At 32.4% G+C, this 72089-nt stretch overlaps 1 protein-coding gene across 1 annotated transcript; it reads right to left on the minus strand.

The window, feature by feature from the left end:
* Window positions 1-24163: 24163 nt before the first annotated feature.
* Window positions 24164-53648, minus strand: LOC129216371 (uncharacterized). Its single transcript, XM_054850585.1, has 6 exons — window positions 53633-53648; window positions 51443-51523; window positions 39466-39588; window positions 34007-34156; window positions 25356-25598; window positions 24164-24657 (listed from the first exon to the last, which is right to left on the minus strand). Exons 1-6 carry the CDS (start codon window positions 53646-53648, stop codon window positions 24164-24166), a joined length of 1107 nt encoding a protein of 368 aa, XP_054706560.1.
* Between the last annotated feature and the right edge of the window lie 18441 nt (window positions 53649-72089).

The raw sequence follows: 72089 nt of genomic DNA on the forward strand, positions 1-72089 counted from the left end.
AGTGTTTTCTCTCAGTTGCAATAGGTTGTTGCAATACTGGAATTGTGCTAAGGCTTGGATCTGTACATTTTGGGCCCTCTGCAACAAAATGGGTAGGGCATCTCCCTAGTAGTCAGCAGTGTCTATTTGTAAAGTTAATAAGTAGTTTTTTTTAATGACTACTTAATGCTAGCTTTTTTTCTTCAACTTTTAGGGTCGTTAGCTCCCTTGAGGAAGTGAGCCCCCGCACTGTGGGTACGCAGATACGGGCTTGCTAAAGAGCCCTTCTGGCTTATTTCGGGTGCAAGGGATTAAGATATAGGACATTTTAATTTTGCCTTTATGAACTGAGAGAGTCGAGCTTGTTGCTCTTTGTGCTATAAGTGTTACATAAAAAGGCTTCAAAAAGAAAGTTAGTTGAACTTGAAATTAATAAAAAGTATGAAATATTAAAATGAATTGAAAAAGGAGAAAGCCAGAGAAAATTAGCTGGCACGTATGGAATTTCTAAAATTAGAGTGTCTAATATAGTTTAAAAGAAGGAAAAAAATAACAAAACTATTTAAATAGTATTTTTAATTATGGTTTCACTTTCAATAATGTTAAGCAATGAAAGTTAGTTGAACAGAAAGAGTAATAAGGGTGAATTCCTCGAAAAATGAATACACGGTGCAAGAAATGACAAAAAATATTTCAAAAAATCATTACCTGCCCTTTATGAGTTGACCACCGGTCTAAGTTGACCACCAAAGTACTGCACCGCGAGTGGTCAACTTACAAAGGTTTCACTGTATGCAAAAAATACCTAATATTGATTTTACGTTTCTCTAAAATTCGCTTTTTTCAAGGAAAAAGGTAAGGGGGGCGACGGATAAAAAAAATGTTGGAAATCACTGTTTTAAATATATATACTGTTTGTACTTTTGTGAATTTTATCTTTGCTAAACGGAAATAGATGAATTGGACGGTGTTATACAAAAATGAGCTATCCAACAAAAATTTTCAAAAAAACAATGAGATATTTACATAGGTTGGCAGATAAACTGATACACAACGGGGATACAAAGACGATTTAAGCCCAAATTCTGAATTAATATGCTATCTATGAAGTTCAGCTTAGAACTCAATTTACTCAAAAGTACTGCTTGGTGGGTTGACCCATTTTTATGTAACACGTCGATTTGTTTTAATTATAACCGATAGTTCAACTTCTTATTATTTAAAGTGCTGATGACAAAAAAAAAAAAAAAAAAACATGATGATTAAAAATACTTACTTAACTAACTTAGAACTTACCTGAAAAATATTCTTGTCACCCTTGGATTTAAAACACATGCAATCCTATTGAGCAGTCAACACGGTGTATAACAAATGACTCGTTTTTTCTTCAGAGACGAAATTGAGGAGATCTCAAAATTATCTAATTGGTTGAGAAAGTCATGGATCTATCTATTGCAAAGTGCTGGGAAACATAACAAGAACACGAAGGATGAAAAGGAAAAAAAAAAGCTTTTTAGCAGTCGTTTTGCTCCTATACATTCTATTCTTAGGATGGCGCCTTTCTCTTCTTTCATTAGAAAAAGGTTCAATGTAATCTTTTCCCAGACAGTCTCAGATGGCCACAAAAAAAGATCCCCACCCCCCAATAAAACTCCTTACCAGAATTCCAGGAAACATCAATCCCGAACAGATACGAGAGACACCCATGGACCCTGAAGGCTTCGCTTTGGACGAAGACCACCCAACAAAGACATTATTTCGTTTTCCCTAGGTAACAAGATACGGTAATAGTTAGGCAGGAACAGAGTAATGTCCTGAGAGTGACCGTTGGAAAAGGAGCGGCTGTCCTCCTCTCCCTCTCCCCCCCCCCCCCATCCAAAAAAGAGCAGTTCTGGCTGTAACCCTCGACACAAGAACGGCCGGCCTAGCTAAGAATTTTTTTTTAAAAATAAAATTGAGGAAAACGGTACGTACACCTTGAATGCAAAGAAAACGGCCCGAGTTAAGGACGGCCCATGTGGAATTTTCCACATCTCACACGTGGCCAGTCCGCCCCTGATACCGGAGTTCGTGGGCTCATTTCCCACCGGTGCCCTGGATGTTATTTCCTCTCCTTGTGCTGTAAATCTTCCTTGTGTTGTTTTGAAAGAAATGAATAAAGAAGTTCAACCTCTCGAGGCAATAGCACTCAATCTTTCCATTCTATTTATTAACAGTGAACACGTCAGCAATAACAAATGGCAGTACATGTTTGAATTTGGGATCCGTTTCATTGAATAAAGCATTGATGGATCTCAAACACAATCATTACAGCATTTATCTAAGGCAGTGATGCCCAAATTACGACCCACGGGCCATATGAGGTCCGCGAAGCAGTTCCACTCGGCTCGTTATATTCAGGGCCGACTATATTGCAGTTTTATCACCCCAGACACGGCCTGATTACTGAATAGGCCAACGCCTCCAAATGGCCAAAATTGTTTTTATGCAATGGCTCAAGTGGTAAGGTTTTACTACTTAGGCCCCCCCCCCCAAACATCGTTCGGCCTAGGGCCCCCTGATACATTAATCGGGCCCTGACCCCAGGCGATGTTGACAAGTGTCGCCCCCCTGTTCTTAATATATTTTTTTTCCTGAAATCATCGAGCATACTCTCACATATTGCTGCAATTTGATCTGGAAAGGAAAAAAACTACAGAACAAAATTGAGTTTTATATTCTTAAAAAAAGCTATTCCGCCATCACGAAATTTGGCGCTTTAGGCGGGGGCGGGGGCCAGGGCCGTATCCAGAGGGGGGGGGCCTGACGGGCCCGGCCCCCCCCCCCCCGAAACCTGAAATGTTTTGTACCGTAAAACAGAAGGTTTTTTTTTTTTAATTCCTAATGTCAGAAAAGGAAAATAACAAAGTTTTTTTTTATTCTTAATTTTGCTACTGTTCAAAATTTATAATATTTTGCAGAAATACAGAAAAAGCAGTTTTAGTTCTCATTAGCTTCAAGACATACTTCAAATTTAGACCTTAGGACTTCCTGCTTTCTTTCCCAATTCAATTCAGGGCAGTCCAGGGTTAAAGCAGGCCCTTTGTCAGTTTGGTAGACTTTTCAAGTCTACCAAAGTCTTTTTTGGGGGGGAGGGGGCCCTCCGTATTGGTTTACTCATATTTTCAACCCTAGGTTTAAAAATATTGGGCCCTATTTAAGCTCGGGCCCGGGCGAACAGGTGTTCCTTCTCCCCTCTGTGCACGACCCTGCCCTCCTCCCCCTAAAACTCTTATAAAACTTACACTGTACTGATTTCGAGCCGGGGACTCCCCAAAGGCTGGGCCCCTAGTTTCCGATTAGGAGAGTATCTTGTTACCAAGATGTGCCAAATTCAGCTCCTTGATACATCCTGAGTAAAAAATGCAAAAATCACGATTTTCGCGTTTTTGTAGCATAATTTTCAAGATCATTTTTGTGACTGATATGTTTCTTGTCTTGCATTTATTTAATGCCGAATTCAGTATCATGGAAGTTCTTTTGTTATTGCTTGTTTTTTTTCTTACTTCTACTGCAGGGTCGTTCCACGTCAAATCAACCACAAAAATGGGATTTTAACACCCACCGTCTCGGAATTTGATCAAACTTGGTATACTTCATCCCTTTATGGTTACAAGCAACCCCCTATTTTTTTTTCTTTCAGTATCAATGCGTTTTGATTTTACAGCCTTTTTAAATTTGGCGATTTTACATTTTTTGTCATTTTCGAGACACTCAAACTGAGACGTTGTTGTTTACGAAAAAAATTATTTCTTGGTAACTAATGCTATAATCTTTTTGAAAATTTTTACACAAAATAGAAAGACTTTGAACATGTTGGTAAAAAATATTTCAATAACCTTAGTTTGCACAAATTTTTTTTTAAAAATTAGAAAATTGAAAATTTTGAATTTTTTTTTCAAAAAAAGATGTCGGCAAAAAACTGAATTTCAGCAAAAGGGCCAGTTTTAAAAATTATGATTTTTTAAAAAAATGTTCATGAATATGTACTCTAACTTATCCAATGAAAAACATTAGGGGACTTTAAGGGATTTTGCCCCCCCCCCCCCATTCTGGAAAAAAAGCATAAAACATAATACAATCTCTTCCATATTCTTAAAAACAGAATTGTCAACAATTATGACAAAAATTCAAATATAATGTGTTGAATATGGAACTCAAATATAAAAAAAATATACTTAAGCTTCTATTTTATTTGAAATAGTTTAAAATTTGTCAAATCAACCACAAAAATGGGATTTCAACACCTACCATCTAGATTTTGATGAAACTTGGTATACTTCTTTATTTTGTGGTTAAAAGCAACCCCTTAGCTTCTTTTGTTTCAATCTCAATGTATTTTAATTTTATAGACTTTTGAAATTTTTCGATTTTGCATTTTTTCGTCATTTTCAAAGACATTAACTGAGCTGTTGTTAATGGGGGGGAAAAAATGTTTCTCAGCAACTAATGATATTACCTTCTTGAAAATTTTCATAAAAAATGTTAAGACTTTGAATATTTTTATAAAAAATATTATAATAATCTTAGTTTATACAAATAATTTTTTAAAAATCAGAAAGTTAAACATTTTGATTTTTTTTTCGGTTGAAAAAACCATTGTTGAAATTCTAAATTTTTAACATCATTAAAAATCATGATTTAAAGAAAAAATGATCATGAGTATGTGCTTTAACTTTTCCTATGAAAAAAGTTACGGGTCTTTTAGGGATTCTGTCCCCTCCCCTCTAGAAACAACGAAAGCATCATAGAGAAAAGTTTTTCTATGTCTTTGAAACAAGAGTTCCCAGCAATTATTTAAAAAATTTAAATTCAAAGTGTGTTAAATATTGAACTGAAACATATAAATTTAATATTCAAGCTATTTTTTTATTTGAAATAGTTAAAAATTATTACAATTATTATATTAAATATAGACATTCTGAAAATAAGATATCATGAAATTCAAAAGTTGCAGACAACAATATCTGCATATGGATTACTGCATTTTAGCCCAGACAATTTAAAACAAAAGTAAAGTCTTAACACCAATTCATAATCATGCAGTTACTAGTACTTTCAGGATCCACCCTCCCCCCCCCCCTTACATTTGAGAAAAATTGCTATCATGGAACTGGTTTTCCATTATAGTTTTACTGCTATACAATGACAAATTCATCCTTTTAATTTCTTGAAATTACATTTAACACCCCTTAAAAATTAATGGCCTGATTGTTTAATAATAATATGACTAAATAAAGTAAATTACCTTTCCCCCTCCCCTCAAACAAATGAAGAAATAAATTAGTATTTATGCACCTCTCGTATTCAATGGATTTTTATATTTTTTAATGACAATTGGAAAACAAATTATTATTTGCATGGAATTTTTTTTTTATCCAGATTCCCCCCCCCCCCCCCCAGCTTAATGACATAACCCGCAACTTTTCCTCAACTTACTGGGGTTCCAAAATTTTGTATCACTTATGCTTATTAATGCTTAACATTCACATTATGAAATTAATTCCAGTAAATGAATTTTCTATTTTTGTTTTCTTTCTTTTAAAAACAATAATAGATTTGAATATCTTCTGAGGAATAAATACATAATTTTTGAAAAGAGATGAAAGCTTCTTGTTAATCAGGTCTGCTAAAAAACAAGTCCTGCTCACACTTGTTTAGAATACAAGTAATGGCGCCTTCTTTCTCTACACGCTTCCCATGGAGTACATTTTATCCTACCCTATCAGAATTGCACTAACAGCACAGAGTGGTTGCTGACTCCCCTGGATAAAAGATAGAATTCTCAGAAAGAACTTTTCTAAAATTTTGAGAAAAGGTCAATATGAAAGAATGAATTGAACTAGAATAACAATTAGATGTTGACTTATAGCAGTTCTAGCAAAATGTGTCAAGCTAGAAAGCTTTTCAACCATTGAAGTTAGCATTGGGCAGACCCTAAGAAAAATAAATGTCGAGTTACCTGGATTATCAGTGTGTCCAGTTACTGAAGTTTCACTGTATTTAAACTGGAATTATACATAATGTTTATAACTCATTTGTAGAAAATAAAAAGTGGATTAAAAGAACATACTGCCCTTGATAAAACTAATGCAGCAGTTGAAAGAGGCATCCAGAAAAGGAAAGTGTATTTTAAATAAAAAGTAGTTACCAATCTCACAGTAATAATATAAGCAACTAACTATAAACGTAAACTATACAGCTTGCTGATCAGCTGTCATCTAATAACAGCTGTTCCTTTTTGGGGGCTAGTAAAGCAACCAAAGTTAGGGAGGTGACAGGCAAATATATTAAAAAGAAAACAAAACATCTAAAAAAATTACTAGTGAAGTGTAAAATAAAAATTACCTGTCATTTGTACAAATGCCAGATTATTAGGATCCATTTATGATCATAGAAACACTCAAGATAACAAAACACACTTTTAGGGTCAAATGAGATCATGGGCGCCCATATGCAAAGTCGCAAGGGGGGGCTCAAATATTTTCCCCGTGGTTTAGCTGGATATTTTCCCCATAGAAAACAATTTCAGGACAGATTAGAGTCATTAAAATTAGACATTTTTAATAACTTATTCATTAAAAAGGGTGGAGAAGAAATATTTTTACATTTGTGCAAAGGAAAATGTACTAAAAGCAAGGAAGTTCTAATTTGAAAAGGGGGGCTTGAGCCCCCCCCCCCTTGCCCCTCTATATGGGCGCCCTTGAATGAGATTGTTGCAAAGCCTTAATTATAAACATTTTGGGCAATGGTAACCATTTTAAACTCATACCCAATAAATTGCTATGTTAAACCAAATCCAAGTTTCAGTTTGATGTTGCATTCGATTAATGAATCAAGTTAAAAGCTCTGAACTGGTATTTATAGGATTTTTAATACTTTGTATAAACTGCCTAATTATAAATTAGAATTAGATTAAAAGTTTTAATTTCTATGTTGCCCTAAGTTTAACAATAATTTTTAGCATAAATTGTTGTAGGAAAATTTCGAATTTTGCGATATCTTATTTTTATTGTTTATTATTAATTAATTTAATTAATTATTTACAATTTAAAAAAATCGTGAGTATTTAAATGTTTACATTTAAGTTCAAACACCAATGTATTTCAATATTTAAATTTTCTTGAATGCAATTATTAACTTAGCTTGTAATATTGTGATCAACTTTTTTTCATTAATCAAAATAAGGGGCAGGGGGGCAGAATCCCTCAAAGTCCCCTAAAGATTTTCATTTTATATGTTAGCACACATGTTAATGATCATTAAAAAATATATATAAATTATTTTAATTTAGACCCTTATGCCAAAATTTTAAAATTTTGACTATCATTTTTTTATTGAAAAAATTTAAAATTTTTCAGTTTGTTAATTTTTTTTAATTGCTGAATATAAATTTAGATTTTTGACATATTTTTTTCTGAAATACTTGAAATCTTAATATTTAATATAAAAATTTTCCAAATTTTTTTATCTTTAGTTATTGAGAAATAATTTTTTTTGCAAACAGCTGCTGTTCATTCTCAGAGAACTGTAAATGACAACTAACGCAAAATCGCAAAACTTTGAAGGGCCAAAAAATAAAAACTATTTTTAATAGAGAAGAAATACTTTAGGAGGTTACTTAGGACTATGAAAAGTAGAAGTATACAAAGTTTCATTGGAATCTGAGATGGTGGGTGTTGGGGTGTGGTTGAACTGACATGGAATGACCCTGCATACTGTTAATACAGTAAAACCTTTAAAGTTGACCACCTTTGTAAGTTGACCACCTGTCTAAGTTGACCACTTTTGTCAGGAACGGAATTAGTCCTATCCTACATAATGGAGGAAAACCTCTGTAACTTGACCACCTCTCTATATTGACCACCTGTCTATCTTGACCACTAATATACACCAGCTTTGGTTTGGAGTATTGTAAAAAACCCTTTGTAAGTTGACCACTTGGCAAAAGCATTAGATTGTACTAAAAGTTTATTCAGTTATGCGTCAAATAAGCACAAATAGACATTTAAGAAAAAACCTATGAATATTTATGTTTCCATCGAAATACATTGGGCTAATCTTAAGTAATGCGCCTAACTTGAATAAGGAGTTATTTTGTTGATAAGTAGATTACCACGGTTACAAATGTACAAGAAAAAATCAAATGAAGAATTTGAGTCACTTTTAACTTGTTATGAATTTTTAGGAATTGTTAATTTCAAGTAAGTAGTTTTTCATAAGCAATGAGACATTTTTTTTGATCGCTTTACAGAAATTTTAAATTTGTATGATACCTTACACGTCATTCTGGTAAATAATCTCTAAAAATATTTAAATAACATTTTTTCTTATTGTTTTGAAGTAATGTTAAACAATGAAAGTGAGTTTAAAATATTCCAATTAGTTAAAAAATGAATGCATGGGGCAAGAAATGACAAAAAAAAAGTTTTCAGTACTACCCTGTACCCTCTATAAGTTGACCACCAAAGTACTGCACCGCAAGCGGTCAACTTACACAGGTTTCACTGTACCTTTAGTATGAGAAAAAAAAAAAACACTTACTCTACTCTCTTTCATTTTCTGCACTACTTGTGATTGAAAAAAAAAAGTTTGTTTCGAGAAATATTTCGTTGCATTTATTTTTAACTTAAAACGGGTGTGTCTTACAAAGTTATAATCATTTTGTAAGACTGTGCAACCAACTTTTGAAAAGTGTGAATAAAGAGCTTCAAATAATTTCACCTGTTCGAGAGTCTTTGAAAATTATTTAAGTTTTTGAAATTCCTTGAAAAGTTCTTCCATTTTGTATCTTATCAAGAAAATAAAGCATGAATTGTCCAAATGGCCAGAATATTACTCTTCCGTTCTTATTTTCTGAATGTCTACACCATTTCTTTTAAACTGTTTTGTACAATTTTCATACTGTAGGGCATTTAATGAAAAAAAAATGGGGCTAGGGGGAGTGATCAAAAACAAACTTCACTAAAAGTCGATATGAGCAGATGACGAAGTGCTTCTCTTTTCTCCTCTCTCGTTTTTCCTCTCTGTCCATTAAGTTCCATGATTTGTCGAGCAAGCAATTTTTATTTTGTTTGATCTTGATTTGCAAAAGAATGTATAACTTTTAAAAGACTTTGTTTGCCTAGTTTTTTTTTTTTTTTTTTCATATTTTTGTGGTCTCAATTACCTAATATAAGGCCTCAAAATACAGATTTTTTTTTCGAAAATTTCTCGGGGGGAAACCCCCCCCCGGACCCCCTGAGATCATGGATGTTCTACATCCGACTTAAAGGGACACTCTCCTGTTATCCTTACCACTACAAGGTGAATAAGAAAAATAATAAGAAATTAAAATAACATCCAAACAGTGGAATCATTAAAAATCGAGACAAAAAGTCTTCTATGTTAACATTTTTATGCGTTTGTTGTGTCTATATATACTATATGTGTGTGTGTTTTAGGACAATGTGCTAATCCGGGCCCCTCCCGAAAAAAATTTCTGGATACGGCCTTGGCGGGGGCGCAGGTCGCCTACCCCAGGTGCCGGGCCTGGTGGTATTCAATATTACCAATCAAAGTTTTGTAACCTTCGGAAGCAACCGATCATCTTAATTCGGTATGAGAAGAATGATTGTCGCATTCGTTCCTCCCGACTTCCGTTATCACAGGAGGAGAAAAGGAATAAAATTCAATATCAATTGTTCGTCAAATCGATAATAGATAAGGTAAGGTTCAGTGAAATCTGCTGACTCATGTCTTTAGTCGGTTTCCTTGTCTGTTCAATTCGAGCATGAGTCAGATCTTACATCTTCAATACAAGAGACACGAAGGAAAAGAAATCCAGCACGACTCGTTCTTAATTGCACAAAGAACAAATCGAAGAAGTAAGGTCATATCCTGCTAAGAAGTGAATCGGAAAATGATGCAATTCCGATTAAAAAAAGAAATGGCTGTGTCAAATTAGCTACTTGCATCACGGGAATGCATGACTCTTCATTTGTTTCATATACGTTCTAGAAGTTTCTTTTCCCTAATTCTAAAAAAAAGGAAAGAAAATTTCGACAAGTTTCGATTTTTTTCTAATACTGTCCTAGTAAAAAAGTCGACCCATTCAGTGAATATTAAATTTTCAATTACATACACTCACATTACAGCCTTTTTTTTTTTTTTTACCGATTGTGCGCTGGTTGGTCTAAGACGAGAAGGGGGGGGGGGAGGATGCATTCACTTACATATGTGTGACGCGGATGTTTTCTATTTATTTCCTACTAGTGGTACACACACGGCTTTGCCCGTTGTAGAAAATTAAAAGGTCTTTTTGTTTGCTTGAATATTTACAACTAATGTATGGTGAATTTCTCGCCAGTTGGCTTACACCATGTTACGGTTCCACGTATGATGATTGGTAATTTACTCGTCCATCTTATGATAATTTTGCTCGGGAAAATGTTCAGGGCCGATCCTAGGGTGTCGGCCGCCCGTGTGCAAAGACCTGATGTGCCGCCCCTCAAGAGTAATTTGCATATTTTGACTAATCTTTAAAACGTCTATATAAATCTTTCTTCAAATTTCTGTATCAAGTTATAATTTAAAAAAGAGTGAGAAAAAAAAAAAAAAAAAACAGAAGAATGTTGAATTTGTAAAAAGGAAGAAAAGTTTTATAATAAGAAACTTCTTAGGTACAATTTATATCTTTGAAGAAAGTAATAGATACCGAAATTTACTAGTCTTAAAAACGCATTTTACAATCTGTCTTCGGTGACATCAGAGGAAGGACGGAAGCGGGGGGGGGGGGGGATTGCTCCGAGAAAATTATCGAAATTGGCGTATGAAAAATAGTTTTAGTTAATCTTTGGTTGCGTTCGGTTGCAAGGACAAAAGAGTCGGGTATATTCAAGGTGCATGGAGAAATTTTCGAAATTGACGTCAAATATCGCAATTTTAGGAACTTTTTCGAGACTTCAGGTGATAGTAATGTTGGAGTTCTTTCCTAAAATTCTTTCAAAATTTAAATCAGTTTTAAGCTATTTTTGTGACCGTAGCATAGGAAGGATCGGCGCTCTTCCCGAAAATTTTCCGAAACTGAAGTTTTAAACACGCAATTTTGGGTTACCTTTGTTGACCTTGCTAGAGTGAGGGAGATTCAATCGTCTCCCATCATAAGTTTTCGAAATTGAAGTTCGCAAATTTAGGCTGTCTTTGGTGACGGTAAGGGATCTAGCGGCTTTCCTCCGGTAATTTCTCGGCGCAATTGTTTCAAAAACCCATTTTTGGCTGTATTTGAAAACAATATGGGAAACGTGAAAATATTCCGAACCGAAATATTTTTCAGAACTAAAATCTATTGCAGGCTATTTTTTTTAGAAGGAAGGGTTTTGGGACTCCCAAGCGGATGTTTCTAAAAGCGCTATTTTATACTATCTTTGGTGACGTTAACGAAACTGGGAAGCTTTGGCGGATCTTTACGGATGTTTTTCGATATTAATATCGGGAAAATACAACTATAGAATTTTTTCCACCTTACCTTGACGACTGGTGGTTATGCCCTAGCGCGGTAGAAAGTTACATATGCCAAGCAGTTCTCCTCCGGAATTTTTTAGAAATTGAAGTCCCAAAAACGTATTTTAGGCATTGTTTGATAACGATGGGATAAGAGCGGACGGGGGTTCAGTGTGTCCTCACGAACTGTTTTTTTGAAACTGAAGTCAATTTCAGGCTAGTTTAGGCAGGAAGGGTTCTGTGGCTCCACGGAACCGTCTAAACGAAATTTTGAGGTATAGTGATATTGCATTGGAGAAAAGGGGGATCCGGGGTCCTTCCCCTAAAGTTCTTGAAACTGGTGTTTGAAAAACGCAACTTTACTTTGTTTTTCAATAAATTAAGTGAGAGGGGTAGGGATTAGGGGGCTCTCTAAAGACGCTAATTGAGACTGTCTTTGTTAGTAATCGCAAAAAGTCCATCGCAAAAATTTCGAAAAAGAAATCCGAAAAATGTCATTAAGCAATTTTTGAGGACAGTAGGAAGGGCTGTCTTCTAAAAACACATTTTGGATTTTGAAGCCAACATTTTTAGGCTATGTTTGATTAAGTTAAGGTGGAAGGGGTGAATCAAAGACTTAATAAATGATTTTAATTGGGAATCAGAGACTTAAGATCAGTGTTCAACCCGCAAAATTTTCCGAAATTAAAGTCCTAGAAATGCAATTTTAAGCCTTCTTTAGTCTCGTAAAGGAGGTCATGGCATCCTTTTTGATCTTCGTTTAGGAGCTTCGTTTAAATTTGCTACCCGGGGGAAGAGCCCTGTCCTCCTACCTGATTTGAAATTGGGCAGTTCATTCGGGATTATAATTAGAAAAAATTTCCGTAAAGGGGGGAAATTACAAAATTCTAGTTCGTCATTCATATATGTTTGACTCTCAGAGTTGTCGCAATTTTCCACTTTCTTTCCATGCATCCACGATTGTTGAATACAGAATTTGTTGTTTGAAATGCTTGAGAGAGTGTCCAATCAGTATAGCTTTTTTTTCTATATAAATAAAATATGTCTTCATTGTTTAGGTCTATAAAAGCTTGGGGGGTAAACATTAGTGGCCGCCCTCGGTGCTCCTTTTAGAAGGCACCCTTTCATGCTTCAGGAGGGGGCCATTTCTCCTCCCCTGTATCCATGCCTGATTACCGGTTCTGTCACAAACTTTGCAACCAAATGAAGCATGTGTGTAAAGAGAAAATACTAATGGACAATGAACCAACACAATGTTCCCAAACATTCTATTTTTCTTAAACTATGCTATACTGCCGGGAAACCGACACTTACTTTGATAATTGAACATTTAAAATTCAGCATATTTATTCGACTAATTATAAGTTTTCTTGTGAGAAATTCTTGAGGAATTTTTCTTGCTTATAAGAACTACATGATGCGGCCTGCGGCCGCCCTTGTGCGGTGCACACTCTGCACACCTGCTAGGATCGGCCCTGAAAATGTTCTTAAAATTCAAAGAAATCTTCTGTCATGATGTTATGGGAAAATTGGGGATCTGGAGGTTTTCCTCTTTTTTTTTTTGAGATTGATGCCCAAAAAAGGTAATTTTAGAAGATATTCGATGATATTATGGGAAGGAGATGCTTAAGGGGCCTCCGAAAATTTTTCGACACTGATTTCTAACGCTCTTTAATGATGGGGTGGAGACGTTTCTAGGTCAATTGCGGCGGAAATACTCTCCTCGAAGTTTTTCGAAGCTGAAATCACAAATACGCTGTTGTAGGCTATCTTTAATGACGTTAAACTAAGGAATGGAATTCGGGAGTTTTTCCCAGGAATTCCTTAAAAAGCTAAGTTTCAAAAACGCACTTTAGGTAAGCTTTGATGACTAAAAAGGAAGATATAAGCTTTTGAATCCCTCTCTTCCCCCCTTTTGGCTACGTCCCAATCTTCTTTTATTTATTAAATTGATTTAAAAAAAAAAAAAAAAAAAAAGGAAAACCCTGTAACAGGGTTCTCTTTCAGAACCATCTGCATTTAGACTTTCCATAGTAAAATTTTCAATTTACAGCCTAGTATTTTTATTTGCTTGAAATGCAAGCCATCTGCGGCCCCAGGTAAAAAACTTTTCTTGAACTCATCTGGTGCTTTGGTGACTTAAATAACCTTAATGATCTTTGGTATTTTTTTTCACTTTCTTTATTATTAAATATCATTTTTCATTCCTTCTTCACCTCTTGATAAAGTTTTGTTTAAATTTTCGATTCACACATGATTTTTACATTCAAACACTTAGAACTACTGGTGTGACTATTACAGGGTGGCGATAGGAACTGTGAAAAAAAGTTCCCTGACTTTTCCCTGATTTCCCTGATTAAGTTCACCAAATTTTCCTGATTTACGTTACCAATGATAATGGTTTTCTTTCTTTGCTCTACTTGAAATTCATTGTATATTTGTATAAAATGCAGTATTTTAAACGTTTTAAGTTGTGTAAAGTTGTTAAACTAAAGATACCTATATTTTAAAAAGATGCTACTTTAATAAAATAATTTAAAAAAAAAAAAGACAATTTTTTTTTCAGGGGGAAAAAATCTACAAAACAGTACATTAAATTTTTATACAATGGAAAGATTATAGAAAATTAAAAAAAAAAAAATACTTGACTTCCAGAAACCACTTAGCATAAGAATTTTAAGAAACTATTAAAATTACTCTTAAAAACATATATGTGTCTTTATGATAGAACTAAAAAGTAATTGAAATTTTTTTGAACTAAGTTTTCAAACAGTATAATAATTGTTGCAAGAATAAAAAGTAATAGTGAAAGAATAGAAGTAATGTAGTTATTCTTATATAACAAATTGACATATTTATGCAAAACAGATGAAACCATTTGACATCCATTCATAGGGAGCTTTTCTCTAATCAAGAACATAGGTTTTAATGAATGAATACAGCATTTTAACAATAAAAATAAAGATATTTACTTAAGTACACAAGTTAACTCTATTTCAAATGATTTTAGTATGTAACGAAAAAAAATCTTAGATTGCTTTTGTAACAAACAACTTTGAAATGCAAGGATTAAAAAAAAAGAAAAAAAAAGCAATTACTTATTTTCAAAATACATAAAAGATGAATACAACTTGGTTATAAAATTAAAGAATTACTTAAGTCTGAAGAAAAGAAAACCTTTATAATCTGCGATGACAACAAATAATATAACGGCAAAAAACAAAGATTTTTGTATTGAAAGTTCAATTTTAGCAATTAAATTAAAAACCCTAAGAAGTAATAACTTTTAAGCTTTTATAGTATTAATTCAAAAACCAAAGATTTCTTCATGAAATCGTGATTACAGCACTTAATTACTTCGAGACAATGGAATAAAGGCAAAGGAGCTAAGACATTAATGAAGGCTCCCTCTTTGCCTGTATAGTTGTTTATTTTACGTAGCATTGAAAGCGTAAAAGGAAATTTCAAGCTAGGTAAAATAAACAACCTAACAGACACAGAAGCAATCTTAGGAAGTCCATCCTGTGGTTAATAAGTAAGATTCAATTCTTTGACGTTGAGGGAAAAAGATGCACAAATATGCAGCAGTATAAAATCGCACCTTATTAATTTTAATTTTTTTTCAACAGATAATTGGCGGAAAATGCGTAGGGAATTACAGTACTTAATTTTGTAAAGCAAAAAAAAAAAAAAAAAATTTTTTTCTTCATAAAATTAATTTTCCCTGATTTTTTATTATTTTTTCAAAATTCCCTGATATTTCCCTGATTAATAAAGTTCCCTGACTTTTCCCTGATCTCCCTGATCTGTCGCCACCCTGTATTAATTTCAATATATTTTCAATCTCTCTCGCTATACTTTAATTTTTCTCCTTGTTAAACCATAACTCTGGGGCCTGTGTATTTTTCTATATACATAACTCTGCTTTTCAGGATGATATTTTTCATTTAAAAAAATAGGAAAGGTAAATGGTAGAAAAGGTCGGTATGTCGGTGGCCCCTAAGAATCATATTTTTTTATATAATCATTTCCTGAAGGGTCTTCAACCGTTAGTTTGAACCCTTCGAGGGATATTGAGTGAGAGAAACTGAATATTTTATTTTTAGCAAAAAAATGTTAGAAACGCACATTTAAGAGGTCTTTACTTAAATAATCTTCATAATACAGAATTTTGGATGCTCCAAATTGTGTTTTAAGATTGCATTTTCTGTTAAAGCTTTATTGAAAAAATCCTTTTTGTCACTTTTACTGCAATTGTTATGAACTACAATTCATAACAATTGTGAATTGCTATTCATAAGTAAAGTTAATGTGAATTGCAATTCATCGAATGAAATTGAAAAATGGACAAAAGTATTTTAATTTTTAAATACTGCCCTTGTTTCTCTGTTTTTTATTGCATCACTAAAATTAAATTGGCGGCCCCATTTCTGAAAAACTGGGCTGGTGTAGCACCCCCACGGCCCCCTTAGCGATGGTCTTGCATCCTCCTTCCGCGGGCTTGAGCCCATGCGTAAAGAGGGATTGAAGCTTATGTAGCGGTATTTACATTTTACTGTTTGTAGACAGGGTAACTGATCAGCCCGAAATATGCCCGGCTGCATCCGCCAACTGTTGAAAACTACCAATGTTTTCATCTCCGAGGCCTTAATACATGTCTTGAAAGAGCAACAGGTTGACACGGTCCAAAGAAAAAAATTTGTTTTTAGTGGAAAAATGTTTTGCAAACAAGTTTTTTAAAAATTAAAAGCTATTTGCTGTGTACAATTATATTTTGTAAATATATTTCAATGAAATTTTGTTAAATAGTATTTTGTTAGGTAATTATCCAACCTACTTTTCTTTTAAAGTAGTGTGTAGAAGTCATTACTGCATTATTTTAAATGCCTGTATCTCTTCTAACAAGAATTTTTGTTTGGTTTTAAAGGGCAAGGTAACCGCTTTTTATTCCAGCATTTTCAAGTTTCATCACCTAACCCCCCAGTGGTTTTAGAGGATCGAAAAAGTCCATTTTTCATTTTTTCTTTAGCCTTGTCTTTTCTTCTCTGCAATTTTTTCATAATGAAGGACTACCAGTACCAACTTTTTTTCCCCTTCTGTGCTTTTAGTATGCGCAACTAAGTGAGACAGGGAACAAAAGTAAGCCTCCTACTGTAAGTCCCTCATCAACTTTTTAAAACTCTAAATGATGGAAATGGCACATTTTGAACCAGGATGAGCCCCTAGTTGGGTTTACCTTGACTTGTTTCTTTTCATGCAGAAATTGAAGCTCATTCATTCAGCTTTACAATTAGCCGTGTTTGATATTTTCTCTAATTTAAATAAATTTATTAAAGATCTCAAAAGGGATACAAAATACCAAATTTTACTCATCCACAAAGCAAAAAATACTATATTTCAGGAATAAACATTTTTCAAGAAAAAAATAAAAGTTTTGTGGAACAGGATATTAGTACATATTACCAACCAAAATTCATCTAAACCACAAATGGTGCGGCACATCCCAGTTGTTGATTTAATATTAAATGACCCAATAAATAAATGCAAAGAAAGAAAAAAAAGGTATTAAACTTAAAATTTACTACCTCAAACTCTTTCAATTTGAATCTTTTTCTTTCACCAGAAATTATTTTGTTTTATTGTCAATACACTAACACACACACACACACAAAAGACACAATAAAATCATCCCAAATAATAGGCTAGTTTTAAAAAAAATATATGTGTATAGCATTAAATTATATTTGCATCTAATTTTTGAAACAAAAAATTCTATTTGGCACAAGTTAAGGAGGGGGGGGGGAATCCTTGCTTCTAATCATTATTTTACAACTGCAATCAAGTTCTAAGAATAAGCATTCAAGAAAAATCAAAGATATTTATCAGCATCAAAATATATAACTAACTTATGAAGAGATAATTTAACACTGAGAGAAATCACATAACTAGAAAGTTTTATTTATGAATGACGGACGGTTTATCACACAATATGTAATTCTACAAATGGGAGTAACTTTACAAATATGTATAACATATATTACAATGAGAATTTCAAGTATTATTATATACATATTATACACTATTTACACTGGGTACTATAAAAATATGTATCGTTTTAAAACTTTCAACTTTCTTTTTCTGAAATTGATGCCTGCATTGAACAGTAATATATATCAAGAATACAATCGCAAAATCTTTCAGAGTTGGTTTTGCACGCAAGTGCTGCATTGTGAATCAATCACGCATCATACATAATATTAAACAGCCAGGGACCAAAATACAGGACAGGCATCATATTTCAACGAAAAACTCCTTAGTATGAAACGCATATGTCTATACCAATTACACTGAAGGGTTTATAACCAAGTATCAGTTGTTTGTGTCAGTTTAAATTGTACAGTAACGGTTAATATAAATTTGAACTCTGAATCAATTACACATCAAACATAATATTAAACAGCCAGGGCCCCGGGACAGGGCCCAAAATACAGGATAGGCATCATATTTCAACGGAAAAACTCCTTAATATAAAACGTATATGTCTATACCAATTACACTGAAGGGTTTGTAACCAAGTATCAGTTGTTTGTGTCAGTTTAAATTGTACAGTCAATGTCAATATATATATATATATATATTTTTTTTTTCTTTTTTTTCCAAACTATATAACTCTGCTTACTAGCAAATTTCAAAATTTTGTAGCATGTTCTAATCACAGGATCTACAGGAAAAAAAAACTTATAAGACTAAACAAAAAAAAAACTTTATTATGTAAAGTTCATTTTTGTTATATAGTGCACTTAAGCTTCATGTAGAATATGATGATGAGATTTCAAATTATTCTACACTTCAGTTTTTAGTGAAAGGAAAATATTATTCAGGGTATCTGCTACTTTTTGAGTTTTGAAATCCATGACTTTCCATGACTTACGCAAGTTACTTCATTTGACAATGACATCAAAATTGCGTATAAATATGAATAGAGGCTTAAAAGCAGTATAACTTTGTTTTAGGAAAATATCCTTTTTATCTCAGGTATGTAAATAAATTTAAACAAATGCAGCAAAAAATATTCAACTAAATATGTGTATGAAAAATAAATGATGCAACAATTTATTGAGACAAAAAATAAGCATGAGAATTTAAGAACATTTAAAATCTAAAATAACCCATTAAATTATTAGTGTGAAATTGTAAAATACAAATTTAGTAAATGCATTCATACATTAAACAGAAAAACCCCCCTCAAAATACTCAATTCCAGAGTCATCATGGCAAAAGATAAGTTAGTAACAAATCTGAATACGATCGGTATAATTATTCAATTGTAATGTACAAAAGCAAGTTTACCATTAAATATAGAAACTTCAAACTGCTATTTCTACTGTTTATGTGTCCTCTAAACAGGGGTTAAGAGAGCTAGGTAGAAATGAAACCAGAGATAAAGCTAGTTTCAGTAAATAACTGCCCTATAGTTTTTTCTCAGGGTGTGAAAACACTCTTTGAAAAGAAGGAGTAATTTAGAGGAGTAAATTCATTTTGGAGGAGTGATATATGCAAATACAATAAAGACCTCAATCATAACTACTTCCATTAAAATAAATAATATAAATAACTTTCAAAAGGATGAACAGGAAGATGGCAGGGTAAGAATAGATGCATACTATTTTGATCTTTAATGTTTAAGATGCTTGACATTTTGTAGTTAAAAAATTTACCATTTCAATGTTATTTTTTGATGTTCAAATGATTAAAATTCCAATCTCAACCCTATTTTTAAATAAGGCATTCTTAATTAAAATGCAAAGCATGAAAATATGTTGTTTTTTAAAATTTTTTGAGGAGTATTTCTTATTTACAAAGTGAAAACACTTGGTGAAGAATCAGGTTCAATGGATGAACATAGGTGAAATCCTATTTTTTACAGAATGAAGAGTCGATAGATAATGAATCCAATATTAAGTTATCAAATACATGTGATTTTCAAAAATAAACAACCAACATGAGCAATTTTAAGCTTGTCCCCATTGTTGACTGCAAGACTTATCTATCTTGACTTGCAAGACTTATATTTTTGAAACCAAACCTAAGACTTATCTATCTTGACCTGCAAGACTTATATTTTCGCAACCTTATTTCCTAGTTCCCCTTTTCCCAATATTTTCCTAGATCCATACTTCTAACTGCAAAAAATAATCGAAATGCGATGCAAAGTTAAGATGTTGAAAGTTGGAAGCAAAAAAAAAAAAAAAAAAAAAAGAATTTAGTGAAAAAATAACGAAATCTAACTTTTTATATGGTTCCTACGTCTTTCCATTCGATTTTAGAAAAATCACAAGCATCAAGAAACAATTCAAACACAAAACATTTGACATCAATACCACCATTATTCAGAGATATTTTCATAATTTTCACCCTTGACTGGAAAAGGATAAAACTGCTACTCTTATTTTACTATTTAACAGAAAAAATTAAATTTAGTTCAACAAGGTGATTAGCCATATTTTAATTAAAAAATGAAAGCACCTACAAGCAGGGGTGATTGTGAGTTCATCAAAAAATACCTGAAAGTTTCAAAGCGAGAACAGGAGGGGGGGGGGGGGGGGGGGGGGGTAATCTTTGGTCCCTATTACTAAAGCGAACCTTTGCCATAGTATTAAATAGTTCTGAGTCAAAATATTGTGTGTAAATTTGATTAAATTTTTAATGGGTTACAAAGTTACTTTTGCGCTAGTGTTATACAAATTATTTTGACATTTGTCCATCTTAAGGGATAGGTGTCCATCTTAGGGCTCTTGCAGGTATATTTGATGAGTATTATGTAATTTAAAAAATTGTGGAGGTAGGGAGATAAAAGCATAACAAAAAAAAAAAACATAACTCCGGTATTTTCGGACATAAAAATACCGGAAATGCGTCCGAAAATACCGGAAATTCGGTAAAATACCGAAACACAATCAACCCTGTACAAGGTACATTAGAAAAGTACCCAACCTTATTTTTTTTGTGAAAACCTCAAGGATACGAATCCAGCGCTGTCGCATAAGCCGACTTTGAACCTTTGGGCACATATGTGAATTTTTTTTCCTAGTCTGTCTATAACATCAGTTGTTGATAAGTAGTGATTGATATTCAACACACATCAATAACATAAACCATTCTTCAACCTCAACATCCTTTTAATTGTTTTGAGCAGTGTACATGGTTATTTGATATTAAAAGAGATTTTAAAAACTCATAAAATTAAATATATTTCAAAGCGTCACTGTTGAAAGGAAGTGCCGGAAGGAGCATTGAGGTAGCCGAAGCCTGTAAGGATCTGTTGTGCTGTTTTTGAAAAAGTGTGTGTGTTCTGGTGGTATTAGCACCTGAATGGTAAAAATAAAATAAAAACTATGTTCAGGATCTACCAACATAAAAATGTGTAGCCTTTTTAATGCCAAATAGGACTAAAATAGACTCAAAAAATAGCACTCTGAATTCTTCATAAATGAAATCTTTGATTTTACTATATACAAATGAGTACATATTCATACTTTCTCAATTACTGTACAATAATAGAATGAAGTTTTAAACACAGTAGTTTTAAAGCTCTACAATAGATGATGCACCCAGAAGCATCATCTGTTTAAATTATTTCTCTTCGACTACAACAATTGAATTCTACATTAAATTTAAAAGGATTTTACGTTTTTATAAAAACTAATAGAGAATTGCTTGCTTTTTTTCAAAAAACTTTTTTATTTAAATACTAATTTACTTCCAACTAGATTTTTTAATCATTTCTACACACAATTGATAACTTTTGTAGTGAGTTCTCCTGTTCTTTGCTGCCATGGTAACGTTTTTATAAGTTACAAACAAAGGGTTTTGTAGTACAAAATAGAAAATATTCAGCTTTAAAAATGCATACCACCTAGAATACTTCAATATGTTTTTATGATATTTCACCGAGGGAGAATTTTTCCAGATTTAAAAAAAAAAAAAATCTAATAGAATGCTTGAGTTTATCATTAGATCTATTTTGAACAATTCTAAAGTTCTTCAGCCATTATGCGGAAATTTATTATTACCTCAATAGGAGTATGCTGTTCAATTTTGACATTACCTCAAGAAAGATATTTCTTTATTAGAAAGCGATTAAATGAGGGGTACTAGGCTAGCCGATATAATGATGTCAGACTTAAATACAGTGGCTCCCAAAAGTGTTCGTACACCTTGAAATTTTGTAGTAAAACCAAAATAACGCAAAACTAAATTCGAATATAAAGTCCTTTTTTTTTCACACCATTCCTATGCCATTCTGAACCCAGTAGTTTTTTTTCAAAATATAGCCAGATTTTATTTTTGAAATTTGTCAAAAAACAAAGAGACAGAGAAAAGATACGCCACAAAACTCATCGTACACTGAAATATTTTCGAATAAATTCATAATTAAAATTATCATATGTGGTTTTTTTTTTAATTATTTTTGCATTGTAATGATACTATAAAGTCATTTGCCTTTAATTTTTTTTGTATTTATTCCCTAATGTTCTGCTTATGATTTTAAAATGGCAGGTATGCGTAGAAAACAACAAACACTACTCGAAATTTGATTTTTTTCCCTCACAGTAGCCGTAAATTGGTTTGAAATGTCTCTAAATTGGTTAATTTATACCATTCTATAATGAAGTGCTTGAGAAAATTCTTTAAAGACAAGAATCGGATCGAAAACAAGGTAAGGAAAGGTCAACTGGCAAAGTTAACAAAGCGTGATCGGAGATTTACAGTTAAAAAAAAAAACATGAAAAATACGCATTTCAGAACTGAAAAAGTTTTTGCAGAATTGTATAAAACATTTTACGTTTATTTTTTACCTAAAATTGTTCGCCAAGGTTTCTGATTAGCTGGATTAAATGGGATTCTTCCGCGGAAATTTTCTTGTTCGTGCGAAAAACAGTAAGCTTACACTTTCCGTCGTAAAATCAATGATAAATAAGCTCAAAACGTTTTGGAACGATGTCTTACTTATAGATGAAAATAAATTTAACATTTTGGGTTAAATTGTTGTATAATTGTAAATGGAAGAAAAAAATGAGGAATTTAATCTTAAGAACTTAGTTAGATCAGTTAATCAGGACTGAAGGTGTTCTTGTGTGAGGGTGCATCTCAGCATCAGGACTTGGAAATTCGGAATTTTTTGGGTGAAATAATAAATTATGCTATTCATTTAAATATTTTAAAAAACAATTTTAAACTATTAGCCCAAAATTTGTTAATCGGAAACAACTTTGTTTTTTATCAAGATAACGATAAGAAGCACACGTTCGCGTTTGGTGCCTCAAAATTTGTCTTTAAGCTTAGAAATATCTCCTTAATCGCCAGATTTAAACTTAATGGAACATATTTGGAGATATCTGGTGGATAGATTATGAAAATACACCATTGAAACGAAATGCGAACTAGAAACAGTAAGACTCGTAGTGCGGCTGAACACTTACTCATAAATTGCACAAAAAAAGAAAGAAAAAACAATGAAATCTATTCCCAGACGTTTAAAAGTTGTTGTTGTTACTGCATAATATTCTACTAAATAATAACTTAGTAAAAAGTTAGATTATTTACTAATTTTATGACATTTTTGCAAAGTGTACAAAGACTTTTGTGAGATAAAATTGCCGGCACTTTTTGGTTTTTTATTTTTTAAAAATTAAGTTTTAATGTTTTATTAAAAATTTTCATGCAGTTTTGTGAAAAATAGATCATAGATCTCATAATAAAATACCTATTCCGAAATATTAATTCTAACCAATGGATAAGGGCCTATTTCATTGAAAGTCGTAGGTGTACGAACATTTTTGGGAGCCACAGTATGTATAGTCTTGAGTAAAGGAGAGTTAGAGAGGCCACGATTCAGTTGTTTAAATTTATACAAATGATGGATGTTAATGGGTTAAGTTTCTGTATGAAAGGTAGGACAATAGGTTATAGTTTTAAGCTTTCCACAAATCTCAGGCTAATCTCGAAATTAGGCAAAATTACCATTTCAGTAGGGTAGTAAGCACTTGGAACAGCTTTCCAGAGGAAGCTGTAAATAGCAAGGGCCTTAGATTGTTTTAAGAGGGCCATTGACCTTCACTGGGGACTTAAAAATTGACTAGGACCAGCCTAACTGGGCCTGGAGCCTTTTGCTAGATGTCACTTTTTCATTTGTATGAGTTTCTAAAATTCATAAATATCAATATGTTAAAATTTGTGCGGAAGTTCAGTAGTGTAAAAAACAAAAGAAAAAATGGGAAGGGAGGAACTGCTTAACATATTAAATGGAAGTAATCAAATTAAATGCCTTATGCATTTAAAAGAAAAATAATAATATTTAACATATAAACAGTGCACAAACATTTAATATTAGACAGTTTCCATGAAATGTTTGAATATAACACATAAACACATATTATTAAGGCCACATATGAGTTATGAAAATTTACACAACGTATGAAATCATTTTTAAATTGAAACATTTTTTCAATACTTAAAACCAATTATGTGGCAGATTAACAACATTCAAAAACATAACGTATATGTTTACATATTTACAATGCATTACATTTAATATCACAGTGAAATGGAGTAATTCATAGTTTAAACCTACAGAACTTTGGAACATTATCATCATAGTCAATCATAAATTTAAGTTATTTGTGGCGGAACAAGTGTTATGTTCTTTTACAATTCTATTCATTGATTTCCCACTTAAAACACTGCTCTGACCTGCTGGCGTATTCGATGTCCTTGCAGGTACTGCAGAATCAATTTCATGCACCTCCTCATCACTGTCATCAATTGTTATTTCTTCAGGAACTTTTGTACGGGGTGCAGGTTTTGATTGACTGCTAACAGCATTAAATGCTTCTTTTAAATTTCTAACACCACCGCTGCTGCTAGATGAAGTTACAGGCATGTTGTGATGAGGTGAGTTTCGGTAATTAATATTTGTGGAAGAATTCTCAGCAAATAGATCATGCCTTTCATAAGCAAAAACAGTTTTTCCACTGCTTAGCTGAACTTCTTGCACTTTACATGGTCCAAATTGAGTAACCGCAGCATGGGTTACATCTGTAGGCTTTTGTGTATTCTGTACATCAAATGTTTCTGAATGACATCCTTCAAAATTTGCTGTAAAAGGTGGGAAAAAAATATGAAAATATAGATATATGCATGTCTGTGAGTGCTTATAAATAAGTTTATTGCTGATAACCGTCATACTCTGCAGATCACCTTAACTTTATGTTTGCTAATTTCTCAAGTTATTTCTATAAATCAAGCACAAAATGAACGAATTTGATATGAAGGTTGCAGCAAATTAAACAATCTTGATTTCTCAAAAAGAGCGAAGAAAAAATACATGCTTACTCAAAACACTTTGAAATTGATATTATAAAATGCTTTTCAATTGTTATAAAACAAAATCAGAAGACATGATTCTTTTTTTTACTTTATTTGCAAAAGAGGTTAAAAAAATACAAAAGGGAAAATTGTATCATTTCAACTTTTAATATACAATTTGGTCAAAAATACTAAAGTCTTTTGAAACTGTCAGAAGACATAGCTACAAATCAAGTGTTACAAAAGAGACAGTACACAGATTTTTCTGATTCATAGGTGAAAAGTGAAATTCTACTTTTTTTTTTTTTTTTTTGCAAAATACTGACCGGTTCTGTTCCAATTAATCTGTATCAATATAGTAATACTATACTTATTGGATAATTCATGTGTATGATACTCTAAAGGAATTATTAATGTTACATAAGACAACACATTAATAAAAAATATTAATAGAGATTATGCAAGAAAATATTAATAAAAAAGATCACCTTTTAGGGATGGACTATTATCTTTATGTGTAAATGCTGAAACAGCTCCTAGGGTGGAAGTAGCTAATTTATCGTCATCACTACACAAAAGCAAATTATTTTTGATCTTATTAAGTGCATAAAGGTCTGTTTCTCTACTACTAGAGTCAAATGAAACACTGGATGCTGAAGAAGACTGAGACTTTAATAAGCGTTTAGCGATAGCCTGTTCACAAACCCTTGGGTGAAACAGAGGAATCATACCTGCAAATAAAATAATAAAAAATTTCATAAAATGATTCAAGTTCCATGCTTTTTTTATAGTAAAACAGATAACATGATGGTATGAACAATTATTTAAAAAAAAGTCAGCAACTGAAGAACAACTATTTCACATTTATCTATGTAAAGAGACCCCCCCCCCCTCGTCAGTTGAAGAGGAGTGACGAGGCATTTACAGTCATGTCTCGCCACTTCCCCCTTTGACTTCTGCAGCTTCACTCTCACATGTTTCAAATACATTCATTAGCTTTTTTGAATGAACGTGAGTTAACTTTTTCCTTTCTAAGCAATAAAATATTGCCTGGAGGGGGGGGGGGAGAGTGTTTTTGAGGGGCTTTAGTAGAGTCAGATGCAAATGGGGGAGGCAAATTTATTAAAATACTGAGAAGAGCATCAAGAGCTCCTATCTTCTATCAATTATTAAACACTTACTGAGTGGTAGTTACTGTACTGCTGTGGAAAGATAAAACGCAGTATCAGCAAGTTTTTCATTTTTCACATTTTTGTTATCTATTGTACTTTACTGTCAGTTTTCCTTCGCCAAAACCTCTCGAAAATCTGTGCATGTGTCAGGTCTACTGTGATGTCATCGAAATAGGGGTGGAAACCCGGAAAAGAAAGGGTACAAAATAACGTGTTCAGCAGTTCCTCTAAAGTAGCGAGGATGACAAGTGCTCATTCTCAACCTATCGCCCCATTTTACAATGGAATCGATCCCAAGTGTTAGTATTGGCTTTTGAAAACAGACAGTAGCTTTGTTGTACAAGCTTACTTATTTCGTTTCCGGTGAAAATTAAGCATGAAAGATACTCTCACTACACTTATTTTTAGTAGGAATCCAAAAATCGTGTTTCTTCAAGTGTCTTAATAACTCATTTTTGCTGATAGTGCGTTGTACATTTTTATAGCAATGAACTACTGTAAGGGGGTAAATACTTTTGTAAGCCGTGTCCAAATACTTTCTTTTCAAAGAGTAAGCATCATCTTCATCAGGGAAGGAACATAGAAGAGAGGAGAAACTTTTACTGATTTGCACTTGTTTTATCGTTGAATAGATCACACTATTTTCAAGGTTAGTGGTAGCATGTAAGAACTGTGTGTGTGTGCAGTTAAATGCACAATAATATGATATTTGTATGGTCTAATATGTCTTATTTTCCCATATTTTGCATAATATATTGGACAATATAAGTTTAACCATTTCATACGCCTTTTGTCAATAAATAATTTTTAATACTTAATACTTTCAAAACTACAACTTGATTGATTTAGTTGCGATAGTTGAGTTGAGTTAATTGAAATTTACGCAATTAGTTAAAAATTATGAAATTTTTTTTCATAATTTTAATTAAAAAAAAAATCTGTAGACGAAATTTAGTGCTAAAATCATGGTTAAGGAGACATGCAGTGAAAGATGAAAATTTAATAACTAAGCAAATAATGCAGAAAAAGTATATAAGCAAAGAAAAAAATATTCACAATTTAATTCTATGGTTTCTACAAGTTACATGAAAATTTTCATGAATGAAACTTTTCATTTCCCCCTTTTAATTTTAAACTGCACTTTCATCAAGATGATATTTGTATTGAAGAAAATCAAAACACATATGAGGTAGTGAGAAGCAAAGGGATGCAAGTGGCAAAATTAAAAATTTGGAGATAACCCCTCCTCTGTCTTGGGGCAAGAGATGGTACTAGTAGCCCAGGTAGGTGCTGTTGTATAGCATGATTTAGGAAAAAAATCAATGAAAGCCTACCTAGGACGTAATCTTTTTACGTGTTTTACTCAAAACTTGAAAATGTCCACTTACATCCCTCTGCTTCTGACTGCCTCATATGTACTATCTACTTATTACTAATCATTTACATTTTAAAGTTGAATTCATGCCAGCCATCTTTGAAAAACATTACAGAATAACATAAAAACAGGAGTACATATTTATATTGAAATACAGAAGAAAATTTTGCAGATTTTACATTGAAAATTATATTTTAAGAATGATCTCTTTTGAAACCAAAAACTTCACTTTTAGAAGATGCTTATGCAGTGAAACTTCTATGAGCGACTCTATATAGCGACCACCTCCATTAACAACCACTTTTCTAAGGCACTGATTTTCCCCTGTATATTACTAATGTTAAAATAACTCTGAGAGAGACCATTGAAACCTCTCACAACGACCGGCAAATTGTGAACCTCAGTATAAGCAATTATAGGAATTTTTGTTAGAGGAAACTCAAAAAGAGAGTGACAACAAAAGAAAAGCAATAGAACATTTAATTTGTACACAAATCAGTTTTCTCATGTTAACTAAGGAGGAAGGAAACCAGAATAAGGGATTGAAATCTATTCTCCTGTGGGTTCAAATGTGTTCCTTTCTTACCCTCTTTGTTTCGAACCTCAAAAATGTCACAAAAAGGAGGATGTTGTTTTTCGGACCCTTGGGAAGCTAAGGTGGCACAATGCACATCTCGAGGCAAGTCAAGCGGGCGCCTGTCAATGAAGACAGTTGATAAGAATAGAACTTCTTTAAAAGGTTGTTTCATGAAATTTCTTGATTGCTTACAGGAGAGGGTTAGAACGGAGCATTCCTAGTTCGTTATAGTGGACAAAATCTATTTTTAGCATGTTTGAATAGCTCAAGAATTGGTTTGAGTGAAGTTGCATTCCATTACCATACATCACAGCCAAAGTTCTGAAAAAGTGAGTTATCTCACGCTCGAGAAACAAATAGAAGTTATCAACTTACACAAGGAAGGAAGATCAGAAAGGAAATTTATGTAAAAAAATATATTTCATATAAAAAATGAAAAAAAAAAGTTTCTTTATTTAAATAAAAAACCTGTCATAATGTTCTTGACTAATACATTGCAGGAAGAAGATAAATAACAGCTATTGGTGCTGTATTTGCATGTTCGAAAATGACCTCTAAGAGCGACCAACCTCAATTAACGACCACTTTTTTCAGGAACAGAGAGTGGTCGCTCCAGAGAAGTTTCACTGCATAAGAAGACCATAAATAAAATTGAAAAACTTGTTCAATTACAAAGATGTGAATAAATGGAAAAGCAGCCAATGAAGTACTTTAAGTTTTCTTTGTTTTTAATTTATCACAATATATTAAAAATTTGATGCCCACAATCACAGGGCTCCCAACACATTTTAGCTTCAGAAAAGGGTAAAAGAGGACCATTTTCAATCAAAAAGGGGACTAAAGAGGACCAGTTAGGATCAAAAAGAGGACCTTGGGAGGACCACTTATAGTTAAACACAGGGAAACACCAAAAGGCAAATTAGTTGCTAGCTGCTAAATTCATGAAGATAATTCGTTAATTAACTATAATAATGGTACAATTCCTTATCACCTGTGAAACTGATCTTTTTATCCATTGAATAATATTATTTACACAAATATTTGGATGTGAGGAGGGCACTTAATTCAGCACTTAAGGCAGCCATTAAATTAATGATACATTTTGACTTGAATCAGGGATGCTGGTAGTCTCACTGAAGGATAGATGAAGCTGCACTCCATCTTTACTTAGTTTAAAATAATTTTTATGTTTTTCTGTCTTGTAATGCTTCTTAATAGCGTTATACACCAAACAAAAAACATTCTCTTGTTGTTTTCCCCAGTCTCTAATTTTGTTCCCATCTTCATCAGCTTCAACTAACTATTTGCTGAGAAATTTGCACTTCCCCCAAGACTCACACTGAAGCTTAAAAAATATTGTTTTGATTTTCAACAAAGCTACAACTGAGTTTATAGTAAAATTATTTTATATTTGAATTTTTAATTGAATCTCTTATCACAGTGTTCATACCCTATAGGGAGAAAAAAATTTAAGAACTTTTCAAGAGTAAAAAAATATTTTTCAAGGTACTACCCTAAATTCGCACTATAAATATTACATGCAGATTTCATTTAATGCTAACATATAAATAACAGAAAGTAATGTAAAAAGTATAGGAAAACAAACTGATTTTTCTACAAGAAACACTTTGATAAAAGATCTACTGCATTGAAAGTTTTCTTAAAAATGTCTGAAATGCCTGATCACAATGTGAAAAAAATGTCTGATCACAAAGAGAAGCAGATCAAATGAGGCTTAGTTCTGCAATTTTCATATTCAAAGTATATTTTCAAGAATTATAAAGTTTAGATTTAAAAAAAAAAACCTCCCTGATTGCAAGGCCATGAGTGCTTTAAACTTTTTTTTTGGGTGGGGGGGACTATTTCCCCTTTTTAGTAGGTATCATGACAATGAAATGATGTACATAAATTAAACTTTATAAAATTTTATAATTCAACTTTGTTTCAAATACAAACACTAAGTTAAAATGTTATGCATTCAATTTTTCACATTTAATATCCCCCCCCCATTAAAAATACAGTAATAACCAAATTAAGCTAATAATAGTAATTAAAATTAAGTTTGTAAAACTAGAAATTTGAATTAAAAACAAAAATATTAATTTTTTAGTTATTTAAATAAAAAATAAAAAGAGTTAATCTAAGGTAGCATGTCAAAACAACTTCAAATTGCCAAAAATATAAAAATATTTATTAGATGCAAAACGATTGAAAGCTCAGATAAGCAAATTTTCACGAACCAAGTTCTATTATGGCATATTTCCCATAAAATAAATTTATTTATTTTCTACTAAATTAAACATAAAATATGCTAATCTAAGGTAGCATTTGGGAAAATAACATTCGATTGGGCAAAATATTTTAATATTTTCATGATGCAAAAAGATTGAAATTTTAAATTCTAAAACTCATTTTCCGCGATGTCCGAGTAAGTTCAATGTTGTCATGGTTTCCAAACTAATTCCTTCGTTAATTATTGAAATTAAACGAAAAATAAGCTAATCTAAAGTAGTATATGTCAAAATAACTTCCTACTGTCAAAAACATCAAAATATTTACAAGATGCAAAAGGATTGAAATTTCAAACGCAAGAAGTAGTTTTCCCCGGAGTCCGAGTAAGTTCAATGTTGTCATGGTTTCCAAACTAATTCCTCCGTTAATTATTGAAATTATACGAAAAATAAGCTAATCTAAAGTAGTATATGTCAAACTAACTTACTACTGTCAAAAACATCGAAATAGTTACAAGATGCAAAAGGATTGAAATTTCAAACGCGAGAAGCAGTTTTTCGCGAAGTTCGAGTAAATTTAACGTTGTTATGGTTCTCAAACTAATTCCTTCGTTAATTATAGAAATTAAACGAAAAATAAGCTAATCTAAGGTAGCACAAGTCAAAATTATTCCAATTGTAAAAAACATCAAAATATTTACAAGATGCAAAAGGATTGAAACCTCAAACACGAAAGCTATTTTTCGCAATACTGCATATCGAACATATGTTCAGAAAATTGCACTGCTGAAGTATTTTTTAAAAAATTACAAGCACTCTAAAGTATGCTTTAGATTGCTTGTTATGATTTTTGAAAGAATTCAAGCAATAAAAAAACTTTTCATACTGTTTCAAGGCTTTCAAGCACTTGGAAAATGAACTTTTTTTTTTCAGGAACTTTTCAAGGTTTTTCCAAGGGCGTAAAATTTACGAACATATGCGCCTGTAAAAAAAAAATGCCACATGCGCCACGAGATTACTTTCGAATTCATTTGCAAAAGGGGTGGTTCATAGCAGCGTTGCTATTACAGTCAACGCACGACAACTCTAGTCCCAAGGGACTGGCTAAAACGTTCCGAGTTATGGGAATTTTCCACGACAGTCTCAAGAGCTTGGGATCTAATGAAAACTTTGAGATAAAGGAATATTCGAGTTATCGAGATCCAAAAGTTTATTTGCTATTGCAAACGTGAGGCTGAAATTCTGAGAAATATAGGTAGAACTCTGCAAAGCGATTTGACGTTGTAACTCCTCCCCCAAACCTCTTTCTTATGGATTTCCATGCTGCAGCGGTTGAAGGAGGAGTCATGACCTCAATCTGAAGCGAAATAATACGGGAAAGTGAGGTTAAGGCGCCGCGGCCCGCGTGTTTAGGTGTACAGTATCTTTTAACGCAATGGAGAATTTTTAAAATCTGATTTTTAAGTAAAAACAATATAAAAGCGGACTAATCGGACCAAAATGTTAAAAAACGGTCTAAAGCGGACTCAACCCTAAAAAATGGACTTTGGCGGGAAAAGCGGACCATTTGGGAACCCTGCAATCATAAAAACATGCAAAAAAATTTTTGGAGCACAAATGTAATGGAATTCTAATTATACTAGTTGAAATGGGTAATTTTTTGTTTTGGTATAGAAGAAGCCAGACTAACTGTTTTGTGGTAGCTTGTGGCTGATTTTTGCTTGGCACAGGAGCTATGACCCCTGTGAACCAAATAGTCTTCTACACATCACATACAACTAACAATAAAATACCTTGCATTAATTCAGCAAACAGATTTAGCTATCAATACATACACAACTGATATACCATCCCATACCATGAAACTAGTATGTTGTGGCCATCACGAAACTTTCTTCTATATCTTTCTTTTTTTTTCTGATACCTCCCCATGCTTGACGAGGAAGCAATCAAGCAATATTCCCAACAAAAACAAAATTACACATGCAAAAACTTGACGACCATCCCAATGTCTGAATTATTGTAAAAGCAAAGCAAAGAGCGAAAATTGAAAGCTATTTTAAAAGCCTTGCTTAAATTAATTACAAATATTTTATTTGTTAACAAACATAAGATGGCAACAGTTAAAAAATTTAAATCATTGAGATAATATTTCCGATCATTTCCATACAATTAAAATCACGAGAAATACGCAGACGACAATCTATTACGATTTATCTTTCTTATTGTTGCATTAATAAAGCTATTTTTATTCGCAAAAAAAAAAAAAAAAAAAAAAAAAAATCAACACCTCTTGAAGCGATTGGCGTCAAAATTGAACCAAAGCCTGTTTACATATGGATTCACATATATTCCAAATTTCAACCAGAACGTAGCATTACTTCTTGAGATAGGGCACTCACAATGGGAAAAAAAGAACGGACGATTGCGCTCTCCCCTTTTTTGCTGTTGGCACCAAAATAAAATCAGCTCTTATACCCACTAAGGGCTACTTGCCGATAAATTTTTCTTTCATTCCGTTCATTATTTCTTGAGATACAGCAGTCACAATTGACGACAAAGAACGTTCTATAGCTCAACCCCCGTTTGAGTTATTGACACTAAAATTGAATCAGCACCTGTTCCTGTTAATGGCAACATATGGACCAAATTTTGTTTGATTCTGCCAGTTACTTCCTGAGGAACAGCAAGCACGAGTAACTCAAAAAACGTCCCATTGCTCCACCCCCCTTGGAGGAATTCACGCTAAAAACCAATGGGCACAAGTTCACATAAGGGCACATATGTGTACCAAATTTTGTTCGATTTCATACGGTAGTTTTTGCTGTAGAGCGGCCACAAAAAACTGGTCACACACAGACGTGACACACACACATACACACACAGACAGACATTTTCCAAAAATAGTGGAAATGAACTCAGCACACCTCAAAGCGTTCAAATCCGTCAAACTTCAAAATTCGAAAATTTGCACGAATCCAATACCTTCTTCTATATATTAGATATAGAAGAAAGTAATAAAATTGAGTAAAAAGCAGACAGCCAGTTGTTCAGAATCGAGACCCTGGATGCTTCACATACATTTATACATAAAATTGCTCTTACTTTAATTTCAAATTTTCCATAAATGCAGCAAAATTACATCCAGATCCTTTTCCTTGAAATTATACAGCATTATTTTTCAGAAAAATTAAATTTTTATTATACTGCTATGCAAAAGCAAAGTCTGCAAGCACAAAAATCATACCTGCACTTTTTGTCAAAATTGAGTTACATTCAGCAGATGGTTCTTTGTCACATGTTTAACCTAAATATAATGTTTTACAGTCATTTCTCAATGGGAAATATTATTATTAATTTTATTATTTTTTAAAAAGTTGTACCTGGATCAAATACATAAAGGCACACAACTTCAAATGGAAATTTCTCCTTTTGAACTCAACTGCAGCTACGACTTATGCACTTAACACAGCAGTATAGACATTTGCTGTCACCAAACTTGCTTTCTAGCAATATTTTTTGAGCTGAAGCATACTAGTCTCTCCAAATGTGGCTAACTGAGGGAGCGTTTTCTGGTCTCTCATAATGAACTTTTCACATTGAGAGTATAAGGCAAAAAATCAGTGTCTAGATAAGTTGGTTGTTAATGGAGGTGGTAGCTGTATACAAGTTTCACTGTACAACAATGAGGCAGTTACAAGCAAAAATCAAACAATTGCAAAAATTAAAAATACAATAAAGAATAAATTTAAATATTTGAAAATAAAAATTTACAATCACTTACTGGGAAAAGATTTTTCAGATTTTGAAGCATCATGATAAGGATCACTGCTTTTGTTCTCTATTTTAGCACAATTTAAATCCACCAGACTATTTTCAGACCCATTTGTAGGACTATCATCACATAAATCTATTATAAGAGCGTCGTCAGAATCTACAACAATAAAAGTAAATTTATACCGGCAAAGACATTAATAAAATTTCTGTTTTTCCAAGAATCATTTTAATTACAATCTCTACTGAAACATTGTACTTAACTACTGCTTTTACTTTTTATAGAGCTATAGCTATAAATAATTTTTACTGTGCATCTATTTTTATTCAAATAAAATGTAAATTATGTCAAAATCAAAGAAAAAAACACATAGATTTGAAAACTGTTTAGCATTTATATGAAGTATTATCAAAATTCTTCTTTTTAAAACATGACCATTTAAAAGGGAAAAAATTCACTTATATGCAGAAATTTTTTTTGTGAGTAATATTTTGATTTTAAACTACTCCTTGTTATCAAGACTTTTGGAGGCATCTAAACCTTTCTCACTTGGCAAGTCATTAGACACAACAGCAACAATCCCAAAATACATTACATAACAATATATTTTTTGCAGATTGGTCATAGCCAGTCATAGGTTTGCATTCACAACCTATGACTTAAGTTTTTAGATAAAGGGCGCAGCATAATCCGTAAACATGAATAACATCAAGTATTTTAAAATTCATTGACTGGAGAAGTTGGAAATATAAATTTAAACTGTTCCAAAATTAATAATTACTAATTCACATAATAAATCTTGCATATAATAACATGGGAATGTATTATAAATATTCATTATACTAGTAGTACCCTCACAGCGATGCCCGCACTAAAATTGTAAAGGAAGTCCATAGAATAAAAAAAAATTGCCCCCTCCCCCCGATGTTAAATGATCATTTTTTTTCACTAAAATACATACACATCTTTTCAAAAAAAAAAAAAAAAAAAAACTGATTAATGTTTCTTTGGAATTTAAAACTATTCGCCAAAACATTAAATTAGATTTACAGTTGCTTTAAAACACTTTATTGAGTGAAAACAGTTTTTTATGCAATTTAAAATGTTTCGCCAAACAAACAAAAGAGACACTGATTAGTATCTTTCAAATGTAGAATAATTATACAACTCTACTGCTAATTGCCAAACTCAACCAGCAACCACACTACCATAACCTAGTTGTAAGCGTGCAGAGTGAACTCCGATTAATTAGCTATCCCATCTGTTTAAAGAAAAAAAAATCCGGTGGGGCATTTGAAAATAATGGTATGACATTCGAAAATCATCGTCAGGAGAAAAAAAAAGAAAAAGTCGTAAAGTTCATTCGATTAAAAACAAATAGAAAGTTTCTTGGGAATTCAAAACATTGAATTACATTTACAGTTGCTATAAAATAATATTCCTAGACTGGATTCGTGCAGCGCCTGACGCGCCAAGCGACCACACTAATAGAATCCAGTCTTTTTGCGAGTGAAGCGGATGTTTTTTCTTTGGAAATGATAAATGTTTTACCAAACAAACAAAAACAGTATAAAATCACATTAACAGTAGTTTTCAAATGAAAATGATCCCGCAAATCTATTGTTTATTGCCAAGTGACCGAGCTACAGTAACCTACCCAATTAGCGAGTAAAGCGAACTCCAGCTGATAAGCGATCCAATCTTTCTAACAAAAACGTTTGAACAAAAATTTTCCAGCAGAAAAACAACGTAATTAAAAAATACGGTACATCTAAGACAAAAAGGAAAGCCCGTACCCTGTGGGAAAAAGAATTTATCTATGGAAAAGCTATTGCTTGAGAAAAGAAAAAAAAGAGAGTCACCCCCTCCCCTTCTGATGCCAAATAATCAATAATCATATTCTTTAACTAAAATGCGTAAACACCCTTTGAAAACTTTAATATAATCCTTTGAAATTAAAATATTTTGACAACCAAACAAAAAATACATCAAACATACATTTACAGTAGCTTTCAGATGTAAACTAGTTCCACAACTCCATTGTTAATCGCAACTGGCCAAGCGTCTTTCAAATTGAAAGAAAATCAATTAACAATGAATTTAAAATAAAGTAATAACAGTAAAACATTCATAAGAAATAATGAAAACTTTCCCCAAAACGTTTAAAAAAAAGTAATCGAAAATTGTCTTGAAAGTGGAGCTAGTGTTATACAGTCGAATCCCGACTTACGCGAGGGATGAGTCCCAAGAATCTTCACGTAAGTTGAAATTTCGCGTTGTCGAAAAGGGTATGCGTAGTTTTTAGCCTACTTTCCCAGTAAAAGTCGGTGAAAGAAGAAAAAAGCATAAAAGGCTTAATGCATCTTAAAAATATCACGAAAAACAAAAAAAAAAGTCAAAAATAAATAAAATAGTTAGATAAATATTGAAAAATTAAAAATTGGAAAGTAGGGTATTGAGATGGGGGAAAATGTCTGTTGGTCTGTCTGTCTGTACCCCCCTAATAACTGTTGAATGACTAGTTCGATTCGAACAATTTTTTTTTTGTTAGAAAGATCTTGGCGAGGACATCTCATTCCCATAATTCATTTTTTGATTTGAACAATTTTTCGTTCAATTTTGAACAGTTCAAAAAAACTTAACATTAGCACCTACAGGGAAATTCAAAGCAAAAATAAATCTTGATCTTAGAGACGAAGTGGCTACACCTTTGTAGGGAAAAGCTTTTGATGAAAAACATGTATCATAAATATCTTTTTGATTTGAAAAAGTTTTCGTTCCATTTTGAACAGTTCAAATCTCTCAACATTAGTGCCTACGGGGAAACTGAAAGTCAATATAGATTCCAAACTTAAAGGCAGATTTACTTCAAACAAACTTTGTTGACAATAGCTCTTGACGACCTACTTCCGACTCCGACAATTTTGGTGCTCCAGACTCCGACTCCTGTGCCCGAAAATTACTCGGACTCTGACTTTCTGACTTTGAATCTGACTTCTTAGCTTTGGAAAAAATTTATGCACGGAAGAAAAATGGCTGACTCCGACTCTTGGAAATTCAACTCTGACTCCGACTCCTGTATCAAATAATAAGTCCTACTCCATCTCTGCAAATATTGACAGACTTGCGGACTTTTTGGGGAAATGATGGATTCCAACTACGAGTCTTTGAATTTAAAACTTTTGGATCTCGAATCTAACTCTTTTGTCCCAAAATCAGATGGACTCCGACTCTGACTCCACAGCCATGGTTTTTACTGTGAAATAATTGTTTTAAATATATTTTGATTTTATTTTCAAGCTTAAGTTTTAATTTATGTATTCATTTTTTGACAGAGAAATCCTTTATGTTTCTACATAAAGATATGAGCAGACGATTTTTTTTTTCGACAATGAAAATTATTTCTTTAAGTTGACATTTTATTGTTTTTATTTATTTTTGAAAGTACATTAATTCATTCTTAAAATTTCTTTTGGCAACAGGAGAAAAACGAACTATTTTTTTTCTCCTTTTTGAAAGCGATTGATTTTTTTTTGATGGAAAAAATGTATTTAGCTAATTTGTTTAAAAGGTGCTGCTATTTTATTTGTACTTTTATTTATTTTTTACGTATTTAATTCTTTAGATGAGGGAGGAATATTTTATTTCTCGAAATGAGCTTAAAATATTAAAAAATGTGTTTGAAATAATTTACGATTTTAGCTAATTTTGAGAATACTGATCAGATACTAGAAAGTCGATATTGGTATACGGGAAAGTAGGCTCGTTTAGTTCTAGACAGAACTTCTTGCTTTTTTTATAAGCATACCATTTATTTTAGACATTTGTAAACACCACATTGGAAAGGAATTGTTTTAAACAATTCCTTTCCTTTGTGTAAAAAACATTACCGTTTTTTACACAAAGAACGGATTTTTTATCATTTTCTTTAAATCCTGTTATGATGCACAAAATCAATGGGAAAGAGGGACATCAAATAAACCAGTACGGTACGTAGTTCAGGAAATTATATTTGTAAAATGAAGATGATAATGATTTATGCTGCATAATCAAACCGTTATTCTAATATATTTTTTAATACAGTTGCTTTGCTAGTTCTTCGCAACACCCCTCTTTCTGGTTTCTTTAATTTACAATACAAGAGAAGCTACCATTTTCAGATTTTGCATTTTGCTTAGACACTACTTGTCGAACTTTTATGGATTTACTTTTCTTGACTTATAATTGTACAAATGGAAGATTCACTCATGCTTAATTGTCGTGCTACCTTCGACGCATTTTTTAGTTGTTCAAGCACATCGAGAATCTTTAGCTTTTACGTAATTGTCAGAAACTTTCTCTTTTTCTTTCTATCTTCAAACTTTAGCTGAAACATCACTCTTAGGTGTCATTATATTTCCTCAACTTTCGCATTTAGAATGAAAAAAAGAAATATAAAATGAGGGGTAGTTATTTATTTATACACTAAAAAAAGTGAAGTTTAGACTGGTACGGTGTGGGAATGTCCACTGTCAGTGATGCTAAAGGGAGGAAGGTCCATTCACAGAAAAAATATTTTTGGTAGCCAATAACAAAGCTGTGATTTAAACACCATGATTCCCTTTCGAAATTTTTCGCGTTGTGGGCGAGGAATTCACGTTAGGTCTAAAATTCTTTACTGATGAAAAAATTGAGCTATTCCTATTTCGCATAAGTCGAAACTTGTTGTAGCGGGAGTCGACTGTAGTTGAAAATTGTCTGAAAACCAGGGCGCCCAAAATAGGGCGGAGTGGGGGGGGGGGGGGTGAGTAGGAGCTCAAGCCTTCCCTTAGAATTTATAACTTCCTTGCTTTTAGTACTTTTTTCTTTGCAAAAACCAGTCACACACATACAGACACACAGCCATAGCTGCCAACATGCCAACTTAAAAAATCTTACAATCTACGATTTTTTGACAATAAAAAACAAAGTATTAAAACTTGAAGTATTGTAATGATTTCAAATCCTTACCTTTAATTTATCCGTGCTTTTATAAGCAAAAAATAAATAAATAAATATAAAATAAAATTAAATAAATAAACTTTTATTTCTTTGAACTTAAACTTTGAAAAGTAGCCGACTTTGCAGCTTTCAAAAATTGCCTATCAAAAGCTTGTTTAAAACAATAGTTTTTCTGCAAGTTCTTAAAATGTTCTCCAGGCTGTTATCAGTGCAGTTCTCGTACAAATCATAAAAATCTGCCATAAAACAGTACAATCGTACAAAACGTCCGAAAATCTTAGAATGTACGGCTAAATCGTACAAATTGGCAGCTGTGACAAACACACACAGACAGACATTTTCCAAAAATGGTCGAAATGGACTCGGCACACCTCAAAACGTTTTAATCCGTCAAAATTCGAAAATTTGCACAAATCAAATACTTTCTTCTATATATTAGATATAGAAGAAAGTAAAAATCAGTGATTTGCTTAAAAACAAATTTATACCTGGTTTAAAATATTCCTCATGTTTTCCTTTTGAGAGAGTTTCTTCTAGTCGCTTTCGTATTCCATCCACAGTATTCTTAACAGATAAATGATCCACATTTGTAGATCCTGAATGACTTGAACCTAAGCAATAAACAAACAATTACAAAAGCTAAATAACAACAGAGCATATTGCTCTCTTCATACGAAAATAATATTTAAAAATTTTTTTGTCTTTACTTTAAACAAACTGCTCAAAAAGTACAATACAGAGGTGTGAAATTTATTATACTCATGGATTGAAAAACAGGAAAATCAAATATCTCGGCCAGTGGCGTAGCTAAGGGGGCGGTCTGCCCCGGGCGGCACTTTTTTAAGGGCGGCGAATTAGCCCTTTTTATGTGGAAAAAATAAATGTATTTTCCAAATAAGGAAATTATGTTTTTAATCTATTACTGCAGGCCAGATAATATCTTCTTAAAGCACTCAAAAGAACAAAATAAATTTTGTGGGGCATAATAGACAATTTAAGTATTACTGTAGTTTTCAATTATTTCAAGCAAGTGACACCACAAACGAAGAAAAGTTCGGCTCAAGTCATTTCAAACCAAACTTTCCAAGAAAAATATGCGTGTTTCAACACTCAAATTTATGATTGAAAGCTCGATAATAATAAGAAGTTCTCTACCTGACTTGAGCCGCACTTTTCTTTGTTTGTGGTGTCATTTTATTGCAATAATTGAATACTAAAGGAATACTAAAATATTCCATTCTGACCAAGAAAAGTTATTTTGTCTTTTTGAGTGTGTTATGAAAAGTGCATAGTATTTTTTTTCAAAAATCTGCTATTTAGAATGTAGAGGTTACCTTCAGGAAGATGAAAACAATGAACTTTTTCAATTTTCGATATTAGAAAAAGTTAATACAGGATTTTAAGAGAGTTTCTTGAAAGCCTGCTCGTGAAACAAAAACTTCTCTTTTTTTTTACTTCAGGAAAATTGTGACATGGAGTAAGAAAAAGAGGGGGAGATGTAAAATGTTACACGAAACAATTTATTGCTTATCGCACTTTACATGTTGCAGAGTTTGCTTTGATTTCCCACTCTTTACAAGAGTTCTCTTCTTCAAACGAAGTCTAAGGGAATTCCATTTTCTTGCTTTTGAGAGTAGATAATCTATCCGACAATTTTGGATCACGCATGTTAGTTTATTCCTTATGGAAGGTAAGCGAATTTCATTTTTCAACATTTGGTTTGAACCCTCAACTGATTCAAACATAGTCCAAAATGTGTTTTAAAGTATTTTCAGTTTCAAATAATTCCGGTTAGGAACCTCTCCCAACCGGAAGTCTGTAGTCTAATAGTGCGAAAATGTTTTTAGGCAGGAGAGCGCTTTAATATCTCATCCCTTTTCCTGCTATCACCCAAGATAGTTTAGAAATACGTTTTTATGTTGGAAACCTCAATGTTGGAAAATTTCTGAGCAGAGCCTCTACTCCTACTGTTTCCTCTAACATAGCAAACACAACCAAAAAGTACATATTTAGGCCTTTAATTCTGAAAACTTTCCCGAAGAGAACTCACAACTTGCCTCTGTTCTAAAGTCCCAACATCTAGCTTAAAATTATGTTTTTAAAGCTTTGATACTTCAATATCAATTTGTAAAAACAGCATTTGAATCCTGAATGTTCTTGATCTCCTAATGTGATCAAATATAACCTAAAATATGTTTTTAGGACTTCAATTTTTGAAATTTTTCCGAGAGAGATAACTTAATCATCCTCCCCCTCTCACCTAACGTCTCCAAAGATTAAAACTGCATTTTGAAAACTTCAATTTTGAAAAATTTTCGAGGGAAGAATTCTTTACCCTTATTCCTAATGTCCCCAAAGATAGCCCAAAATTTGCGTGAGTAGGAGAGCTAACCCTTCCTTCTGATAGTCTAAAATGAACTTCTGCCTTAAAAATGATTTCCAGAGGGACACCTCCCTCTTTCCCCTTTTCCTCCTAACATTATAAAACAAAGCCCAAAAACAGTTGTCAATTACTAAAATTTTTCAGGAGAGAACCTCTTGGTTTAACAACATTTTTTAAGCCATTAGGGAACCCGTCAACGTCACCAAAGACAACCTAGAACTGCGTTTTTGAGTCTTCGGTGTCAAAACATTTTCCAAGGAAAGAACCGGAACCTTCCCCTTTCACCCAAACCACCAAAGATACCCTTAAAATTGATTTCAATTTTAAAACCATTTCAGTAAGAAACCTCAGTGCCCCTCTCTCCCCTAATGCCTACAAACTGCATTAGAATACGCATGGAATTGTGTTGCCAAAGATAGCCTAAAATCGCATGTTTCAGAGCTTAAAATTTTCGCATTAAATATCCGATCATTCTCGATTTCCTTGACTTTTTCCAAGTAGCTGAACTGCATTTTAAAATTTCGTAAAATTTCCTTTCGTTGCCTTCCGATCCCCTAACGTCAACAAAGAAACGCTAAAAGAGACTTCATTTTTCTTAAAAATCGGGAGCAAACAACGCGCCCTTTCTAATAACTTTACTAAAATTGCGTTTTTTACTTAAATTTTGCAATTTTCTAAAGTGTGGGCCTGTATCGCCCCCTTTTTTTCTTTTGAAAGTATATAGAGAATAATTAAGTTTAATTTTTTCTTCAATTAAATAGCTAGATTTAATTGAAACACCTTTGACAGTTTATTTATGTATTTGCTATTTCACAACGAAAGGACGGCAAATTGAGGAACCGCTCCGGGCGGCAAACACTCTAGCTACGCCGCTGATCCCAGCTAAAAAATAGCCTCTAGATAATTTTTAAAAGCCTAATTATGTTTTTCGAGAATAGTCGAAGTACTATATACGTTATTTGGGCGCTAAATTTCCTGTTTGCTTTGAGTTTCCCCTCTATGTCAGCATCGAGCCTTATCTGATAACCTCCGTCATTACATTTACTTGTGTTTCCAAAACATTTTCTGCAGCTGTGAGTGGTGTTAAGCATTTTTTTGTGTATTTTTGCGCTAGGACCACCAAAAGAACAAGTTTATGAGTGATTTTGTTTTGCACAGTGGTTTCAGGGAACAGTTTTAGAGTTCAATTTCATGTTTTTCCCTTTGAACATCGGTTTTGGTGAATTTTGCAAAATGCGTAAGCTGTCTGATCTCTCACCACGCAAGAAAGCATTGGTTATGTGTATGTTACACCAAAATACCTTTTCACAAAAGGAACTTGCGAAAACGCTTACTATTTCCCCAAAAACTGTCAGCAGAATCAATGTTTCTGTCAAAGAAAACATACCAGTTGCCCAAAGAAGTAGGGAAAATGTGGCAGAAAATGCAAAAGGTCTCCAAGGATGGAAAGAATACTTCTTTAGATTGCCAAGGCTAACAGAAGAGCAACTAGTAAGACCTTGCTAACAGTATGAAGCATATTGTGTGGAGGTGGAACTACCATTGGTCCAGTGAAGACTCACTGCCAATGGGATGCCTGCTTGAAGAACACGCAGGAAGGCCAAAATCACCCCAGATATGGCAAAGAAAACAATTTACTGGGTCAAATATGTCCAAGGGATGTTATAGAGATCACTAAGTGCTTTTCTTTGCCATATCTACGGTGATTTTGGTTTTCCTATGTTCTTATATTTGCCCTACGTGAAAAGCATTGAATATTAAATAAAATGCAGTGTTTAAGCTGGTTTAAGCTGCTAATTAAAAATATGCTAACTGCAAGTGCAATCGATGCTGGTTTGCTTTAAGTTCAAGTCTTATTCTTGTTCCACTACAATTTCTAAATGAGAAAGCGCTCTAAACGTTTCTTCCATCATATGTGGATGAGATTTGAAGAATTCTTCGTAACACATCATTAGCCGATAGGGCTTCTTTGTTTGTAGGTTTTTGGTGAGGATTGCAGATCTCTTCTTCATCCTCTTCAGAAATCGGATCACCAGCTGTAATCTGAGAAAGAATTTTGTGGTCTTCCCATTGACCACATACAGCAACTTCTTCATCAACGTTTAGAAAGTCTTGGAATACCACTTCATTTAGATCAAACAGTTCAGAAAGTCGTCCCCAATCTTTCCATGACTCTTTTCAGTTTCATCATTTATGTCGCATCCGGGGACATCCTCATTGTTTACGAATCCAGCTTTCCTAAATCAATTTCTAATGGTTAAGGAAGTTACACCATTCCAAGCTTTGTCGGTCATTTGTATGGCTTCTAATATAGTCACTCCAGAAGGCTCGACTCCTTCTTCAAATTCAGCCAAAAGTTTTTTCACAACTTGATGGCGATATTTGATCTTAAAGCTGTGAATGTTCCCTTGATCAGCAGGTTGTAATTCTGATGTCGTGTTTGGGAGAATAAACTCAACCTTTAAGTAATCCAATTTTGGAATTATGTTGTGGGGTTTGCAGTTATCAACAAACAGTAAGATTTAACATTTTTCTCTTTTCATTTTCTTCTAATTCTTTTAGCCAATTTTCAAAAAACTTGGAAGTCAGCCAAGCTTTACGGTTAGAATCGTAAGCAAAAGGAAAAGATTTCACGCCTGAAAAACACCTTGGTTTTGTTGATTTTCCAATCATTAGCGGCAGTAGTTTTTCAGTCCCATCCATGTTGGCACAAAGCAGCAAAGTCAATCTTTGTTTACTCCTCTAGCCTCCTTTGCAGGTTTCTCCTTTTATGGCCATGGTTTTATCAAGAGTGCATTTAAAAACAGTCTGATTTCATCACCACTGAGCACATTTTTTTTTTATCATAATTTTTCAGGATCACACATAGTTTTTTTTTAAAAATTCCACCCAGACTTCCTCATCAACAATTGCACTTTCTCTGCATACCTAAAGAAATGTAATGTTGTTTCGGTTTTTAAAATTCTTGAACCATTCATTGCTTTCTTTGAAATTTAAATGGCCCACAACTAATTAGCAAATGCTTCGGCTTTCTCTTTTATCAAATTTCTATTCAGAGGGATGTTTTGTGCAAACCGTAGACATTTTTCCATATCATGAAACTCACTAACTCGAATTCCCTTTCATTTCTAAAAGCCGTCATCACACTTTTCCATAATAGCCTCTGTTTTTCAAAATGGTCGATATGGTACTACTTGGAATTTCCAACTCTTTTGCTATTTTGCTTTTCTTTTTGTACTTTTTACCATTTCTTGAATAAGTCATTTCTTCTCCTGAATGGAAAGCGTATTCGATTCTCGTTTGGTTGCCATAGCTAACAAGTCATTCGCATAAATGGACTGTTTTGAAAGTTATCTGAACGGATTCTTTTCTACCACTGTATGAGATATGAAGATAGAACGGAATGAGATGATCCAGCAGTGTACTGTAACAAGAAGCAGCCATCCCTCCTACTTTCCTCTCTTCAGCGTTTCCCCTGCAGGTATGTGACGAACGGTATCTCAGAAGAAGGGGGAAGGGTGGAAGAGGGTGAAATTACAAAAAGAGAGGAATGTTGAAAATTCTTGAGCGTCATAAAATAGAACAGAAACCTGTTTGCACACATTTTAGAACAAGGAAAAAGATTTCGAGTGAAGTAGCAAAACATTTCGAGTTATTGAAGGTTTAAAACTGAAAATTTCGACTAAACAAGGTAATTTTAACATCAAAAATATCATAAGTATGAAGGAAAAAAAAGTAATCTAGATATCGAAAAATTCAAGTTATCAAGGTTCAAGTTATTGAGGGTTGAATGTATAATTTCTCAGAAAAAGGATTTTTTCTTTCCCTTTTTAATTAATGAAGAAAACTAATATGTTTTCTACACATCTAAATTTGTTGTAGTTGCAGCTTTCAATTCAAATTATTTTTCATTTTATTTTAAAAGAGATTTTATAATTTCTAAGATAATTTTCTTTTGTTTTTATTAAGATCATTCAAATGTGATAAAAAACTAATTCTTTTGCTGGTGCACAAGTCATTTTTACATTAATTGAATTGCTACTTTTAATGAATTTGGTTATAAAGTGTTTTTGATTTATCACTCTTTTGTTGTCTCTCAATAAGCTCAATATAAAGAGAGGTTACAGTTTTCCACTTAGATGTATGTACACATGACATTAAGCAGATGGGGGGGGGGGAGGCAAGTGAACACATTATTTTACACTAAAAATGTACATGATAATGAAAGCCTTAAAAAAAGGGGGGGATTATATCACTTTAGATGTTTAGATCACTTAGATAGGGCTGCTACAATAGTTCAAGAATGGACTTCCCTGACATTTCCAGGTTTTCCAGTTGCTTTTAGAGAAAATTCCAGGTTAATGAATTTCTATCTATGTTATTAAATACCAATACAACATATTTCTAATGTAAATAACCTCCTTTATGAATCAAATAAAGCTTACGAAAATTATCAATAATTTTAATCAATATCTAGTTTAAGTTAAGATGAACTAAAAATTTAACATTGATTAAAAATGCTTTAAAAAATCTGCAATTTCAAATCTTTTTTTTTTTTGAAAAAGGACTGAAATCTCAAATGCATTAAGTGATTTTCAGCAAAGCCAATTTTGGCATGTTTAAAAAAAAAATTTTTTTTTGAGCTTTTAAATTTTTATAACCATCATTCATTTCATGAAAAAGAAAAAACAAATGCAGAATGAAGGACTAATATACCAATAAAACCACAGATGCATTGCCGAAAATACTACATAAGTGTGGATTGGATTTTTTTTTTTTTCAGAAGAGGCAAAATAAAACATTACAATATTAAATCAGAACTTTATTGAACTTTCATGTGGATATTTCTTTTCCTTTTGTAGCTTTATCAGATTCGGTCTTCAAAAATGAGCTAGAATTTTCTTTGTCTCAACTATACAGAAAATTAGCATTTCAGGAATGCAACATTTACCAAACTGCTGCATCTTTGCCTGAATGGCACAGCAGTTTCACCTATCAGGTGAAAAAATTGGGAAGGAATTCCCTGACATTTCCAGAAATTTCAACAACTTGTGATTTTTCCCTGACAATTTTAGGTGATTTTCATTTTTCCTGATAATGCCAGGTTTTCCATGTGCGTGGCAACCTTGTCAGATGACTTTAAGCAAAAAACCTTTAAAATTGTCACGTAACGGCAGCATCACTCCTACCCCTTTGCAAAACTTTTAGAGCAATGGGTCATTTTATGTTTCAGTAGTGACAAGTTCTTTGTTTTAGCAGATGTTCTATATAATTTTATCAGTTTTCTTCACGTGAAAACATATTTTAAACTAACTAATAAGCTAAACTTAATTATTGCAAACCAGGGTTCGTGATTTTTAAAAAATTTTTTAAAAACATCAAAAAAGTCAGATTTTTTAAAATTTAAATCGGATTTTTTTACTTAAATCAGATTTTTTTAAAATGTTTAACAATTTGTAGATATTAATTACTTTACATTTATAAACATAGTATATTTCATACCATAGATGAATCCATTCAACTTACTTTTAAAATTAAGATAAGTTCTCTAAGTATTAAATAATATTTTAAGATTTACGTTAGATAAATGCATTATAATGCTTAGATAAGATGTGATTTTGTTTCATTCCTTGCTTAAAGATAAGCTTTCATCATCATGCATGTTTTTAGTGTAAAATAATATGTTGCACAATTACTTTTCCGAACTACATTAGTCATGGTGTATAAGAGAAACTCCAAATTTTTATTTAGTTCTAAACGAATTTTGGAGTAAAAGCAATAGAGTGAAAATCTGTTACACACACAGAAAGAGGGATCTATGTAGTTTTGCAAGTTGAAGTTAAGATAGTTTAAAGTTTAATTTTGAGCAATTCATTCTAAAAATGCAAAATTAATTTATAAAAGTAAAATCAACTGATTTTAATTCATGATTTTGTTAAAAAAATCACCTAATTCAAATCAATTGATTGAAACCAATGATTTTTTTTCAAAAAATCACTTGATTTAAATCAACGAACCCTGTTTCAAACTGCTATATGAACATTCAAGTAAATATATAAGTGTTTTAAATTTTCTTATTAAATTAAGAATTCTTTAGTTTTGCAAGTTAATTTTAAGGTTTATGATGGGGCACTTGTAAACACAACATCTAGGGGCACATGTAAACAGTTCCCATACTCATCAGCTGGTAACTAAAGGTCAAGATTTACGGTCGCCACTCGCCACGTGGCGACTCAGTTTTCAACATTGGCGACCCCAAAAAATTTCTACAGTCGCCAACTTTTTTGGGGGATTATTTTTAATTTAGATCCCAAGAAAAGAATTTCAATGCATCAGTACTATAAGGATTCACCGATAGAGATCGTACTCCGACTGGATGTTGTTTATTTTACAAAGCTTGCATGTTCTTTCTCACTGCCTGCCTGTATGTTGGTTATTTTACGATGCTTGAATGCTCCTCTTACGTGATTTAGGGCATGTAAAAAAAGCAAGAATACAGTGAATTAGGAAGCCATTTGCACAAGATTAGAGAGTTTGCTCCTTTGTCTTGACTCTGTTTTTCAAGTAATTAGCGTACTACAATCATGATTTCAAGAGAAATCATTGTATTTTAGATTATATTTCAGATTAATTTTGATTATTTCTTCAAAGTAATTACCTTTTCACGTTTTTAGTTTAGTTGCTCAAATGGTATATTAAATTCAAACTTTATTTTTTTTACATCGTATTATACACCACCTCCGATTATACGAAACTTTTTTTTTTTCTTCAGGCCCATTTTAGAACCTGCAGATTATAGTGCCGCCCGGATAATACACAGGAAAATACGGTTACTGAACGGGGTTCATACGCTCCAGAAAACCTGGATTTGTCATGGAAAACGACATAGTTAAAAATGTCAGGTAAATTTCAAATCCCCCCTCCCCCAATTTTTTTTTTTTTTCAATTTTTTCCCAATGAATTTTGCACCTTGAGTTCTAATCTTCGTTTTATCGATGTTTCCTGAAAAAAAAAATTAAAAAAAACATAAAAGTTTTGAGGCAACATGACGCCGGCAATAAAATTAAAAAGGACCGCGAACGCCAATTTTGCCCCTCAATAGTTCCAAAGAAAAAAATTCCTAGGGTGAACAGGAATTATGCACAAATTTAACGGGAGAAGAACATTTTCCTGCATCTAAAGCACAAACCTGCGAATGGTAGGGTCAATTAGGAAAATCGTTTTTTAATCGAAAAGTCTTTTTCAGCTACAAATGAAACGTAGTCGCCATTTTTGGTCATTTATAAGATAGAAGTAGACACGATGCTTAAATGCCTAAGTTTCCAAAAACAAAGCAGAATTGGATGTTTTCTTTCACTGCAAACTAATGAAAACAACGCAAAATGTGCTGCAACTTTTTTTTTTTTAATTATTTTAAATATTAATTTTCTTGAGAAATGAAAAATTTTGTTCTCAAAACTTAATCTTATCCTCATTGCCTTGGACGCAAATGTGCTAAAAACTTTTCAACTGAACTGTAGTTTCACTAAGATTTATTATTTTTAAATTGTTTTCCCGCTACAAATTCAAAAAATTATTTCTTAATTTTTGTCGTAGCCGCCATATTTGGTCATTCCCAAGATGGCAGTACACAAGACTTTTTAATAGCCTAAGTTTCCGAAAATGGCTTTGGATGTTTATTGCAATGCAAACTATTGATAACAACGCAAAATGTGCCCTTTTTTCCGGGGAAATTCGTAATTATTTTCTGGAAAAATGCGAAATTTTATCTTCAGAGCATTTTTTTTTATTCTAATTGATTTAGACACATGTGCTAAAAACTGACTATTTGTCTTAATTGTAGTTTTTTAAGGATTAATTATTGATCTTTTTCTAAAACAGTTATATGTTTTGCTTTAAATCTTGTTCTGAAAGTATAAAAATATGTTGCAAATTTTGGCTCTTTAAATGTGAAAAAAAAACCATCATATTGTATGTTTTTTTACATAAACCCTCGAAGGTCGTTCCGATCCTATTTGATTCCCAATTAACTCACACAGCCTTTATTCTGAAAAAATCGTCAAAATAGGAAGACAAATAATTTAATTTAAAACTTGAAAAGGCAACTTGTTTTTGACAGCAGATAGCCGCCCCCTCCCCCCGTGTGCCCTATTTTATCATTCCTTTGCCATAAACAATATCCCATGTTATCCCATAAATCCTGTATTTCATTAAAAATCCTATACATCATTAAAAATAGAAAGAAAAAAAACTATATTACTATATCTTATATTTCTTCTGCTGTGATGTGGACGGTAATACTCGCAATCGATTAGGAATACGTTCCATTGAAAATAGTTTAAACAACGGAGGCTAGTTTCCACTTATTCGAATAACTGTTGTAATTTTTTAATCTTCAATCGCATCAGATTAAAATATAAGCCAAATAGCCAGTCCTTTGATCGTTTTCCCTTCATAGTTCCCTTAGTAGTCGCCATGTTTGGTCATACCCTTAGTTCAAATAATGCAAAAAAAAATGTTTTTTTTTTCTTGGAAATATATTCTTGGTAAATGCTAAATTGCATATTATTGGAGGAGGTTTGTAGTTAATTATTTTTATGCCCCCCCCCAAAAAAAACTTAATTATTGAAAAAATTCAAATCATATGCTTTATCGAATATTTTTTTTCTATTCCCTTCGTGCTAATTTTCTTACAATTAATTCTTTTCAGTAAACTAGTTACCTGAAAAGTGCATGTTGATTTTTACTGCCATGGCGTTTGTAATGATTTACAAAAAGATTTTAAAGGAATTTGTTGTTGTTTTTTTGGGAAATTCTTTTTTTTTCCCACTGTGGGACCATGGTACTGTGTACACTACTTTATTTTTGGCTTAATGATTTTTTTCTTATGAAACTTTCAAATGGGTGGAATGAACCATTTGCTTCAGGAGCTCCCAACCTTCACCCAATGCCTCTTATATTTCCGCTAGCAGTACCCGCACGGCGATGCTTGTGCTAAGAATTTAAAGGAAGTCCGTTGAATAAAAAAAATTACGCTCCCCCCCCCCGCCCTGATGTGAAATGATCATTTAAAAAAAAAAGGTTTTAAAGTCTCTTTGAAATTTAAAACTATTCGCCAAAATTTTAAAAGATTTACAGTAGCTTTAAAATTCAAAATAATCGTCCAACTGTATAGTTCATCGCTTAACGCGCCAAGCAATCACGCTACCGTAACCCTGCCCTTTAGCGAATAAAGCGGCTTTTTGGCTGCAATTTGAAGTGTTTCAACAAATAACCAAAAAAGACATCAAATAGCATGTCATAGAAAAGACATGCAAAAAGAATGTTTTTTTTTTTTAAATACATTCTTGGTAAATGCCAAATTGTTTATTACTGGAGGAGGTTTGTAGTTAATTATTTTTATGCCAAAAAAAAAAAAAAAAAAAATAATAATCTTAGTTATTGAAAAAATTCAAATCATATGTTTATCTAATATTTTTTCTATTCCCCTCGTGCTAATTTTCTTACAGTTAATTCTTTTCATTAAACTAGTTACCTGAAAAGTGCATGTTGATTTTTACTACCATGGCATTTGCAATGATTTACAAAAAGATTTTCAAGGAATTAGTTGTTTTTATGGGAAATACTTTTTTTTTTCACTGTGGGACCATGGTACTGTGTACACTACTTTATTTTTGGTTTCATGACTTTTTTTTCTTATGAAACTTTAAAATGGGTGGAATGAATCATTTGTTTCAGGAGCTCCCAACCTTCACCCAATGCCTCTTATATTTCCATGATTAATGTAATTTATATTTCTTGTTAGCATTCCTTTACATCACTTTCATAATATTTGTTTCGAAAAATGCAAATTGAAATCCCCCCTCCCCCCATTCTTGTACTAGAGTGCTGTTTTCAAAACACGGTAAAACTGGTGGCCACCAAGTTTTTTGAGTCTAGTGGCCATTGGCCACTTGAAAATTTTCTGAATCTTGAGGTCTACTGGTAACTCGATTTTCGTTAAAGTTGGACATGTGTGGTTTTGATTGGTACCTCCTCAAATATAAAACATCAGTACTTTAAACTAAATTATTTTAATGTACCTTCATCATGTTTGTCAACATCAGCAGAAAAAAATTCGTCCTTCACATCAAGCTTTTGGTCACAATCTTCAACTGCTATTTCTGAAAAAAAAAAAAAAAGAAGGCAATGTGTTTGTAAATATAAGGTCAAATAATTATACGAAAACAAATAAAAAATTAGTTTGTTTAAGAACCAATGTTTTAAAAATCAATTTAAGGCAGTTTTGCACAAAGTTGCTGATTTACAGCATTGAATATCTATACCTCATTTGGAATATTTATAGTTCTTCAGCAATATGCAAAGTAAAAATATTTCAAACGCTGTTCTCTCCCCTCATTTAAAATTAGGCTTCAGCAATTTTATTATAAATTTTTTCGCACTTTTGAATTTCAGATTTCAATTCATTATTTTTATTATAAAAAGGAACATTAAAAAAATTAGAATATAATCAGTAATTCAAACAGAAAAAAAATTTAATTCAATTCACAGATGGGTTATTTGTTTTTATAAAGAAAAGAATTAAATCTAAAACCCCTTCCGGTTAATAATTTAAGAAAAGCATATTTAGCTATCATAAATGCAAATTGAAATCCCTTTGGCCAAAGGATTTCACTGGGAGTGACTTGGAAGCTGGTTAGGCTTTTTTAATTGACGTTTTGCTTTCAGACTAATTTATTGAGCTCAAAAAAGATGAAATAAGCTTTTACAAATGAAATTTTGTGAAGTGGCCGCAAGGCAAACCCAATTTGTGTCTGAATCCACCCCTATGAGTAAAGAGTTTAATGCAGAATATTTGTGAAAAGAGAAAAATTTAAATGTTTGCAATTACGTGCTAAATGCCACGAAGAAATTCATTTTTTCCCCCTTTCTGTAATGAGGACTCAGTAAACTCTTAGTTGTTACTCAACTCTAACTTCTTAGTTGTCATAGACAGGGTTCATACTCTATTTGGATGAAAAAATTCCATGACTTTTCCAAGACTTTTTCATGACTTCAATGAAAATTTTCATGACCTCGTTACACAAAGAGAATAGCACTATTTAATCTCAAACTTTGTAATATTTGGTAATGAGCATTAGCAAAACGTCTATATGAATGCCACAGCCTCATTGAAGCACTTACTCGTAATGGAAAAAATATAAGTGCACACTTAAAAAACTAAACTATTCTTATTTGTCTTCATCATATAAATGTAAGTAAAGTAAAAATGCAGTGAAACAAATATGATGATGCTTAAATGTCTGATATTTTTTTAAAAACAGGCAGAATGATATTGAATGGGACAAAGGTTGAATGAGTCATCACTAAATTTCAATAAATTTGCTTCAAATGTTACCTTTTAGTGTCAACAGTGCCATTAATCATCCACATAACTTGACAGTATTTTAGTTCTTTAAAGTAAAGCCACATAGTTTCGCTCTTTATGTTTCTAAACCAGATCTTTTTTGAAAAAACCATTCAGTAATGAATCAATCTTCTGATTCAAAAATATATTTGTTTTGTTTAAAAACTTGCATATTTTCAAATGCATATAAATTAATAGGTTCAGAAATTCCAGAACATGTTTAATTCCTGACATTAAACGTAGCAGTGAGTCGCATGGATTAGTTTTGCATGCCCTATGTTGGGCACTACTGTTTTAGAGCAATAGAATTCCTCTTTTTCTGTATTCTATCGCCTGACTTAAGATCTTTATTTTCTAAAACATTCAACAAATTAAGATAAACTTTGATAAATTTAATAATAAAGTCCTTAAGAGTGATGGAATCGAACTATCGAACTTGCATGTAACTGAATTGCTTTTTTTTTTTTTTTTGAGTGGGCGTGGCAAAACTAAAAATGTGAAATTTTGCTACTACAGAATGAAACATAATAAGTGTTGAAAATAACAGAAAATTCAAAATAAGTGATGTCCAGGCAGTAAAATCACATTGCAGAAAATGACAAGCAGCTGCGACAGAAGTGGATGCAATGAGATTTCAAAATTCAGATTCAATTTTTGGATCTTTCAATTTTCCCACTTTTAATAGCTTTTATGTGTTATACTATTAAATCACTCAAGATTTCTAATGCTCCTTTAGCTCCTGTTCATTTCTCTTTGTACAGGACATTTTTCCACGACTTGAAATAAATTTCCATGACTTTCAATGAAAATTTCAATTTTCCATGACTTTTCCAGGTCTGAAATTCTGTTATTTTTTTTCCATGACTTTCCAGGATTTCCATGACTTGTACGAACCCTGCATAGAGAATGCAACTAATGAGCATAAGATGAATGAGAAACAATACCTTCAGAATTCAAAGGCCTTTTCTCAGGGTTGTAAACGAAATCAGATGATAATGGCTCTTTTCCACTTTTCATCTTTTTCTTCTTTTGATGTATCTTCCAATCTAAGGAAAGCATTTGAGCAGTTTTTGCTTTAAAGTATTTGCTAGTAACAGGAGGAGTAATTCCTAATAAGAATCAAAACATTTATTGTTTCAAATTTAAAAAAAGTGGAAAATCTGTAATTATAGTAGTCTCCAAAATCTAGCATGGGCACATTTTTTTAAGACTAGGAGGCTGTTGCCCCGTGCTTACTTACTCTCGCCAACCCTCGGAACTGCTTATGCAGTTCCTTTGGATCGCTTTGCGATCCGAGCTCACTCACCAGTCACCAAAATATTAGTCTAGCTTTATTTGTATTTAAAAAATTTGTAGTGTTTTTTTTAATATGAATCTCATAAGAAACACTTATGCTTTTCGAATGAATCAATGTCGAAAAATTTCTTGGGGAGTTACCAAACGCCGTGCCTCCTGGGAGCATCGTAAATCATTTATGATTGTTTTTATGGAACTTTAATTTTGAAAACGGCCAAACTCCTAACGTTACTAAATATGGTCCACAGTTGCGCGTTTAAGACTTCAATTTCGAAAAAATTTTGGACGAGGGTTCTACTGCTCTCGTATGAAATCTGAAAAAGAAAAAAAAACAACAATTTTGAAAAATTTAAGGTGGAGAATGTTTAAATGACTCCAACTAATATTACTGAACATCTCTTTAAAACTTTGTTTTTTAGGACTTTATTTTCAAAATAGTTTTGAACATGCCCATAATATCATGTAAGTTAGTCTGAAACCGCATTTTTAGAATTTCAATTTGAAAAATTGGGCAGAGGGGTGATGGATTTCGCTCTATTTTTTAAAAAAGCCATTGGGCGCAACTTCAAAAAGTCCCATTCCTTTCATTACACTAACGTCAACAAATATAGCCTATAATAGCGTCTTTAAGATTTCAATTTTTAAAAATTGCGCAGAAGGTATTCTGAATTTTTCCTCCCCGTAGCATCATCAGAGACCATCTAAAACTGCGATTTTAAGACTACAATTCCAAAAAATTTCTGCGGGAGAACCCCCGCCCCCTTCCACCCCACCAGAACCAAGAACTTTTTGAGTGCCTTCCGGAAACTATAACTTCACGTATTTCTGCCTTAGCCCTGGCTATAGGGCGGTAACTTACTGAATATACCTGCCTTGCCTTCAAAATTTGAGGTGAACCGAACCATTGCTTTGGTCACTCATCTGGTCAGTGCTAATTCTGTATTAACTACCAGTTTGTTTGGCACTCTTGGCTTCCTTAAGAGGTTTTCCATCTCCAGCTCAGTCACTTTCCTATGCCGGGCTGATGAGTGCTAATAAGCTTGAAACTGCAGTCCTCGGCTGGAAATGACTGAGCTGGCGGTGTATTTCACGTATTCCTGCCTTAGCACTGGCTATAGGGCGGTAACTTACTGAATATACCTGTTTTGCCTTCAAAATTCGAGGTGAACCGAACCATTGCTTCGGTCACTCGTCTGGTCAGTGCTAATTCTGTATTAGCTACCAGTTTGTTTCGCACTCTTGACTTCCTTAAGAGGTTTTTCCATCTCCAGCTCAGACACTTTCCTATGCCGGGCTGATGAGTGCTAATAAGCATGAAACTGCAGTCCTCGACTGGAAATGACTGAGCTGGCGGTGTATTTCACGTATTTCTTGGTTGTGCCACTGGGGGACAGTATGAAGTTCTTGCCCCACCTCGAAAGAAATGAGATCAGGGCACTGTTGCTCCCCCCCTTCCCCAAAAAAAAGTTGAAATTACAAAAAAAAAGTGTGTGGAGGGGGAAACAATCTTGGTTATATGGGTCCCCTCCAAAGTGAAAACAAATATGCCACTTCAAACTTCATCGAGAGGTTTCTAAGCGGTAGTAGCGGTTGCAACCTGATCGACCGCTAGAGAGCTATTGAGAAGCATTTCCAAACGTTGATCGGTAGCACCAAAAATCAGCTGATTGTGTTTCCAAACACTTGTGGTGGCACCGGTGCGACCGTGGAGAGTTTCCAAACTTACCCTTTGAAAGAACTATTGTTAAGTGGAAAACCTTACAACAGCAACATTAGCCTTGCAAGGGATTAAAAGAGGAAGATACTTCTCTACATACACGATTGAAAATTTCTGGGTTTAGTCAAACGATCTGATTCTTGAATGACTAAGATATGACATGTCCATGACTGAAAACTGATTTTGTCAAATCTGAATAAATTTTATCAAAAGTTTGACTCCGTGCATTATTTAGTGATTTGGAAGGCTAATCTAACAGGAAATTGTTTACGTTTGAATTTAAAAGGCACGTTACTATAGGATGAAAGAAATGGTATTCTAGGTATGATATCAGTGTTATTATCCGATTTTTTTTTTGCTACAATAATATTTTTCTCCAGTTTTATTACTATCAGTGTTAGTTCAACTCTTTTCTCCAGTAAAGTGCATGATCATCCCGCAAAAATGTTTGGAAACACTTGCAGAACTCATTCCATTTGCAATTCGTGGTTCACGGCGTGAATTTGCGTGCATAATCCTATCGGCAGCATTTCGATTGATCTGCATTCAGATCTTTCATCTAAAGACCCCCAAGCCAACTGCTCTCTTCTTTTTAAATTATATTTAAATGATCTAAAACACTCATTCTAAAATCAAAATCTTAATGCTAGAATTCAAAAGCTAGAACTACATCTATCGGTAGAAGCGAGTCAGCAGCACTTGTAAATAACGATGTACGCAAACGAAGCTGATCGTTGCCAATAAGCGTTTTACATATAAGCGTTAAATATTCAGATGTTAAATTTAGCTTGGTTGAAATAAGTTGTTTATATCAAAAGTGTCTGTTATATAAATTTTAAATGCAATATTAGTGCAAGTATTGCTAAGCCTGAAGTCAGGATTTGCTACAAAATTTAAGTAAAAATTTAAGCAGCATTTTTTTACCTACATCTTGCTGTAGTGCCGTATGAAATTGAATTTTTGAGAGCTTGGTTACACATCTGGTGCCCTGGGCCTGTGTCCCATGTGCCCATTTCTTAATATGGCCCTGGTTATAATTAGAAACACTAACAATGATGTTTTAAAAAATTTTTAAACGAATTCACTGTCATTTATTTAGTTTTTATAAATGTATCTATATTTTTTTCTCCTGGGAGGGAGTCATAATCCCATCATCAACTTAATTTATATTTGTATTCAAAGACACAACTAATAAATTTGGGTCTTGGAGAGCTTTTCAATATTGCAAATCTTCTAATACTTCGACCATAGTAATTGTCAAAAGAATTTCAAAGTCGTGAATTCGGAAAACAAAATTCCAAGAGCACTATAATAAACAAAGGAATCATACATTGCAATTGAATATTTCAATAAAAATAAATTCTAAGTTTTGAATCATAATAAGCAATTTTTGTGAAATGAAATATTCTATGTAAAAAGAGATTTATAATTGGACTGTATTTCAATGAGTGTTAGACTGAGTTTGCATAGTTTCAAATAACAAATTGATTCTGTTTTCACTTTTTTTTTTAAATAACAAAAGAAAAGTTTGAGGATGAAACACAGATAAAGCATACCTTCAAAAATTTTTTCCAATTTTTTCATCATCAATGAATTTTGAATCTGCAACCTCCTCTTTGCCAACTTCAAAATTTTGTTTTGGATTCTATCCTTCTGCACAACCAACTTCGCCTGATTAAAAAAAGAAAAAAAAAAACATTGCAGCATGTATCATAAAAATTAAATCTTATCATTAACTTTATGAAGCAATAAGTGATGAAGATGACGTGGGGTCATTCCACGAAAATGTCGACCTGCAGGCCAAAATATCAAACTCACTCAATATTATGTGTTATACCTAATTTTAGAGATACCATTTTTAATTTTCGAATCTCATAAAAGATTTTTCAAGATGAATACTGTGCAATAATTACTGCTTGAAGATCTTCAACAACAACACGTAAATTTCAACTATAAAAAGCATTCAAGAAACACAACCTGTAATTTTTTAAGCATACATTTGATGCAAATAATTTCTTTTCTCAGTTATTGCTTACATTTTGAAATTTCAGTTTCTTTAATTTCTTCCATTGAATTTTAATTTTTTCCTCATTGAGCCTAATTTGAATTTTGCGTTGAACGGCCTGTTACGTTCGTCACAAAACGTCGTATTTTCCCTTCCACACTTTTTATAGGACAATAAAAGGAAAAACTTTGCTTTACTCTCTGCGCAAGTGCTTCCTATTATGCATTTAAAATGTTGAATTTCTATTAAATTATTTACACAATTAGCTATCAGCATGGAAAAACGTAACATATTGATTGTGACTAACGTAATCTCTTGAAACAAACAACTGCATCTTTAGTTCATCAATGTTTAGTTCAATAAAAAATGAAATGTATATTTTGAAATAGTTGTTTTTATTAATGTTACTATAAAATATTTTGTAATTTTTGCAACTATTAACTCTGTTTTCAACACATATTTGTGGAATTTTCTTGGGTTATAGTTTATGAAAAATTGGCAGCTCACAAAAAATAGAGAGAGTTAAAGCAGCGCAAGAATGCCAGGTAAACAAAAAGAATGACAAGAAAAAAAGCAGCAAAGCGTATGCGAATATTACCGGAAAAAAAACACACACACACAACGATTAAAAGAAAAAAAAAAGAAGACTGAGGAATCAAAAATGAGAAGTCAGGAGATGAGAATCAATTGTAGAGAAGTTAATAAGCTAGCTTTGTAATTAGTGATGTGGATTGGGTAAATACCCAGCGGGTAGGTAAATATTTTTTGGGTATTTACCCAAGGCCTGGGTAAATACCCAAAAACTGGGTATTTTACAAAAAAAATGCAAGAAATGAATGTGATTTCTTTTTAAAAATCTAAATATAAAATACGTAAAACTGATACATACGTATTAAACAGTTTGTAATATTTTTTATTGAAAGACTTGATGAAATTATGAAAGAAACAAATCGTGAAACAAAGAATCTTTCTTTTCAATGTCATAATTGGAGAAGTAGAAGCAATTCAATGATGAACTTCAGAATTTCAAAATCACAATCTATGTTAGTCATATCCAAAATGAAAAAAAAAAGGAAGCATGAGGGATGTTTGGAAGATTAAACTGATAAGTTATTAAGACTGATGTTATTTATTTATTTTATTGCTGTTTAAGTGATAACGTGACAAATATAAAAAGTTTTCACATTAATTAGCAAAAAAGAAAAAAAATATATATCAAAATATCGTTTTCTGTTGCCTTGCTTATTTGCATTCCTTCCCCAGTAATTCATGATGATGATTTATTCAAACTATTTTTAATACACGCAATTATTGATGTAGGGTGGAAAGGTAAATATTTTTTTGGGTATTCATCCGATGGAAGGGTAAATCCCATAGTAATTGAGCATTTTGCAAAAAAAAAAAAATGGGGTGGTATCAAAAGCTGATGATTTTTTTTAACATAAACCGTAAAATGAAAGATTAAAAATATAAAAATTTATGTATTATAATTTTTTTAATTAAAGGCTTAATGAAATCTTATCAAAAAAAAAAAAAAACTGTCCGAATTTAGAATGAACTATTCTAAAACTTAAATAGGATGTTTGCTTTTTTTCGTAACCAGTTAAGCTTTTTACATTTGGTAGAATGGCTTTTTATATCTGAAATTTGGCTACCATCGTTGAGTAGGCATATCCAACACATTTAATGTGAATATCATATTAGATTATTAAGTTGTTTCACACAATAATTCTTTAAATATGTGGTCAAAATACAATTTTTTGGGCAAAAATTTATTGTTTTGTATATGGCTGGTTAGATATACATAGTGGAATACATACAGAAAAGTATTTTAATTGAATATAAATTTTTGAAATAAATACCCAGGTATATACCCTGGGTATTTACCCCTAAAAATTAATACCCGGGTATTTTACATCACTATTTGTAGCCAATGCAACTTTGCCTTTCTCAACATGCTAAGTTTACTGAAAGATTCCAAAAGTACGCTCTTCCATGTAGTCCCAGGAAAAAATAGGCTTTTTTATGTTATCTTGCTAAATAATAATACTATTGGAATTACTGTGGCAGAAATGAAAGTCAAAAAGTTCCTGGAAGAAGCTTTCTTGAAAAAACAATCCTTGGAATAGATATTGTTTTCGTAAAGAAGATTACATTTCTCGATAGCTTTCTGGGGAAAAAAAAAATTCCACTTGTGTGTGATTAAAAAAAAATGTGTTGTAAAGACCCAAGACATTCTAAACTTCATCCGTACTTTTTCTTTCATGCCAAGCTCTTTTTCTTTCTACGTCTGAACTTAGGTATATTCACAACATGATTGTACATTTTAATGAAGAAAATAGATTATAAACAGTGAGAAAACTAAAAATTACTCGAAAATGGTCTTTTAGCTGTAGCCAAAAACAATAAAAAATAACCGTAATAATAAAGTTAACCTGGATAATAAAAGTTAACAAACTAAATTCAAGGCTAAAACCTTAGCAATGTGGATTACGCTCTTGAACTTGAATCAAAGAAATCCTCGAAAACCTACATTCAATAAATCGTGCGGCATTTTTTCATCAATCTACATTGTCTCCCAAAAGTCTTCGTACACCTACAACTTCCAACGAAATAGGCCCCAATCCATTGGTTAGAATTAATAGTTCGGAATAGGTATTTAATTATAAGATCTATGATCAATTTTTAACAAAACTACATGAAAAGTTTTTAAAAAATACTAAAACTTAATGTTTTAAAAACCAAAAAGTGCCGGAAATTTTATCTCACAAAAGTCTTTGTACACTTTTTAAAATGTCTATATATTATTGAATAATTTAACTTTTGATTAAGTTATTAATTAGTAGAATATCATACAGTATTCATAACGCCTTTTAAACATCTGGGAATAGATTTCATTCTTTTTTTTTGCGTAATTTCTGAGTAAGTGTTCAACCACACTTCGAGTCTTACTGTTTCTAGCTCTATTTTCGTTTTAAAGCCCTATTTTCGTAATCTAGTTTCCAGATATCTCTAAATATGTTACATTAGGCTAAAATCTGGAGATTGAGGGGGTATTTTCTAAACTTTGGGACAATTTTCGAGGCACTAGACGCAAAAGTTGAAAACCGTGTGCTTCTTGTTGTTATCTTTATAAAAAACAAAGTTGTTTCCAATAACCAAATTTTTGGCTAAGAGTTCAAAATTGGTTTTTAAAAATATTTAAAGGAACAGCATGATTCATTATTTCATCAAAAAATTACAAACTACCAAGTCCTGATGCTAATATGCACCCTCACTCTAGAACACCTCCACCGTCCTGATTAACTGATCCAAAAAAGTTCTTAAGATTAAGTTCCTAATTTTTTCTTCTACTTACAGTGACAGTAGAAGACTGTTATAACGCACACCTTGGGACCAGAGCTTTTGAGTTATACGGGTTATTGCGTTATATAGATTATTTCACAAATTTTGATACTAATATTCAGAATATATCTATATATTAGCACTTTAGAATGAGTTTTATCTGCAATGAGTATTGAAGCACCAATATTACAATTAGTTATTCACAAACAAATATGTTCCACAATCAAAAGAAAGTGCATTATCCTGCACTTCTGCTAGCTTCATGGTTTGCATAACAGCTGCATTTTCAAGAGCCATCTGGTATTTTCTGTTTACTGTGAGTACTCATTTTCAATTTAAAAGCTTTGAATTAAGATGGAAAGATGAAAAACTTTCAAGATTTAATTTGCCTAGCACTTTTTATGTTTGCAAAGCAAAACAGAGGGATTTTTTAAACTTCAAAACCTATTCTTTACTTCTGAAAAGTTGTGGGGTTTATAGAGAATTGCGTTATATAGGTCGGCATTATAACGGTCTTCTACTGTATACAACAATTTAACCAAAAATGTTGAATTAATTTTTATCTATAAGTAAGATGTGATTCTAAAACGTTTTTAGCTTATTTATCATTGAATTTGCGACGAAAGCTTTCTGTTTTTCGCACGACCAAGAAAATTTCTGCAGGAAGAGGTCCCATTTAATCCAGCTAATCGGAGAACTTGGCGAACAACTTTAGGTGAAAATTAAATGTAAAATGTTTCATTTAACACTGCAGAAACTTTTACAGCACTCAAATGTGTATTTTTCATATTTTTTTTTAACTTTAAATCTCTGATCACATTTTGTCAACTTTGACAAATGACCTTTTCTTACCTTGTTTTTGGTTTGATTCCTTTCTTTACAGCATTTTATCAAGCATTTTACTATACAAACAAATAAATTAAATAATTTAGAGACATTTCAAACCAATTTACCACTACTGTGGGAAAAAAAATTCAAATTTTGAATGGTGTTTGTGGTTTTTAATGAATACCAGCCATTTTACAGTAATAAGCACAATATTAAGGAATAAACCAACAAATAATTAAAGCCAAATGACTTATAAGGGTCAACACAATGCAACAATATTAATAAATTGGCATATGATAATATTAATCATGAATTTATTCGAAAAAATTTGAGTGTACGAAGACTTTTGTGGCATGTTATTTCTCTGTCTCTTCGCTTTCTGTCCCATTTCAAAAAGAAGATCCGCCAATATTTTGAAAAAACCAATGGGTTGGGCAGTGCATACTGTTTTTGACTCGGCTGTTAATTTTTTTTTTTTTTTTTTTGCCACTGTAGTAGTTCTGCCTTAGCCCTGGCTTAAGGGCAATAACTTACTGAACTGCTCAACATTTTAGAGCTTATAATTTCTGAAAATTGTGTGGTATATTTCAGCATTGTATTCTCAATTATTTAGTATATTGTCAGTTAATTTAATATGCAGCTATTAAAAAAAAACCTCCTATTGGGTTTATACAAAAAAACTGCAATGTAATAAAATATGCAGAAAGTGTAAATAAAAGATGCGGAACGAAACAATTGAAAATTTAAAAAAAAAAGGAATTAAATGCATTTAAGTGTAAATAATACTTCAAAGATTTTTTTTCAATCATTCTTTGAGAAGTGAAAAAATTTCCAGCAATGCTAAATAATCGTTGAACTGGAGCAGATGACACAGAAGTAAAAAAATACTTGGGTAGTATTTTTAGCAAAAGGATACATATGAGTGTTAGACCCCCTACAAAACTTCTACAGGATCAATTTTATGATCATTTTGTAAGCTATTTGCATATGCTTTGATTTCATTCTTGAATCAATCACTTACTAAAGAAATTGCACTTTTACAAGTGCTAAAAGGTTTCAACTTGACACTCATAAAAAATAAGATTGGGCATAACATGTTTTGCTATAATTTCCACTTTTTAGTCATACAGCTTTTTTTTTTTTTTTTTTTTTTTTGCATAAATGAGTGTTTTATAATAATATTTATACATCACAGTTTTAATGCAACAGTGATTTTTCTCACTTTAAAAATGAGGCATAAAAAGATAATTCAATTTCAAAATTTGTGTTAATTCCTTGATACAACAAAACGTAAACAAATTTAAAAAAATCTATGCAAACTTTTTACTTTCATGCATACTCATTAATTAGAGATAATATCAGTTGTAATCAAACCCGTGTCCAAGGGGAGGGTTTTAGGGGTTAAACCCCTCCCATAGTTGAAACATAATAAAAACCAAAGAAATATGTAAGCTTGACTTAAAATTAACTTTAATGTTGAAGTTTGTTTATGGTATTTAAAAAAACAAAACATTCTCATTGAAGTTCCCAGCATTTTTTTCCCTTTTTTCTAGTTTGTCTGAAAATAATAAAATCTTCTTCAAAATGCTACTCCTACTAACCCCCCCCCCCCCCCCCTTGTGCCAATAGCATTACGGAGCATTTCAAACTTTGGTTTCCAGATCTTCAGTTTCGCAAAATTTCCAGAAAAAGCCCCCGAACAACATCGCTTATTCTATCAACATTGCTTAAAATTGCGTCGCCGAAACTCGGGTCTGGTTTTGTTTCAGTTTTAAAAGGGCCCTAATTTTACCAAATATGATCGTACAACTGCGTTTTTGAGACTCCACTTTCAGAAAAAATGCGAGCAAGAGTCCTCGAATCGCTTTCCTTTAATATCATCAAAAATTAGGTTCTTCAAACAAAACTAACTAAAAATTTAAGTAGAATAACCTCTGAACCTCTCCTCCTAATATAAATACTGCTTAAAGTTTTAAACTTTTTAGGAAAATCCAGGGGTTAGCATCAGAATCCCCTCCTCGTAAAAATCTTCAAAGTTAATCTGCAATTGCGTTTTTGGAACTTCAATTTCAAAAATTTGAAAGGGAGATTAAAAATAAATTTTAATCTATTTTTCAAGAAAAAAAACGATTAGAGAGAGTCTCTGAGCCGCATTCCTTGCCATAACGTCAATAAATATGGCCTATAATCGCGTTCCACGCCTTTAATTTCTACAAATTTTCGCGGAGCCAAAGACCGTCTAAAATTCCGTTTTCAGTACTAAAAATTTCAAAATTTTCCGGAGGAGGAACCCCGGCACCCTTATCAGATTAGATTATTTTTCAACATGTCTCCCTTAAAACTTAGTTTCTAGTTGCAGCACTGTTTTGCACTTACAGTTTTAAATTATTATTTAAGTAAATATATATTTTTTAACTATACAAGTTTAATCCGGATAAACATGAGCCGAATAAAAACTAGGCATGTCTACTGTATATAAAATATACAATAATAGAATTGGTAATATCACTTGAAAACACATCTTCTGAGATTTTGGACCCCCCCCCCCCCCCACTTTCCACACACACCGCTATGCCCCTCATTGTAGCCGTTAAACAGAAATGAATTATTTGAGCCACTCCTGTGTTTTTCTGACAGTGCAGGTAAGAACAAAAAAACATTGAAACCAAAACCCCTCCCTTTATGAAATTCTGGACACGGGCCTGGTTGTAATCATATAAACATACATTTAAGATGAAACTATGTGAGAAATTATTTTGAAAACATGCAAAAAAAATCTTATTCACCTGGGTTTAGATTAGATGTCATATAGCAAAAAATAATGCAATACGCATAAAGGCAAGAGTGTTGAAAGAAACACTGAAACACAAATGCGAATTCAGTTTGCTTTTGACAAAATCTTTTTTCAGTCATTCACTACTTTCTCATAATAAAAGTATCAAAAAACCAAAAGCTTTTTGTTGCCCGAAACTTAAGTTGTACTTTTGATATCATTGAACTTTTTCTGCTAAAATACGATTTTGAGACGGCAATGTGCTTCGCTTGATTGCCTAACATTGACTGATGAATGACCAATTGTATGGATTTGGGAAGATGTTCCCAAGAAGCCCTGAAACGCAAAGGCGCCCACTGGGCAGTGTTGCCAGATGGTCAAATCCAGATTTCCCCAATTCCTTTCCAACTTTTCCCCAAAAAGCGATGTTTGCTACCAAAATTCCCCAAATGCAAAAATTATTTTTCCACTAATATTTTCATAAAATGAATCGACTTCCTCTAATATTTTGTCTCTTGAAAAAAATTTTTTCCCCAAATAACCAAATTTTCTTATAAAATTCCTCAACTTTTTTTTTCTTCACATTTTCGCTTTTTTTTTGGTCTTCTTTATCTTTATCTTTACTAACAATAAGGCTGAAAGTCTCTCTGTCTGGATATCTCTCTGTCCGGATCTCTTTCTGTCTGTCAAGATCTCTAACGCGCATATAGCGCCAAGACCGCTCGGCTGATTTTCATGAAATTTGGCAAAGAATTAGTTAGTAGCATGAGGGTGTGCACCTTTAAGCGATTTTTTGAAAATTTGATTTTTTTCTTTTTCTATTCCAATTTTAAGAACATTTTCCCAATAGAAAAATTATCATAAGATGGACGAGTAAATTACCAAGTTATCATGACGTGGAACCGTAACGTTGGCAAGCCAATTGGCAAATTCATCATGCATTATTTGTAAATATACAGGGGGACCAAAAGACCTTTTAATTTTCTACTATAGGCAAAGCCGTGCAAGTGCCACTAGTCATAAATACAAGGGCCTGACCGAGAGATAAGAAATAACCAAATATTTTTTTTCTACTCCCATTTACTACTCTGCTTCTGAATGTACATTTAAACTATGATTTTTGTATATATCAGGGTTCGCGTTTACGCGCTATAGCGGGTTTTTTACGCAAATTCGCGGAAAAGGGACGCAACTTTCCGCGAAAAATCCGGTCCCAGGGACCCAGAAACCCAAAAGATAAGAACCAGAAAAAAAATGGGAGAAAATGCTAAAGATCTATTTAGTAAATGCTGTTAAGCTTCAAAATGACCAGGAGAATCAACAGAAAGGGACTAAAAGGACCCTATCTGTTTATCAGCTATTCAAACACACCCCAATTGTGGACCAGTCAATGGAATTTTAGTGATAAGACTGGAGCTTACAGTGACCTCCTGGGCAGAGCTCAGGGAGCAAGTTCACAAATAGCCCATTGTACTGTATTCTAAGAATAAGCTTTCCCTCAACTTTTATCTTGAGGAAATTCCTAAAAACAGAAATGAAGACTAAAAATGAGAGAGGTTTTCAATGCAATCTTCAGGATTAATACAAGACAATTGTACAGTAAAAATATTGCAATTTGGCATTCATGTAACCAGAATTACTTTTGAAAATCATCATTTTGCATCCCCAATAAAAAGACAGGAGAAAAAAATGGCGAACATTTTCCAGATCGCGCTAAACACAAATAGTTCGGAACTTTACATTTTTCTTGTTAAATTGCTTATGAATACTTGAATTTTATACAAAAGCACTTTAACTTTGTTCTTTTTCTAGTAATTCATCTCTTTCTGATGGGTTATTTTTATTTGGACTTGCAAAAGTCGGGTATTAATCGATCGCGCCATTTTCAAAATGGCGCGATTTTAAAAATAGAACAAAAATCAAAACAGATATTTTGAACAAGTCAAAATAAAGTCAAATATACTGATTTAAGATTGCAAATGAGCAATTTTCACACTCATATGAGAAAATGTTTCGTTTTTGCGATCGCGATTTTTGCGTTGTGTTCATTCGCTTGCGATTTATTATTATTATGTAATTGCCAATGATAATTGGGAAGGGGGGGGGGGGGGTCTGTTTGGTTTTTTCACTAAGAAAAATTTCCAGGAAAACAAAAGTTAAGGGAGTGCTTTTTGCTTGATCAATCAGAGGCACTTGTTTTATATTTTATGGTAAAACCCATTTTTAAAGTAAATTTTGAGTTAATCTCATTGTAACTGACCAAATAGTTTCTCACATAACTGATTCTTGCAAGTGTATTATTTGAAAATAATTTTACAATGATAAAATCACAAAAAAATTAGGGCAAAAATAACCAATTTATTTTTATTTCATGCCTTTCCCCCCCCCCCCCCCCAAGTATAAATATTTTTATATTATTCATTTACACACTAAGATTTTCTGTTTAAAATTTAAGGGACTCATTTTTTCCACCAAAAGGACCCAAATCTATTTCATTAATGGGTCCCTGGGACCCATGTTACGGATACGTTGAGCGCGAACACTGATATATTTATCCAAAAACAATCTTCATCACACTTATTTTTTACCTGTTTCACGTATCAACTAGTTACTCACACAGAACATTAATGCGACTTCCATAGCATAATATTCCACATAATGCGAAATGTGAATTCCATAAAGTTGAGCAAAGCTAACCAAACGCTGTTTGAAACAAACTATGTTCCCACTACTTCTTGACGCAAATTTAAATACGAAAAAAAATCTTTTTTCCTCGAGGTTTTTTTCCCCCAGGTTTTCCCCAAGGAAAAAAAATTTTCCCCAAAGAATTCCCCTCAAAACCCATTTACCCAAAATTTTCCCAGAGAGCACCAGATTTCCCCAAAATGGGGAAATTTCCTCCAATTCGGCAACATTGCCACGGGGCACTAATTGTATTAAACACTTTTTAAGATAGGGCTCGATTTATGACTCTCGTTTGCAAACAAGGACGAGTGGGGACGAGCACGGAATAGCCGTTTAAGGAAAGAAGTCGTTTTCTATGTTACTATTGAACTATGTTATCTTTCCATACATTAGTAAAATGGCGGCATATTTTTTTTTACTTTTAGAAAGTCAAGATTACACAATTACAAGATTGAAATTACGGATTATTTTACTTAGATTACAGTTACGATTATGCATGAAAATCCTGATTATGATTTCGATTACGGCAGTATCCTATCAAAAGATTACGATTATGATTACACAAAAAACTAATCGATTACTCAGATTACGATTACGTAATCGGCGATTACTCCAAGCCTATTAGTGTGTATAAATTTTAATGCTATATAATATTTAAATGACGAGAGAAAAAAAATAACTAAAGAAGTTCAAGAACACTAAGAGTAGGCATTCAATTGCGTTTATACCTGCACAACAAACGTTTTTGCATCCCTGATAGATGATGGAGTCAGAGCAAGAAGAGAAATATAAAATTATGAAAACAGAAAATATACAGCTGGCTCTTTGTTTAAAGATGCTCTATTTAACGACTTTCTCTATTTAAAGACTGCTTTTCATGGCCCCAGATGGTCCAATATCATTTTAAAAGCATTCTATTTAAAGACGATTTCTACTTAAGGACGATTTTTTGTGGTCCCTTGAAAGTCGTTAAACAGAGAGTAAACTGTATATGTAACTCAGTGCTCTTATTTAAAAAAAATAATGCCTAATTTTCACCTTTTAAAAGAACTTTTTTTTATCCCAATATAATAAAAGAAGTCTCGTATGAATGGTGAAAGAATCAAAAAACATTAATTTTTATGAGTCTTCATTAGTAAAATGTGTTAAAAGAGTATTTTCATTACTAAGGCTTTTAATTATTTTTTCTTTGATTAAAAAAATTGTATTTCTAAATGCATTACACCAGGCGAAATGTCTAAAATGGAAAACAATTATTTTTTTTAAATGTACTTGTCCTGTCTCTATAATTGTTGTCATTGATACATTAGGTAAATAAATTACATGATTTGCATTTTTTTAAAAAAAATCTTTAAACAAAATATGTGTTGATCTTTTGATTTTGAAAGTTCTGTAATGTACATCAGACTCGTGATTCTTTTGTAGATACTGCAAAATACTTTCCATGTTTAAGAATGTGTGATTTTAATTTCACTTTATATTTTTTCATTTATCGTAGATAGCTATGATTATGAGGAAATTAAAAATGTACAAGAACTTATTTTTGGTTTATCTATAATTAATAAGGTCTGAACTATCACAGTAAATCATTTCTTTGATTATTTGTATCAAGGCCCATTTACGTACTGTATTTTTTAAAATAATTAAAGATTTTCAAACAATATTCTCCTATAGAAATCTCTATGTATGAGGAAATTAAATTACAAGGTTTTATGCTTAATTATGTAATTTATGTCGAAGAAATTAGGCACAAATATGAACATTAAACATTCCTTAAAAACTAATTGATAAAATCTTCATGAATCTTCTAAAATAAAATTGTTTTTCTTATAAATAGTGGAAAAACTAAATAAACCCATCACTAAATGGTTAAGAAAACTTATTTTGTATCCAAACAAATGATGAAAAAAAGTTTCATTCATTACTCAGATCTTAATATTTCTTATTCATCTGGCGATATTTCTTCCAAAATGCCCATTCAACAGAAAAATAGCCATTACTGCTAATAAATTTAATGAAAACTAATAATTTGAAAAGTTAATGAAGCTTTTGTTGCTTAAGATATCTCAAATGCATGTATGATTTCTTAAACAAAAAAATTTATTCATTGCCTTTTAAAATTATTATTTTTAGTAAAGGTCAATATTTAGAAAATTTCTAAGTGGCCAGTGGCCACTAGAACCAAAAAGCTTAGTGGCCACCACTGTCGCCGAGTTTTGAAAAACAAAAGGGGGGGGGGGGGGAGATTTTTACTACTTTTGTAAAAAAACAGATATGTAAACTTTACAGAGTACATTTTAAAAGCTATAAATATGCATTTTGGAAAATTTAAGTTAACATTGGTTTTCATTTATTTTTTTAAAAATAAATAGATAAACAAAGCAATGAGAAAACGGAAGGAAACTGCATTTTAGACGAAATAGCTTTAGTTTAGCACAAAGCCTCTGAAACAGCGAGATCAAATACAATTTTGCTGATAAAATTTCACTTTTCTAGAAAAGAACAAATTTTTTAAAAATCATGATTTCTGGCACTTTTTATGTTATTTTCAGTAGTTTACATTGAGATAAGCATCCAGCGTTTTTGGCAACTTAGGCAATTAATAGTCTGTCTACTTCTATCTTGTGAATGACCAAACATGGTTACTACACAAAAAATTAAAGCTAATAAATTTTTGAATTTATTGCAAAAAAATAATTATGAATAATTAAAAAACCCCAAAAAAATATAATTTGAATGAAAGAGTCAGTTAGGACATTAGTGTCGAAGCAATACACGTAAAATATTCTAAACATAAAATTTGAAGGAAACTTTTTTATATTTTTCAAGAAAATAATTAATCATCCCGGGGGGGGGGGGGGGGGGGGGGGGGTGACGGCACATTTTGCAGATTTTCCAACAGTTTGCATTGTATTGCAATAGACATCCAATTTTATTTTTGGAAACTTAGGGCACCTAAAGACTCTTGTCCACTTCCATCTCGGAAGTGACCAAATATGGCGACTGTGCTAAAAATTAAGATTTTGTTTTTTGAATTTGTAACAAAAAAAAAATTCCTTGTTAAACATCAATTTAATTGGATTGTTGTAACTTTTAGCACATTATCGTCTAATACAATAAGGATAAGATGAAATTTTAAATACAAAAATTTTCATTTCTCAAGAAAACTATTTTAAATTAATCAATAAATAAATAAATAAAATGCTTTACAGCACACATTTTGTGTTATTTTCATTAGTTTGCATTTAGGCAAATATCAAACTCTGCTTTATTCTTGGAAACTTAAGCACTGAAGTATCTTGCCTACTTCCATCTTGTGAGTGACCAAATATGGCATTTATGTTTCACACGTAATTGATAAGTATTGCCATTCTGGTCAAAAGACGATCTTCATTGATCCCCCCCCCCTTCAGTGTTTATTCTCAAGCATATGCTTCCAAAGCGATTTATTTTCTTCCACCATCTTGAGTTTGTGCATAATTCCTGTCCATCCCAAGATTTTTTTCTTTGGAACACAGGAGGGAAAATGAGGACTGAGGAAGTTCTTTTAGGTCGCCACTTTTTCAAACTAGGTCGCCACATGGCGAGTGGCGACAATGAATCTAGACCTTTAAATTTTAGTGAAAGATATTTGATGTTATGTGCAGGATGAAAAGGCGGCTCTTTCTTGGAACAACCTTGATTGAACTGGGAATCAAACTGATTTTGGCTGTTTCAACGCTGAGTTGTCCCAATTATTTCTTTTATGACATTCTAATTTATTAAGTTAATGGAAATGTGTACTTAGGTAAGCTTTTAAACTAAAAATGTCTCATTTGTATGTCATTTAGCCAGGTATGAGAGCAATCACATTACACACAAAAGGCTGAAAAAATACTGGAATTATAAATTTAAAAAATTTAAATTGATTACAAACTTGATATTGGCAATAAAAGAGAAACCTGCCTATTAGTGTATGGAGTGTCTATAACTAGTCATTTACCCTACACATTAATGAATTATCCCACAGAAGAAAATTTTAAACAATAGCCCAGAAATGAACTTCTAATTTAAATATCAAACTTACCATTTCTAATGTTTCTACAGTTGACTTGGCGTTCATGAAAGGCCCTACAGCCTTTTTTAGCTCCTCAACTCGAATTCTCAACACAAGTCGACGCTTTCGCTCAATGACAGTTTTCCTTCTATTCTCAATAGAGAGTTTGTCTGAAAGGGCTGAAAGGAAGTCACTGTCTGAAACATCAGAATCAAGCTCAGCATCACCTTTGAGCAATTTTCTAGCATTAAAACTTTCATCTACAGTGTCTACGTCGACCAATTCATCCTCAGCAGAAAAATTATCTGGCTCTTCCTTTTTAAAATAGTTGTGATAATTTTCATGGATACTAGCAATACTTTCAATATTAACATCTTCAAAATCATCTTTTTGGTCTGAATCATCATCATCTGGAAGTGTCTCAAGAAGCTGAAGGGTTGAGCGATTGTTGTGAAAATTATTTGACAAAGTTTCAACGCATTTATTAGAACTTATTCCAGCCTCATTATCAAGTACATTCACATTTGAAAAACTTGTAATGTTTTCTATTTTAATACCCGTGTCAGTTTCAGCTTTTAAAGATACATTTTTTTCAAGTTTATCGTTGGATTTTGGAAACACTAAAGTCAACGATTTC

The sequence above is a fragment of the Uloborus diversus genome, chromosome 2, assembly GCF_026930045.1.
Source record: "Uloborus diversus isolate 005 chromosome 2, Udiv.v.3.1, whole genome shotgun sequence".
NCBI lineage: Eukaryota > Metazoa > Arthropoda > Arachnida > Araneae > Uloboridae > Uloborus > Uloborus diversus.

Excerpts from the sequence above, each read along its gene's own strand:
- LOC129216371 (XM_054850585.1), bottom strand. Across the intron at positions 34,157-39,465 it reads TGAGGAATATTTTAAACCAG|ATTCTGACGACGCTCTTATA; the intron begins GTATAAATTTGT and ends TTATTGTTGTAG. Across the intron at positions 25,599-34,006 it reads ATCTGAAAAATCTTTTCCCA|GTATGATTCCTCTGTTTCAC; the intron begins GTAAGTGATTGT and ends TTTTATTTGCAG.